This window comes from Ictalurus furcatus, chromosome 2, assembly GCF_023375685.1.
Source record: "Ictalurus furcatus strain D&B chromosome 2, Billie_1.0, whole genome shotgun sequence".
Lineage (NCBI taxonomy): Eukaryota > Metazoa > Chordata > Actinopteri > Siluriformes > Ictaluridae > Ictalurus > Ictalurus furcatus.
The window spans coordinates 14,311,042-14,372,455 of NC_071256.1; the positions used below are offsets into that span (position 1 = coordinate 14,311,042).

Here is a 61,414-nt window from a genome sequence, read left to right on the forward strand (position 1 = left end):
TAGTATACATGTGACCTAGACTGTAAATAAATGGTAAATGGTGTGTGGTTGTCTCAGACCTGATCCTGTTTGAGATTGAGATGATAACAGAAGTGGACTTACGCTGACGGTGCACTTGAATTTGAAGGGCGGCCCCTCGAAGAAGGAGGTGGTATTATCATCACTGCCTGTGATGAGTCTGTACGGCCGGGTCTGTTTAAGGTCCACGCTGTTAATGACCTTACTGTGACCGATGATCTCGCCCACAGAGGAGCCCGAGTCCCACAGGAACACTGCACCGAACCTACACACACACACACACACACACACACACACACACACACATTACCTTTTCTAAAGAGATACATCACATGGAGTGCTTTTGGTCACCAAATATTCTGTCAGCAATCTATTTGCCTTTATCCCACAGTGTTGTTTAATTCTCAATTCTGATTGGTCAGAAGGAGTTGATTAATTTTCTAACAGCAGCTCTGACAGTAGTTCTGGCTGCAATTCAAATCAGATGTTTACATTAATGCACTCGTTCTAACGCGCTATTGTTTCTTATGCAGGAACTTGTATAAAGGACACTCCAACTAAACGAATTTTAAAACGTGCACTTGTTTTCGCATTTTTTTTGGGAAGGAGTCTCCAGTGTCAGTGCTTTCTAACAGTCAAGTCAAGCTGCATTTGTTTTTATTGTCTAACATGAGAGGGGGGAAAAGAAGCTGGTGAGGAAACGGCCATTTATAGCAGGTATAAACGGATAAAAACTGATTTAATCAATTTTTAAAAATCCTAAGTGTTGGGAAATGTGTGTTATATAAGTGGGACATTATCTCCTGAAGTGTTTTTGTCTTAATCAACTTCAAGATGGTAACAGCATCACACCACATGGTCATTCCAACAGCATATGATGTTTTATTCCTTACTTAACAAGTTTATCGGTTAAAGCAGCTTTTTTTTATTATGGGACTACATTTTCTAGTAGCCGTTCATTCAAATATAAAGTGTGATATGGGAGGAGTGGGTACAGAGTCGTACAGAGGCCCGCTTTAAACAAGTTCTGTGTAAAATCGAACAGACTTGAATCATATAGTAGCCTAAAGACCATGTAAGATACGTGCTAACTGTTTATTCTGGTAACAGTTGAAGGTTTCACCTCATCTCTCTTCGCTGCAAGTCCCCCTAACGTGTGGAAACACCGCAAACGATCCAGGCTTCATTACAAATGCGTTCAGAAATAATTCTGACAATGCATAAACCAGGCATTCAAAGACCTTGGAATAACAGGACTCTACACTGCACTCCGATAACATTATTTTCAGTGCCTATTAAGGCAAACCCTTCATGCAGAGCACACATGCTTTGCGACTCACTTCTCTCGTCCCTCTCCCACCACAGCGAGACGTTTGCTGTCCTCCGTCCAGCTGACGTCCTTTATCTTCCCTCCAAAGGGTTGGTACTCGTACTTCAGCAAGTGCTCCTTCTGAGTGGTGTCCCAAATACGGATCTTACCCGACACATCTAAAGTGCACAGAGACAAAACAGATTAACAGAGAAGTGTAAAATCTGTCAGCCTGAACAAGAAGGACTCACAGGACGTGCCCCAAATCAAACCCCCATGCTCGCTAAATGGTGTCTAATTGTGGAGAAATACCATTGCACTACGTAGGGGACAACATGCGACATTGGACCCAAGCCAGTCACTAAAGCCGCTTTTCCACTGAAATGACCTGGAACAATTAGTCCCAGGAACTTTTTTCAAGGGACCATTTGGTTCCTCCAGACCTTTGTTGTCTGCGTTTCCATCATAGTCTAAAGTACCGTTAAGATTAGGCAAATTAGTCCTGTGACGTACGACTGCGCACGACAAGCCCTTGGCGAGGATGTGAAGCCTCTAAATATGCTACAATCAAACTTATTATTGACACAAAGTAAGCCGATTTTAATGATGTAATGTAAAATGTTTACTCCGCTCACAAACACGTAGCAGGCGTTGGTTGGAACACAAACCTCTGAACAGTAACAAAAGAGTTTGCTGCAACTAAACTGGTAATGTAGTGGTTAGGATTCACCGCGCTCACAGTCGCGACACAGGTTCGATTCCCACAGAATTATTATTATTATTATTTATTTTTTTTTTTTGGGATAAAGGTTCGTGTCTTAAAAATGGACAGTCTATTTTCTGAAATCTGATAACGACACTGCAACAACAACAAGGATGGAGGAGATTCAAGCTGTGCTGCTGTTGATGGATATATTGCTTTGCTAAAAAGGTAACTGAGAAAACGCTGGAGAAGAGATAAGCAGAGGTAGTGAAGCGAATTCGGTATGCTGGTAATGCTAGACTCAAAGTAAGCAAACGGATTTTATCAGCTGTTGCTGAGATGACGGAGACGAACATGCGCGTACACAAGCTTCTCTCTGCACGGTTTTCCTGTGTGAACAATGCTCAGCTCATGTAACCCACTTGATATTTTTAAGTATACTTTTTCATTGCAGGTCGCCGTTTCCAGTTCCCGCTGTATTTCATCCACGGCATAAATACTTAATAAGGCCTGAACCTCGTCGTCGGTCCAACGGTCGTATTTTTATTTTATTTTAAAGACTCCACTGTGTTGATTAGAGTCACAATAAAAAAAACTGTTACTGTACGCACCACAACAGACTTTTAAAAATGTTGGGTGCACTCAACCAATCAGCATGTTCAGCGCCAAAGTCCCACCCCCAAAGTTCCTGGCTTTTGAAAAAGTACCACTTCCCGAGTAGAGACTTTGCGAGGGCTAAATATTTTACTGGGAACTTAAATTAGACCTTGGTCCCTGCGGTGGAAACACACGGAATACCTCCCAAAGTCCCTGGGGAAAGTTCCTGTGCTGGAAAAGCAGCATAAGACAAGATATGCTTTTACACAGTGTGTGTTTGGAGCTGTATCAGAAAGGAGAACACTAACCACTAGCAGACATTTTGTCTATTCACGCACACACAAGAAAGAGAATTGTTCACCTCCTGAGGCAATGTAGAAGCCGCTGGGTGCGTATTTGGCAACGATGACTGGGTGAGGATGTTCTGTGTAGACGTCGGCAATAGCGGGATTCTGTAACACACACACACGATCAATGATTAATGATTATAAATGATTAATTATTAAGTAAATGAGCCAAACTCTCCTGAGTGACAGGTATCCCTGGGTCACCAATGACCAAGTTTAAAGTTAATATTGATTAAGGTAATATCATTAACCAGGGTTACCAGGTTAAAAAATTATTCCAGCCCAACGACATCTCAAAAACCATACAAAAGACCTAAAATAATTTTTTTAAAGCACAGAAAATTTGGCCAGTGGAAAACGGAGACATCTTTTTCCCTGCAGACTCAGCGTGGAAAACAAGCATTTCACACACGTCTAACATACAGACATTGTCCACTCCATAAACCCCCTTTCCCGCTCCCAAACTTTGCAATATATTTTACAATAGAAATGGTTCTGTACATCATAAACACTTTGTCTCCACCTATAATTAAAAGATATAAGTATCTGGAATCCCCATTAACTGTTCTGTTCACTGCTCTTCAACTGTGCATGGGGCAGAGTGATACCTTCCCCAATGGGCCTCTATTAGTGTTTGTTACAGTTCCCACTAGTAATAACTATGCAATAATAACTCTGTGGAGTTAAGTGGAGCAGTGAGCAAAGTGGACTAAGTGGAACACTGAGCAACCAAATCAATGGAACATCAGCTTATATCTGTCAAATAGCAGCATTAAAAAAAAATCGTTGGTCATTCAAAAGTGGTAATTAGTATGTTAACAGAATTCAAAAAGTGTATAAGGTTGTGATTGAGGACTTTGTGATGATTAACATTTGTTGAAATCAATGACATAATTGGTGCAGACACTGCATTTACATTGACGGCACTTGACAGACGCTCTTATCCAGAGCGACTTACATTTATCTCATGTACACATCTGAGCAGCTGAGGATTAAGGGGCCTTGCTCAAGGGCCCAACAGTGGCAACTTGGCGGTGCTGGGGCTTAAGCTCACAACCTTCCGATCAGTAGACCAACATCTTAACCACTGCAAAATGTAGCTCTGGTTGTGGCAACTAGCTACAGTCATTGCCACGTTGTGCAGCAAGCTAATTACACACCATCACTCATAGCCACGTCATTCCTAACTAGCACTATACTCTGCCAACCGTTTAGCTCAGGAGTGTCCAATCTTATCCGGAAAGGGCCAGTGTGGGTGCAGGTTTTCATTCCAACCAATCAGAAGCCACATCTGAGTCTATTGAAAGCCAAGATCAACTGATTAAACAGGTGGAATCAGGTGTGGCTCCTGCTTGGTTGAAACGAAAACCTGCACCAACTCCGGTCCTTTGTGGATAAGATTGGACACCCCTGGTTTAGCTAGTTCCCATCTGTTCATTAAGAAATGTGCCATTCTTGTTCATTTGTCAGCAAACGTGCAACAGAATAACACAGCATCAAACTGTTGAAGTGGGGCACAACTATAGTCACTTCAGAATGGACAGTATAAAGAACAAGATCTTACATCGATGTTCCTGATGATGACACTCTTTCCATTTGTGTACAGGAAGTTGTTCCCTTTCGGGTCCCCACCAATAACTTTGGCCACACCCCTTTCCATTTGAGGAAGGCTGGCAAACAAGTGCTCTGTAAGAGATTAACACAAACAAATATTAGAAATCACACATACATCAAGCTACAAATTTAACACAGTCAATGTTTATACACAAGTCAGTGGATACCTCTGGGTCATGTCCCAAGTTAGTTTGAATACGTTTGCCTAAAGCACATTAAATTTATTCATTCAGCAGAAGCTTTTATCCAAAGCGACTTACAAATGAGAAAATACAAGCAAAGCAATACAATCAAGCAGAGAACAATACAAGTAGTGCTACCGTACAAGATCCATTAATTGAGTTCCAGAAAGCAAAGTGCAGAGTAGAGGTGAAAGTGCAAATTTTTTTTAATGGGTTGGTTAGGTGTTCATGGAAGAGGTGGGTCTTTAGCTGTTTTTTGAAGATGGTGAGAGATTCTGCGGACCGGATTGAGGTTGGAAGTTCATTCCACCACTGAGGAACAGTTAGTTTGAAGATTCTGGAAAGGGACCTTGAGCCACGCTGAGTAAGTACTACTAAGCGGTCACTCGCTAATCGATCGCAGATTGCGAGAGGGAACGTAAGCCTTCAGGAGAGAGTTGAGGTAGGAGGGTGCTGTTCCAGACAAGGTCTTGTACGTGAGCATCAAGGCATTGAATTTGATTTGGGTGGCTACAGGAAGCCAGTGGAGGGAGATGAAGAGTGGTGTGACATGGGTTCTCTTGGGCTGGTTGAAGATTAGGTGTGCTGTTGCAATCTGAATCATTTGAAGGGGTTTGATGGAGCTGGCCGGGAGGCCCGAGTGCAGGGAGTTGCAGTAGTCCAGTTTTGTAGTCCAGTATCTGTGTAGCCTGTTCAGAGAGGTAGGGTCTGATTTTCTTGATGTTGTACAGGATGAACCTACAGGATCGTGTAGTTGAGATGTGGTCTGTAAAGGTCAAGCTGTCATCGAGAATCACCCCAAGGTTCCTGGCTGTACTGGTTGGCTTGAGTGTGGTTGAGCCGAGCTGTACAGTGAGGTTGTGGTTTATTGAGGGACAGGCTGGGATGGCAAAATCTGAGCTTTTCGTCAGGTATTTACCTAGCAGGTATTTACCTAGCAGCACATAACCTAGCAGGGAATCAAAGTGACCTTAAAACTTAACAACAGACCATAGTAAGTAGAACCTCCGGTTTAACTAGCTATGCTTAGTTTAACTAGCAAGCTTTGCTTGCTCATAGATATTATGCATAGTGTACCAAAATCATTCATTTTGGAAAAAAAAATTTTAAATGGCAAAATATAAAAGTATGAGAGCAGTAATAGAAAAGGAGGTGTTCGGGTTTGAACTGCCCAAAATATTTTATGCCCAGCCAAATGTTTATTCGTCAGTGGATAACCTAACGCATATTGTACAGTTGATTATATATGTAAGGTGTAAACACCCACAATGCATCAGTTTTTGACCATGTAGTTACCTTTAATATTGTAGAATGTCCACAAAACAAATTAGTACCCACCATCGCTTATGTTACAGCAGCTGCAAACAGCCATTCCCTCCCCTGCGTCCCTTGTAAATGTTGCTTGCCATATTACCAAACTGCAAAGCCTTGAAAGCTAAAGTTACACCTTTACATCTGACTGTTACAAAGTACTGACACTGGAGACTCCTTCCATAAATAAACTTACAATCTCCTTACAGACAACTTCAACAAGTACACTTAACTTAGACTATTATGGCATCCAAATCCTTGTGAATGACTTGTTACTAGGGAAACCATAACTTTAACACAACCAGGCATTAACATAGCCAAATGAAACTACTGTCAGAACTGCTGGTATACACAATGAATGAACACCTTCTGACCAATCAGAATCGAGAATGCACAGGATTTCAGCTTGATCACGTTCATAAAAAGCCAATAAAGAGCTCATTACAGGTCGACTAAGTTTAACTGTACAACCTTTAAACAAAGGCACGTGAGTGTTTAATCATATTTTAATTGGTTACCAGTTGCTATGGTGAGTGATAGAATTAACCAATCGGGATAGCGCTATTTTCCTCCCGAGTCTGAGGTATTAGCAAGCTAGCTACACTCTGAGGAGTTGGAATATAGAGGAGGAGAAAAATAAAAAGTGGAGTTTGGGTTTATGAAGTGAAGGTTTTATATATAACTTAGCACGCTATTTTCATTATTATTGTTTTCAGAAGAAACTGTCATGAAGTCATTTTATTTCTTAAACACTTTTCCCTGTCTGGCATCCATCCAAAAAAAAAAAAACACACGCACGAGCGCGTCGCACTTCTCAATATAACCGTACGTTTATGACGTGATGAACGTATTTAGCATATTTCCGCTTGAAATTAATTCCCAGCAATAAAGCGTGCTTGTTAGCATGTATGACACCGGTATATGATTTTAGAACCAGCCCTAGGGTTACAAGTACGTACACTTCACCGAGTATACAAACCCAGAACTGAATAAACTACCGGGAAGACACGAGAGGTTTGTTTAGAAATGTCACGCTACAGTGAGGTGCGCTTTTATCAGTGCGCTTCGTTGTGCTGCGATGATAAAGTTCGTGTGATGTTTATTTACATTCGCTTTAGCGTGTTAGCCAGGTAGCTAATGGCCATCTCGCTATAGTTGCGTTTGTCTTGTTTTGAAGTGAAAGTTAAACGCCAGTGACGTCACTGCGCTCATTCTGTTCTGTTCTAACGGTTAGAAATAAAGTAAAATAAAATAAAATAAATAAAAAAGAAATGCTCGCGTGCTGACGGTTTTAAATACATCACAGTAGAATGCGAGCGGCCAGTGTAGTCGCCTACAGAAGGAAAGGGACAAATTGGAACACAGCCGCTGTCAATAGCGGCAGCAACTGAAACTAGGATCACGATTTCTGGGTATCAAACACAACACAGAGCGCATCTGCACTTAAAACTTACTCAGTTCGTACGACATGTTTGTCCGCTTGTTCTTCGCGATGTATATAATCCTTTTCGAATGAATGACAAACGAAGCCTCCCGGATCCTTCAGCTCGGTCCCTGTTACCGGCCACTTGGTCTCCGCCTAATCGCATAAACGCGGAAGCAAGAGCAGCTCGAGGGACGCTTGCCTTTGTCCATATATGGTAAAGTCGGCTTCTGCGCTACACCTCTGTAAGCCTCGACAGATTGCATGCTCGCGCACATCAGGCATCCCAAGGACCGCTTGGGTAGCTGACGCATCCGCCTGATTAAAATTCAGGCCGGCTACATGGGCAGCGTTAAAGCAATACGTTAACGTGTAGATTTTTGCATATATAATTAAAACGTTTCAAACAAAACGCTTTGACTGTTAGCTGGCCAGGGAGCATTTCATTTTTGTTAAATTTATAGTCGGGGGAAAAAAAATCTACGCGGAAACAGGCACGTACTTCAAGCTAAGTAGTCGTTCTTTCAATACAGGAAACCCAGGAGATGCATGATATGCAGTGATGCAGGCTGTGGTGTTACACCTATGGAGGATATTACGTTATAGCTATAGGGATACACATGAGCAATGATGGCGCTCTTGTGGTTTTGCAGGCGATTATGTTGACCATGACTCATGCTGTAAACTGAAGTATAGTTTGTGTGTGAGAATGTGATTTAGGACTGCTGATTGGTGAATGGAAGTGTTTTATTGCTAATAATGTTTCTGTTAACGTTAACTTTGTAAAAATGTTTGTTGATTACATAAACAGATATTTTATCAAATGTTGTTGTCTCATAAATATGTACATTAGAGTTAGAGAACTAATGCACAATATGGACAAAAGTTTGTGGACACGTGAGTATCACACCCATATGTGAGTCTTACCCAAACTGGTGCTACAATATTGGAAACACACAATTATCTATAATGTTTGTGGGCTGTTATATGAATTTTTCCCTTCTACAGGAACTAACGAGCCCAAACATGTTCCAGCACACAAATCCCTGTGCACAAATCAAGGTCACAATATAATTTCAATGACTAGTATAAAGAACTTTAAAAGAGTTGAATTTATGACTAGGTTTTTGTGTGACGCGTAGATTATAACTATAGATGAGTGCAACACCTCCTCCTGGCGCATACATGGTAGGCTGATTGGCGTGTCTAAAGTGTCCGTAGTGTATGAATGGTTGTGTGAGTGTGTATGTGATTGTGCCCTGCGAAGGACTGGCACCCTTTCCAAGGTGTACCCTGCCTTGTGCCCGATGCTCTCTGGGATATGCTCCAGGTGGTCCCCGTGACCCTGAAAAGGAGTAAGCGGGAGAAGATGGATGGATGGATGGAACACCTCCTCTTCTGCCAGTTAGACGAGGCTGATGTATATAACTGTATCCAGGATGACTAGCTTCATTTAGTGCTATGTACTCGTTTGGTTTAATCCAAGTTTCCGTTAAACACATTATATTAAATTCCTGATCAGTGATGATTTCATTAACAATATGTGCCTTAAATGTAAGAGATCTAATGTTTAATAGTCATAGCTTCAGATAAAAGGTGCTGGCTGTGCATTCAGTATGATCGAGTTTTATACTAATTAGGTTACTAAAACAAGCTTTCTGAAAATTGCTATGTATTTGTTTAGCTCGGGGAACAGACACAGTCTCGATAGGATGGACTACAAGGATGTCGTAAGAGCAATTTTGAAGGGGGTGGCGGTGGGGGGGTGGGTGCTAGATTAAAAAAAATAAATAATAAAGTACTTAAATGCTCATTTCTAATGACTTTTCATTTGTTAAATATTTGTAAAGCACATAGACAGATGTAAAGGGTGACCAATAGCATTGATTTATGAAGAAAAAACATTTTTATGAAATATGGAGATACGAGTTCTGATGTATGTCACCAAATGAAGCTCAATTTATTCATTAATGTTACTCCAAACAGATAATTGTTTATTTAAAACACTAGCTCCTATAATCATTAGGAACAACTGCTAGTTAATGTAGCTAGCCACAGTACATATTGAGACGTGGATGCCATCCTGTGAGGAACGCTGTTTCTGTTGGTGAGTTGAAGCTATGAGTATGTGTTGGAGGCTATTTTGCTATAGAAAAAACATTCCATTGTCCACTTTTCTCGCTGGATGACGGTGTGACCTACTACGGCAGTTCTTGATGCAACAGCACTGCCCTACCATGACGACATTTTCCAGGATCATGACAGAAAATGAAAACACACAGTCTCCAACTTATAGCTCCAACTCACCAACAATGGGAATGATCCTCACATGATGGCGCCCCCGTCCCAAACATCCAACGGTGTGATGTGAACTAGCTGGCTAACTGGTAGCTATCCATACAATTTAGAAGCTCGTCCTCCTCAGTCTTATCTACTCCTATGACCTGCTGTTCATCCTCTTCTGTCCTCTTCTGTCCTCTTCCTCTTAATATTTTAGGATGGTCATCTCTGTGTGAACATTTTGACTAACGTTACCATTAAATCGTTTATGGACACTGCGGCACTTCTTTGGGTTGTCGGTCAGCCTGGCCTTTTGAGCACCCCGAAGTGATAGAGTTGGTCGGCCCAGGTGGAGGAGTGTATGAGGACATCGTCCAAGTATGCGGCCGCGAACTGGTGGTGCAGCCTCCAGACGATATCCATTAGATGCTGGAAAGTTACCGGTGCTCCGTGGAGGCTGAAGGGGAGAACCCGGTACTGCCAGTGGCAGCTGGTGGCAATAACCCTTCACTAGGGTGGAGATGAATCAGGCTCTCCCCAGGTACTCCATCAGATCATCAACTTGGGGGAGTGGGTAGCTGTCGAACTCATTTGAGCCTCCAGAAATCATTGCAAAGATAGGAGCTTCTGTGATGGGGCTGGACCAGGGACTGGCGGACTCTTCAATGATTCCATCCCGTAACATGCGGCTGACTTCCTCTTCAATAGCTTGATGGCGAGCCTCTGGGACATGGTACGGCCACTGTCTGACCCCCACTCCCGGCAGTGTCTTGATCTCATGCTGGACCAGGTGGGTCAGGCCTGGGATGGAGAAGATGTCGGCGAAGTGGTCCACCAGCTCCGTCAACTCCTGGCACTGTGTGGGGGTAGCGCTTCTCCTTGACGGTGCAAGGTATGATCATCGGGCTCTGAGGGGACAACTGAGAAGGTGTAAAGAACTGATGCAGGCTGGACCCATTTTTTTTACCAGGTTAACGTGGTATAATTGGGTGTCTGCGTATTTACCGGGCTGTTGCAGGTGATGGTTCACTGGGCCCACCCACTTTAGGAATGTGTACTGGCCCTGCCAACGGGCCAGTACCTTACAGGCAGCTGGAGCACCTGGTCACCTGGCTGGAACTCTTGGGGCTGAGCTAGTCAGTTGTAGGCCCACTGCTGTTCTCGCTGGGCTGCCTCTATGTGCTCTCAAACAATGGGGGAGACCCAATCGATCACTTCCTGCATTTCTTGTATATAGTCGACTAAGGACCGGAACAGAAAGAGTTGTTCTTCCCAGGCTTCTCGGGCCACATCCAACAGTCCTCAAGGTCGCCGCCCATTGAGAATTTCAAAGGGGGTCAACCCGGGGGATGCTTGTGGCGTTTCTCGGATGGCGAAAAGCACGTAGGGAAGGAGGAGGTCCCAGTTTTGGCCATCCTCATTTACAACGCGGTGGAGCATCCGTTTAAGTGTTTGGTTTAAACGCTCTACCAGGCCATCGGTTTGTGGGTGGTAGACGGAGGTCCGGACGCATTTCAGCTGCAACAACCGTCACAGATCACCCATTAGCTTAGAGACGAAAGGCGTACCTTGGTAGGTTAAGATGTCCTTGGGGATCCCCAGATGGCTGAACAGGAACACCAGTTCTAAGGAGACATTCCAGGAGGTGGCCTTTCATAGTGGGACTGCCTAGCGGTACTGGGTGGTGTAGTCAAGGATCACAAGGATATATTCATGACCCTGGGCAGACTTTGGGAGAAGCCCTACCAGATTCATGCCCACCGTTCTGAAGGGGACCCCGATAATGGGGAGAGGGATGAGTGGCGCCAGCTGTGGTTTCTGGGGCACAGTCCGCTGGCACTGGGGCATTGCTGACAGAAGGCCCGGACATCAGTGTCCATCCCAGGCCAAAGAAACCGGTCCCACAGCTTTGCCAGGATGTTGTGGGACCCAAGGTGGCCGAAGAGCGTGTGACTCTGGGCCAGGAGTCTTGGAGCGAGGGATGACCAGGAGGTCACACGGCTGGCCTCGGCGCTCTGTCTGATGGTAGAGGAGGCCGTTGGACACCAGGAAGTAGGTGACTGGGAGATGCTGCCCTGGTTGCTGGTTGATGCCACTGATCGCACCTGGCCCCAGCAGTGCCTTAGCCAGTCATTCTCCTTTTGTTCACACCCTAGGTTCACCTCCTGAGCGACCTGGTGAAACACAAAGGAGACTGGGTTAGAGGATGTGTGTGTGTCACCTGAGGAGGCTCGTCCAGCGGCATCCCCGTCCCCTTGGGCCATGTAGGCTGGTCAGACCTGGTTTGTGGTGGCTGGATTATTCTTCTGGCATTGGCGATGGTGAATGCTCGGGGTTGGTTGTGAGGGAAACGCTGGCCAGTCCCGTCCAAGCAGTAGTGGCACCGGGAGTTCAGGGATCAGCCCGGCGAGCCTTAACGACCTGTTGAAGGTCTCAATGTTATCCTCGCTGGTGAGTTTCTTGAGGACGCATGGGTGGGGCCTCTCAGCAGGGGTCTGGGAGAGGGATGGAGGCACCAGAGCAGGGCCTCTTCTTCAAATCCAGCAACTCCTGGGTCGCCATGTGGAGGCTTTGGGCCAGCTTCTAGGTCACTGCCTGCTGCTGAATATTTGTTTCCAAAAGCATGGGATCCATTGTGCACTGGGGATGTGTTCTCTCTCTATACCCTCATTGTCCACCAGTGTGAGTTCTCAGGGCCAGGATAGGTAGAACATAGACACTGAACAGGCAGAGGTGGTGAAAAGGAGTGAGTGTTTATTCAAATTTTATGTGTAAAGTGGAGGTGAGTGGGGTGTGGAGCATGTGCCTGCAGGTCGCTGGCTTCTTAGAGTGGGGCGCGATGATCAGGTTGGAGCTGACATGAGGCGGGATCCAGGAGCCCTGGCAGAGGTCGAGGGAGCTGGCGAGAGGAGCAGCGCAGCCGGGGAGTTTCTCCATGAAGATGCCAGATTTTTAAATGGGGGGGCAAGGGCATGTATAATGGCTCCTATGGCCATGCGAATTCTCAGTATTGATGACCTACTGCTTCCGTACATTCTACAGTATGGAAGCAGTAGATACTGCGCTATTCCATAAGGCAACGGGACTGGCATGGACGAGCTGTTAGAATCCGTGCTGCGTGTTACATCCAGATTGTATTCATGCTTACCACTTATACTGATCAGTACGCACTGTTTCAATGGCCAAGCAGTAGGTACAGAATTGAATGCAATAGGTACTGTCACAGTAAGCGAACGCAGCCAGGGACTTGTACGGCGGCACATAAACTAGTACTAATAATAAATGCATTTAAAAACATGTTGTTTAATAACCTGGGGGTTGGTAGCGGCACTCAGCTTCCACCTCATTATTTTTGTATAACAGCATGGTCTGTCGTGTGCTATTCCAAACAATTTCAATTTTTTCCTTTTATATTTGCATTCACTGTTGTGGACATTGTTTATTTTATATACATGTTTTCTTTAACATGTCTATAACAATTTCTAAACAAGCACAAAAAAAAAAAACGACAACAATATCATATTTGATAATGCGTGGTTACTTTTTTCAATACATAGATTAAATATGTAATCACTAACAGTACCAATGGAAAACATGTTTCATTTTGTTTTGGTCTGCCATATGTGGTACAGCTCTGTTTAATCAATAACATTATCACAGTGTAACTCCCAGAGCCGACAGTATAAATGTCTGGGGAAACGCCCCAAGGACGGAAATATTCCCGGTGGCGGAAATGACGGAAGTCGAGATAACTCTTTGCCTACAGATGACATAAATGTAAAACAATAGTACCGAAATTGTTACAAACACGATTTTTTTTACGTGCCCACAAGAGTAACGAACACGTATTCAGATTATTCAGCTCGAAAACATGAAAAAAGTAAAGGCAATCGTGTAAAAATAAACAAAAGAAACCAACGGAAAAGACCGGAAGCTCCGGGCTGTAGAGGGTTAAACGGAGCGGTGTGGTGAATGTGTAGAGCTCTACTGTAGTGCACCACACACAGCCAATGGAATGCGCGCGCTGCATGACTCAAGCACGGATCTTTTGTGTTTATTTACATTAATAAAACCGACACGGGTGGATTAGGACGCGTTATAAGACGCCATGGAGCAGTGGCATGCACGTGAAGTGTTAAACGGAGGAGCGGAGCCGCAGAAAAGGTTTGTGATTTTACACCGAGTGTGTACGGTAGGACGGAGGGAAGGAAATTCGACATGGCGGCATTTGGCGCAAACAAAGACGTGTGTGTGTATGTATGTATGTGTGTGTGTGTGTGTGTGCACGCGCGCGCGCGCGCGCTTGCTTGTGTGTGCGCGAGAGAGAGAGCGAGAGAGAAGGAAGCAGGATGCGTGTATTTCTGACAGAAATCTTGACGCACACCGCTCTTCTTGTGAATGTTGTGACGTGCAGACCGTGCGGTCGATTATAACTAAATCTCAATCCTAGTTTACGACCATACTACTTTATTATATTACTAATCATATTACTAATATTAATAATACTACTAGTACTAGAATACCTGCTTCTGCCTTATTTATCTATTTCAGTATACTTGCACTCTTGGATTTTGATGTAATGATGTAGTAATATCGATTTGAATTAATTATATAATGACTATATATATATATATATATATATATATATATATATATATATATATATATATATATATAAACAATTTTCATTGAGAAAACAGGCATTTATGCCATGTTGGCAGTGATGGTCAATTAAATGCATAATAAACAGGCTCATTGTCCTAGATTTGAAAAGAATATTTCATAGCTGGGTTCAAGCAGTAAGAACCGAGTATGAACTTTTCAATAATTCAGCAAATTTAAACAAGTTGAAAAGCAAGTAATGAATTCGGTCACCAAGGAATTGAAACGTATTAATGTATTTTACCAAACTGTACTTTTGTCAGTTGTCACTGTGGTGATAACATTAAGGGTCCATCTTATGTACCTTTTAATATGTAGCTTTTACTTGGGAAGGTGCATGTGGTGTAGTTGTACTTAATGTTTAGATTCAAGCTTTATTTTTGCATACTTTATTATTATTATTATTATTATTATTATTATTTTTACAAAAGATGTGTCCTTGCTGCTACCTTTCCAGCAACTTGTTTTCTAATAGTGTATTATTAAAATACATTACTTACTAGTGAATTCCTGTGGGAAATAGAGTAATTACAACATGATGATCTGGAGACTATTCAGAGCTGTTCATCTCTTCCCACTAGGGATGGATGATAACTTATAGTTTGCAATATACTGGTAGAAATTCTCCCCACGAGAAGAATTAGTCTTCCCGTGATAATAACGATAAAGCGTAGTTGATGACGTATTTCTGTGTGCGACGGTTTGCGACCCATAAAAATTGAAACACCCAGAACTGTATACGGTACCATAATGAAGACAAACTGTATGTCGATACGTGAAATTCTGGAGGGGACGTCAGATGGCGTGGCGCGGGGACGTAATGACGTGTGCCGTTAATCAATCTATGTTCTATAACATGTCAAACGGGAACATGAAAGGAATATCTTAAAAGCGACTCATGTAAACACTTTAATCACAATATTGTCTTATTCAGAATAAGGTTAATAATGAGATTACTGCTGTCCATGCAAATGTAGTCATTGATTATATCAATATTAATCGCATATATTCACGTATTGACATACAGTTTATCTTCGTTATGGTACCGCATACAGTTTTGGGAGTTTCATTTTTCATTTTATGGAAGCTTCAAGTGCAGATAATTATTTGTCATGCTATACGTGCAAATAGACGACTGCTTGAAGCCATGGGCTGCGTCCCAAACTGCGTACTTACCTACTATATAGTAGCCGAAATAGATGTATTTCACCTACTTTAAAGTAGCTGAAATACCTGTATCTCTCCTACTATATAGTAGGTAAGTACACGGTTTTGGGACGCAGCTGTGCTCTCTTGTTTGCCGTCAAACGGTTGAGCACTGCCGTGTGTGTACGTGTCCTGTCGCAAAATGCGGTGAAAACTCACACACACCACGTTAATAGTGTGATTAAGGTGTGTACATGTCTGTAATGCACATCGATAATGCGACTAAAACAGGAATACTCCACATGTCGTAACTCGATTTGTGTTTACTTCGAGTATGACTTTAGTCGGATTAAGGTCATCAATAATCGCTGTTTACATGGCAGTTTCTTAATCAGAGTATCGTCTTAATCGGGTCAATATCGGATTATTATTGTCCATGTAAATGTACTGATAGTTGAAGTGCTTTCCAAATGCAGCTAGTTTTGTGGTTTTTGAAGGAAATGCACAATTGTTAAAAGGAGCTGAAAGGGAAGGAAGAGGGGGGAAAATGAAACTAAGGAATAAACCTGACAAAGAAAATAGAATGGAAGAAAAATAAGCAGATATGGTGATTTTTAAATTGTGAGCAATTTTATATGTACTGTGATACTAAACACATTTTGCCAGTTGCATTGAAAACTGACATGGCCCCCATGTTGTTTTATGAACCAAACTTTACTCTGTTCACTAGTTCAGCTTGTTTTGCCCCTGACTGACACATAAACAAACCATTACTAACAAAAAGTAGGCAGTTCCTTAGCTCATGGTTCCTTCTCATGTTGCTTGCCAACATAGCAGCATAGCTGACAACACGGAGGAGTTGGTATCTAAGATATTCAATATCATTTATATAGAACTGCTGGATTGTACATGGCGTAAATAACGGTTGTTTACGAAATATGCAAAGGCAAGATTAGCACGTCGAGGAAACATGGTGAATTTAAACCACCAAGAATGCACCCCAAAGAGTGTGCAGACAGCCAGATAACACGGGTAGTGCATGAACAGCAAACAAATGCATTTAAAAAATGCACTACTATTGAGAAAACAAGTAAGTACTTGATAACTAAAAATGTAAAACCAACTCAGTTAATGTATGCAGTATTTAAACGTATTTAAAAATATTTAAATACTCGCCTGTCAAACACCTTTCCATTTGTTGCAGTTTAAAAGACTGAAGACATTTAGTAGTTAAAAATGCTCCCTGTGATTGTCTGACTTATGTTTTTTTAAAGTGCCCTTTATAAAAAATTTACTTGAAAAGGTACTTCAGCCTAAGGCTACGCTACCTTCACATAAATCCGCGTAGACATGAATTTTTGTTTTAAAATTCTCTCTATCTACACTGGCATTTTGAAATGTTTTCGAAAAATTGGGCATGCGTAAAAACGGAAGAAGCTTTGGCCTGTGTCATTTCTGTCAGCCTTTTATTTAAAAATGCAGTCTGAAGGTTGTACAAAGTGACATTAATATTTATTAAAGCTATCAAACTGGATAGCAGGCACAATAATGGAAGTACATCATTGCCCACCAATGTTTTTAATTGAATGGGTCACATGACTGAATCACATGAATTAAAAATACGTCATGGTTTTGGAATATCTCTGTTTTCTCAGTCCACACTACAATGTGAAAGCGGTGTTTTCAAATTTATTCACTTAGGAGAGCGTTTTTGAAAAGCCGTCTCAGTGTGGACAGAAGGCCAAAACATGGAGAAAAAGATTTATCCGGGTTAACATGGACGAAGCCTAAGTAGAAGAGCTATATTTTTAGCAATAGGGAAATAAGTTTGGTTGCTCTATTCAGTAACTCACAAAATAGTCTCAAAACTAAGATTAAAAAAATAATAATCATGATTATATTATGGATTGTGATCCAGCCTGAGAACATTGATTTTTTTTTTGCCAGATTGCCCCCTCTTGAAGCTACTGAATCACATGAAGCTACTGTATTATTCAACAAAATACTATTTTAAAAATTGTACATTTTATCATGACCAAGTCTTTAAATCTCACAAAAAGTTCTAATGCCGTTTGAACAGAATCTGTACGTGAAGAGGTTCAGGCTTGCTTTGCAAACATTGTAACATCTTCTGGGATGATAATAGGCACTATTCAGACCAGCGTACAAAGCGTCATTATGACAATTTGGAATACAGCTGTCGTATCACAGAAAAGCAGAAGTCAAACGGAGGAGCTTGTTTCTGGGTATACAAGGCTGATTGAATTCGGAACTGTTATCATTTTGGACACTTGAATGTAATGAAATAGTGTTTTTATTAGGAGTTGAAAAAAAAAATCAATAACGAGCATTACAGCACAGACAGACATGGTCAACGCACGCAAACTCCAACAGGCAGGCAAGCAAATGTAAAGCCAGGAAAAGCAGAACACTTCGAGATCGAATAGAGGAAAAATAAGACAAGCAGGGACAAGGAAACCAGGGACCATGGTAACAAGGCTCTGAACAGCAGCACTGACGCACACACACAATTTCTCAGAAAAGCAACGTCCACTAGGGGAATATATGACAGTATTTCACAACACAAACCAGGCATGAAGAGACAAATTGTAAGGGACAGGTGCTAACAAAGTTCAGGGATATAAACAAGAATCCAGTAAATGTGTATGACATCAGTTAATGTGCATGTAAAAGCTTAAAATTAAGATTGAAGTCATCTACAAGAAACGTGTGTACTTGAATTTTTGACACATTTTGCGAATTGGGAAATGGAGGCATAATAATTTACAACATTTGAAAGATAACACGGGTTCGTATTATAGCTGTAGGATGTGACGCATTAACAATTAATAGTCAAGACTTACAATTATTTGTTTACATTTACAGCTTTAGGTAAATCCTCTCTATCACTGTCTATAACCACAGCAAATAAATAAATAAATACCATGCACTGTTATCAAAAATATTTAATGCAATTTTTCAGTATAGAATCTAACATAAATCCATCAGTAATCAACATTTCTGGAAATTCCTCTTTAATATTTTTCCAGAAAGGGGCATGAATGAACATGGTTGTGCTGAGTAGGCAGAAAATCTTCATAATTGCTGTTATGAAGAAGATGTTTCAGATGGTGCAGTGAGTGGGCAAAAACAGTGAAATGAAGTATGTGGACATCATAACACTTGTACGTTTTGAGCATCTCGTTCCAGATTTAGTCCCCCTTTTGCTGTTATAGTAACCTCCACTCTTCTGGAAAGGCTTTCCACTAGATTTTGGAGTGTGGTTGTGGGGATGTGCCCATTCAGCTACAAGAGCATTAGTGAGGCTGGGCACTGATGTCAGGCATGAATGCCTGGGGTGCAGTTGGCATTCCAGTTCGTCTTCATACACCTTGGTCATATTTCCTTAATAGAAACTATCCATTAACTCCCAATAACTCACAGTACTTTATGTTTGGATATCTATGGACATTTGCAAGTACTCTTGTACATGAAATATAAAATAAAAATCAAAAACCTCTTCTTTTATTCAGGTACAAGATTATTTTTTTTGCATTTTGTTAGCTGATTATTCTAAACTATGAGCTTAGCTATTTGACTACGCAAGCTGCTGTTATGAACAGGCGTACCTAATGTTGGCTTGCTAGCTAGACCGTCTCATGGTTATATCCAAGAACAAATGACTCGTGGAAAAAAAAAAAAATGTAATCCTTGTCTGCATCAGCTGATGTTGAGGGACACTGGACACCACTGTGCTATTAAAAAAAAAACTAGCTGATCTCAGTAACGTTTAACATTGTTCACATGCAGTTTAACCTGCATTCGTTTGCTAATATCTTCCTGACGAAATTCCACCTGGGAGTTTTCACTGGCGCATTGGAGCCCAAACACTGGATATGTTACTCCTACATACAGTGCCCTCCGCTAATATTGGCACCCTTGGTAAATATGAACAAAGAAGGCTGTGAAAATTTCTTTATTGTTGAACCTTTTGATCTTTTGTTTAAAAAAAAAACAACAACTTTGCTCTCATGGATATCTAACAATTGCAAACAAAAGACGAGTATATCCAAAAAAAAGTTTTTGTTAAATATAGGTGTGCAACAATTTTTGGCACCCTTTTAGTCAATATTTTGTGCTACCTCCCTTTGCAAAGCTAACAGCTCTGAGTCTTCTCTTATAATGCCTGATAGGTTGGAGAATACATGGCAAGGGATCTGAGACCATTCCTCCATACAGAATCTCTCCACATCCTTCAAGTTTCAAGGTCCATGCTGGTGGACTCTCCTCTTCAGTTCACCCCACAGGTTTTCTATGGGTTTCTTGATGTATGTTTTGGTTACAGGTGTAACGATGTAATCGTGATGCAAAAATGTTACGATATGTATCGTAGAGTTATGGTGATTATTTTTTAGTTTTATAATTATTTTTACAATATGACGTCCATTTTATCCAATAGCTTGTTTGCAGTCACGTGATTCTGATGACAAGTGAAATATAGATGAAGGGCAGGAAATGAAAAGCAGAATGGACAAGATGGAGGGAAGTCTGTACTGTACTGGTTTAGAGACTATTACAAGAGAAAGGTATAATCAGAAAATCACTTGATCACAATGATGCTAATGTTATGAAGAGGGTTTTTCTATTGAATCGAAATACTTGCCTGCATTCGAGGTGGCAGATATAAGCAACTACCTTTTACTCCAGAAAACAAATGAAAGTATACAAAAGTCTGGAGGCATAGAACAACGACGGTACCAAGGTGCACCACAGTGATTATCATTTGGTTTTTGCTCGGGTGAGTGGCATTTCTTTTTTGTCCTGTGGATTAACCCAGCAACAAACATTCAGCACTGCTGCGCCTCTCGACGTTAACGTTATGGTTGTTTACTTTACGCTATTAGGTTAACCACTCTCAAAAGTTCCGCTGAAACGCAACTAAAGGTGTGGATCATCGCAAAACAATTACTTTAACTTTACAAAGTACAGAAACAACTAATGCTACATAAATATAGCAGCTGTATGTTGTATTAAATTACCTTTGACAAAGTGGTCACTGCACACACGAGCATTATCCGACTCTGCTCCTCCAGACCGCAGACGCAGGTTTACAAGCCAGTTTTTCCTGCGATTTTCAGTAAATTTCTTTATTTTCCCCCTTATGAACAACAACATTTGGTGCACGATAGACGCTCCTTGTGGTTTATTGGTTTGATCTATTTGAGAACCATAAATGACGTGAAAGCATTTTGAGTTTGTGATAGTGCTTCCTATGTAGAAAATAATTTCTTGCCCTCCATCTGCATTTCGCACAAAGATCCCAGCTTCTGCCTGAAATTGTAGGTTTGCTGTTTTTTTGTGATTTTTTTTTTTTGTAAAGAAAAAAACAACCTGTAAGTAACCAAAACAAACCCAAAAGCTGTTTGTGTTGAGTTGAACCATTTTGAACACTATTTATTTTAATATTTTGTTTTTTATTTTTGCACTTTTACTGCTTTAAGAATTTCTCTTAACTCTAATTTCATGTTAAAATTCAGTTTTATTGTTCAGTGATGCATCTTGTCAATTGTTAATTTACATACAGAAGCTTAAATTAAATATTTAAATTAATTAATTAAATAATTCATTTAAATTAATTCTTTAAGTTGTATGTACAACAAAAAGTTATTGAAAATTGTTACTGTTTTGGAAATAAATCTGTTATTTGAATTTCAGTTTCATTTTAAAATTTTGTTCAAAATATTGTGATACACTCAGCTCACGATTCGATACATATCGTTACACCCCTAGTTTTGGCTCATTGTCCTGCTGGTAGATCCAACCATGGCCCATTTGGATAAGCTTTCTGGCAGAGGCAGTCAGGTTTTCATTTAATATCTGTTGATATTTGATAGTCCATGATGCCATGTATCCTAACAAAATGTCCAGGTCCTCTGGCAGAAAAACAGCCCCAAAACATTAAAGAGCCACCACCATATTTAACTGTGGGCATGAGGTACTTTTCCATATGGCTACCTCTCTGTGTGCACCAAATCCACCTGGTGTTTATTGCCCAAAAGCTCTATTCTGGTTTCATCTGATCATAGAACCCGATCCCATTTGAAGTTCCAGTAGCGTCTGGCAAACTGAAGATGCTTGAGTTTGTTTTTGGATGAGAGTAGAGACTTTTTTCTTGAATCCCTTCCAAAACCTTTGGTGATGTAGGTGACTTCGGATTGTAGTTTTGGAGACTTTCTGACTCCAAGATGCAACAAACGTCTGCAATTCTCCAGCTGTGATCCTTGGAGATTTTTTCATACTCGAACCATCCTCTTCACAGTGTGTTGAGCCAATATAGTCACACGTCCAATTTCAATTTGGTTCATAACATTTCCAGTTGACTGGAACTTCTTAATTATTGTCCTGATGGTAGAAATTTTCAATGCTTTTGCTATTTTCTTATAGCCACTTCCCATTTTGCCACACATCATAGCTATATTCCCTGGTCTTACCCATTGTTATGAATGACTAAGGGAATTTGGCCCATGTGTTACCTCATATACCCGTGTGAAACAGGTTGAGTCATGGTTGAACAATGTCCCGTTCATTGTCACCCAGGTATACTAAAAAATGTAAAATATCAATGGGCATATACTTCAAATATATTTCTCATATGAATTCATAGGGATGCCAATAACTGTTGCACTATATCTAACAAAGATATTTTTTGATAAACCTGTGTTGTGTTTGCAGTTGTTTAATATCCGTGAGAGCAGAGTATTTTTGTGAATTATTTGAACAAAAGACAATTTTTTATAGCCGCCTTTGCTCATATTTACCAAGGGTGCCAATATTAGTGGAGGGCATTGTAGGTCTTCTGTTCAAGTGAAAGCAAATGTACAATCACTTTGGGATTTCTTTTGGGTATGCACAAAGCTTATCAAAACCGAAGGAAAACTTTTTTTATTTGTAGTTTGTATGGCAACTCCATAACAGTACCAACTTTCTGGGAATCCATAACTATTAATGTTATGAGAGTCTAAATGACAGCGTTGATAGATGCTGTGATGAATGCAAACTAGTCAGTTGAAATGGCCGGAAATGGTTAAACTGAAGTATTAAAATCCTTCAAACAGACCGAGGCCATTCGGAAGGCTGAAAATAAGGTGGATACAGTTATGTGCTTCCAACTTTGTAGCAACAGTTATAGTTCAGGCCCACATATGGGTGTGATGGTCAGGTGTCCCCAAACCTTTTGCCATATAGTGTATGTGTAGTCTATTCACTATAATTGATGTCTAAGAAAACTTGATTTATAGTAGCAGGTAAATAAACTATGCAGTTATTTTCACTGACTTGAATAATTACCTTTAACAAATAATGACACATTTTCCTTTTTTCTCATTGTTTAGGTCCATTACAACTTTCCACTCCCACAAATGGATCATTCAACTACCTTAAGAGTACTGACTATAAGAGTATTTTGGTTTTTGCCGAGTAATTTACCATCACAACCATGAATTCAAACAGCTTGCAACAAAATTTTATCTTGTTTCTTGAAAAGACAAAAGAGAGTAAAGAAGCACCCAAAAGCCTCAATGGGCGTCTCTGTTGCGAGAAATGCCGCTTTTCAACCAAAGACACTGCGCTATTTGAAAGGCATGTGGCACAACATGAGGAAGTGATCTTCTCCTGTACTATCTGCAACCACATCTCGTACTCAAGAGTCGAATCTCAACGACACCTTGTAAAACATAAAGGCTCGTTTCCCTACAAGTGTAATTGGTGCACTTACGGAGCAGTCAGGAGGGACTACATGGTAAAACACATTCAGAGGATACATGGGAAGTCTGCAGATGGAATCTTTATGACTGATTGTACTAAACAAATTGAAGGGACTAATGGACTGTGCCTGCCCACTCCAAGAACTTTGGGTGGACCTTCACATGATGTAAAGTTTGTGAGCCATTCAGCAGGAAATGTGTCCAGTCTACTTTCTAGTGCGAGTCAGACAAGAACTAGTGCACCACATCATGTTAGTAGTACAACTTGCGGACTACCTGTTATTAAGTCTCAACCCTACGTTGTGCCCAGTACTACTCACACAGTATGTAAAGTTACACAAGGAATTATTAATTCACCAGATGTCACTGTTAAAGGAGTAGATCCAACTGTAGGTAAAGCAATTGAGTATATTAAAAAAATGACTGAGAAAACATCCTTGGAAAAGACTGCTGTAAGCAGTGTACTTCCCAGAGTTCATGTTGGCATATCTGGAGATCGTGCAGTTCAGCAAAAACCACCCCTTCAGAGCCAAGTGGTAGGAACCACAGAGAAGACAGATATTCAGTCCAAGATAATTCCGAAAATTCAGGTTGGACTCCCAGTCAGTAATAATAATCATCTGAAGACACTTCTCAGCAACCAACGTGAAGCTCCAGTATCACAAAAGTCAGTTATTTCTGGAGCTGTGCAAAATATTCCAGTGGCACATGTAGTACAAAGGCCTGTTCCATCTTCAGCAAATCCCACTATCCCTGTTGAGCGATTCAGACAGGGAATACCATCCATAAAACATGTGGCTCAGACACCAGGAAAAAAGAGTCAACACAAGGCAAGACCCAATATTCTTGTGAGGACACCACCTGTGACTCTTGAGTCAAGTACAAAGTCAGGTGTACAAGTGGGATTGTTAGCACCCTTAAACCAGCCCATCCAACACAACAGACCCTTGATGATATCGGGTCCTCAAGAGAGAAACCCTCCCCGGTCCAATGTTCAAGTGGAATTGCTAGCGCCTTTAAACCAGCCCATACAACACAACAAACCCTTAACAGTATCCTGTCCCGAAGAGATTACCATCCCGGCTGGATGCCTCGTTGAATTGGTGGAGGTGAAAAATGTCAATGGTACACGAGAATTGGAGCTTCGGCTAGTACCACAGCAGCTTACTGGATCTCAACAGGGGGACTTGAAAAGTACTACTGTAACTGCTACAACAAGTAGGTTGTCATTTAAATGTAGGGTTGCTGCAGATGATAATCAACCAATAAATATGAACCATGAAATCAACACGGCAAAGGCAAATGCCATTCCCGAGCATCTGGTTCAGCGATCGCATCTAAAGAAATTTTCAGATGACAAGGTAAATGTGAAAAATGAAACCAAGGTGAACGAGAAAGTGTTTTCCTCCATGAAGAATGGGACACAGGCACCGGGATCTTCAAGTAAATGGTTCCACACTGTCTCAAGGTCAGTAGTGTCTAACCCTTCAGAATCACAAAAGTTTACGCAACAACTATGTGGCGGACAAAAACATGTGACAGAACCAGTTAAGCCACTGTCTCACATGAACTGCACAGGAAAAAACATTTCTTCACATGCGAGTAACAAGAACATTACAGCTGAAGGTCTTAAATATGAGCTCAGAGCTCCTCAACCATCAACAAACAAACAGGATGATGCAGAATTGAGTTATCAAGGACTCCCTGTTATTTCATCTGTTTTTTCATTGTGCCCCATTCCTCAAGATACTCCGAGCCATATTCACACCAGAGATGGAGAAGCTCAGCTATCTGTAGTTTCAGACTCAAAACAAAGTGTAAAAATCACAGACAACCAAATAGTCTGTAGACCTACCCTAAAAACAGAGGATGAAACAAGATTGTTGACTGACAGTGTTCAGAAATCTGGTCAACTTACTGAGAAGAAGGATGAGATTTTTGAACCCAAGGCACCTGAAGATATAGGGAAAGAAAAGCTAGACTCCATGGGGGAGAAGCCATTTGCAAATGATGAGGAGGATGAGGAGGACAAGATTATACCAGAACTCTGTAGATCTTCAATCAATGCTCTACAGATGGATCCATCATCCAATATGAACAGTTCATCAGTAAGCAAGAGTGACCATTCCACACCTGAAAAAATTGAGAAAACAACTTTGGAATCGGAGAAGAGCTTGCTTGCACAGAGTGACAGTCCTCTCGCTTCGTCCATGAATCCTATAGTAGCTTTGATCAGAATGCCAAGCTTGGAATTTTTTTCCCATTCAGATTCTGCAAATAAAGTTCCAGAGAAACAAGATGGCGAAGAAAGCATAACTGCTCGTCCTGTTGTCTGCTGCACGTCAAACCAGCAAAACGTACAAGAAAGAACAATTAAGCTTGTTTTAAAGAGAAAATGGTCTGAAACTAAAACTGCTCAAGATCAAAGGATAGGCCTAGTATGCATTGATATACCACCCACAAACAAGAAAGCTAAAAAAGAAAAGAAGAGGGCCAAGAAACACAAGTCCTCTAAAGACCAGCAGTTGTTGGGGAAATATACAATGGGAAAAATGTGCTTGAGTCCGCTAAAAGATGACCAACTGGTTAAACTTCCAGGACCAAATCAACCTGTGGTGGTTCTGAACCATCCAAATCCACTAGTCCAGATGGTCAGTGTAGAAGAACAGACTTTACATAATCTGCACTGTCGAAACTCAGCTCCTGACCTCTGTAATCAGGATGGAACCACCCTGCCCAAACCTGTGAGAACGTGTCCTGCATTTAAAATGACACTGAAAAAAGTCCAGGGACAGAAGTATCAGGTTACCGAGCTTCTTCTAAAAGGTGTCTCTGAAAAAACAAACCCTGGTTCACTATGTTCTTCTTAGGTTTCTCCTCCATCGGTACACCCTTGGTAGTGTTTTCCCTAACTACTTTGCAAGCTAGTTAGATGTTGCATTTGGAACAGCTGGTAGGAACATCGGGCTCTCAGAGGGTTTTTTGATAAAAACAGTACTGGAATGCAAGAAAATACTTTTTACAGTGTTTCCTGGAACTTTTTTTTTGGGGGGGGACTGGACTCTTGACATTTTAGTTGTCATTTACTCCATGTACTTAAAAATCTACTCAAGGGATCCAAAGGGATCCTAATCTGGATGTACAGTAAATTGTTAATACATGTACAGGAAAAGCTTATGTTTGTATGTAAAGGTTTGGTTTAAATAAATGTTTTTGTACATTTGACACAAGAGCTTTTCCAACATATCACAGTGTTCAACATCAGTTATTTCACTATAGAATATTAACATAACCACACAAACAATATTGACCCCCTTTTTCTTTTTTTTAAAAATTTTAATATAAACCTGGAGACTTGCCTCGTCTTAGGTTAGAGTGCTCCCTAAATGCTTTATATGTATGAGTGAAGTATGAACGTGACTTTGTGTAATGTGCCAACATCAATATTGAAGTGTTATAAGACCACTGGATGAATGCAATTTATTTATATATTTCTAGCCAACATGATGTCCGAGCTTTTAGGAACTTGTTTGTTTGGATGGTGTTAAATGCAATATCAGACTGCCATATTAACAATATAACCATTTTAGATTTAATTATCACTGTATACCATCATACGAATCTATTGTCACACCATTAGATGGATGTTTTTTGTGATTGTTAAACCTGCCTGACAAATGTCCTACTTTTTCTTAAGTTTTATGTTAGGGATCCACTGAAATTGTAGCTGAAATGTATCAACCAAAACCACACTTTTAGTTTAAATGCCAGACATTTCGCCCAAGAACTTTTCCCACTAAGGTTTGAATAATCACGTCTAAACATAACATCCTGGTCATTATGTGGACTACATGTAATAGTTTTGTTTTTTTTTCTTTCTTAGGTTGTTTTATTTGACTGCTCAGTTGTGTGGAGTATTGCAAGGATGGAGCCTATCAAAGTGTTCTTTCATTATCTTGGAGGTTTTTTTTTTTTTTTTTAAATATTAAAATAAATGCTAATAATTAGTTATTTAAATTTTCAGAAGCATTTGAAAAACAGTACCACCCAGAAGCTGATTGTTTTCCTGTAACAGCATATCTCAAGTGTTCTATTCCTCTCACTTCAGCAATCTGCCAGTGCTAACAATTTTTTAATGTATTATAATAAATAATTGTTGCTTATCAGTTTGCAGTCACATTTAATGTTTTAGAATGTCCAAAAAACAGTTAGTTCCTGTTAGCGCTTCCATTATAGCAGCTATTCACCATCTATTTCCTCACCAGCCTCTCTATTTTTCTCTCTTGAAATGATTTGCCTTAAACTTTCTAACCAGTCAGATTTGAGAATTCAGACACGCTGTGGTGTAAATTGTTTTGAATTACGGTTTAAGCCAAGAAATTCAGTTTTTTGCCTAAATGTGACAGACTTGTGATGTTTTTAACTGTCACAAGTGATCCTAATATAGCCTTTGTTTCATGTGTGAGAGTCCTCATTTTCCAGTTACAAATCCTAATGTAAGACTTTGATGTAAGGAATAAAACACTAAATTGTAGTACATGTACATTGCTTGCCATGTTGGCGAGAAATCGCAAATCCCTCTGTCCTGAAGACTTTCTCATGTTCGAAAGCTTTAACCTCTGATTTTTCCCAAGCAGTGACACTAATGACTAGTAACTCCTTCCATAAGTGTTACTTAATTGTATCCTGACAGAAAACTTCACCATGTATGAAACCTCTCAAATGGATATACCAAGTGGAATGCGTGGGGCTGCAGCTTAAAAAAGTCAAAACTCTTCATGTGAGTGGTTATCTGTTAATCCATCAAGTGAGGCATAAAGTACAGATAAATTTACAAATTTGATGTTTTGGTGTTGCATTTATGTACAATTTTTTTTATGCAGGTCCAAATTTTATAGAGGTTTGTCAGCACAATGATCTTTTTAAATCAGAGTCTCCTATGCAAACATAATTACAATATCTGATTGAAATGAAAGTTAGTGTCATCATATTTCACTGTCTGCAGCATGTCAGCTGTAGGTTAATGGAAAATGGAGGACTGTAACACTGTTGTCAAAGGAGGGACTGAACTAGCAGAATTGCTTGATATTTGGGGAGATAAGGCAGACAAAACCTGACCAAATATAACTCTAATGCAAATACAACACAAACAATAATTTTATGTTGTTCATCACACCAGTGATGATCTTTATTGTACATGAGGGTCCATCAGCATTGACACTAATGATTTAGATGTCGTGAATGGCAAAATAAGAATATAACAAAGTTATTTGTAATGTGACCACAGACTAAATGCAGAAGATTGATAAAATAGTAGACTGTAATGTTAAGACATTTGCTTGATTTTTGTTAACAGAGCACTTTTCTATAACAATTCTTTATAGTATGGACTAAGACCTTTTTAAAAAGAACTAATAATGATTTTAAAATAATAGAAAACAGATGAAATATAAAGTGTGGCCCTTTTTGGTATGTTATTTCCATTAATTTATAAATTAAGCCTCATCTCAAATGAGATTTGACCAAGGTTTATTATATGCTGATAAAGCACTGTCCATTGGAAAAACACTAGTAACCGTGTAGCACTTTTATAAATGTTTTGTAAAATAATGTAAAACCCATGATTAAAATGTGGAAATTACCGTGATTTTAAAACTTAATATAATAAGAAATACACAAGTGTTACAACCTGCAGCATGACTGAGTGTTTCTATGTAAAATCCAGCATGTACAGTTTAAAGGGATAAAAAAAAATATTGATCTGTGCATTTCTGTATAAATGTATATACAATGTGAACTGTTGATGCTTTTATATTCCAGTGTTGTACACAAATTACATAAAGATTCTGACTTCACAATGTAAACCGAGTTTGATTTTTACTAACCACATTGCTTATATTTTTAAGAAAAATGTACCTGCTATTTGTTTGTGGACATTACTACATTCTAATGACTATTCTATTTCTAATGCTAATCATTGTTAATGTGATGATGAAAGCTAGTGATCTTGCTGGCAGTTCCCACTAGAATTGTAAGGCTGCCAATAATTCTAGAGGGAACTGCCAGCAATATTGCTAGATCATCACATTAACAATCATTAGCATTAGAATAGCTTTCAGCATTAGAATAGCCATTAGAATGTAGTAATTCTTAAAAGCCAACAATAAATATTAGATCAAAAAGCCAAATTATTTATATAGATATTCATTCATTCATTCATTCATTCATTCATTCATATATATTCTTGTTGGCTTTTTTGACATAAGGACAAGCAAACATTTTGATCCTCTTTGAAACAGAGCCTATTAATAAAGTTGACACATTATGAAATGACTGTCATTTTGAAGTAATTTTCACAATGTAAATTAGCAAAATGTAGATCAGATACATGGATAAAGTAAGTACACCCCTACATTTATCACACCTTCAGAGCCATAAAATTAGAATCAGGTGGAACCTGTCTCATATCTAGTGTCCAGTTTTCCCTTTGCTATCGAGGTGTGGTGTCATCATGCCAAGATCTAAAGAGTTCTGTAAGTACTTATGAGTCTGGCCGGGGATTTAAAAAGATCTCCAAATCATTTGAAATACATCATTCCACTGTAAGGAAAACAATCTACAAATGGCCCAGATTTTAAACGAATGCCAATTCGTCCAGGACTAGCCGTGCCAGAAAATTCAGCCCAAGAGCAGACCGTCTAATGCACAAAGAAGTCTCCAAGTGCCCCAAAATTTAATCACAGGATCTGCAGATATGTTTTGCAGCTGTTGGTGTCAAAGTGCATGTGTCTACTATCAGAAAGAGACTGCACAAATTTGACCTGCATGTGAGGTGTGCCAGTAAAAAGCCTTTGCAAGACTACAGTTTGCCAATGAGCATATAGCCAAAGACCAGGCCTTTTAGAATAATGTGCTCCGGACAGACGAATCAAAGATAGAGTTATTTGGCCACAGTAACAGCAGACATGTTTGGCGCAGACCAAAGAGAACTTTTCAGGAGAAGAACCTCATACCAACTGTGAAGCACGGTGGTGGAAATGTTATGTTTTGGGGCTGCTTCGCTACCTCAGGGAATGGACAGCTTGCATTCATTGATTCAAATATGAATTCTGCATCATATAAAAGAGTGCTTGAAGATAATGTGAGACCATCTTCCACAAGTTGAAGTTGAACTTAGTGAGCCTTTCAACAGGATAATGATCCTAAGCACACTAGCAAATCCACCAAGGAATGGCTCAAAAAGAAGAAATGGAGGGTTATGGAATGGCCTAGTCTAAGCCTGGATTCGAATCCGATTGAAATGTTGGGGGAGGCTTTGTAACGGACAGTACATGCAAGAAAAGCCTCAAACATCTTGCAACTGAAAGAATATTGCATGCAAGAGTGGCCAAACATTCCAGCAAGCCTGGTGGACAATTATGCAAAACACCTACAAGAAGTTATTTCTGCTAAAGGGGGCAATACTAGCTTCTGAGGCCAAGGGTGTACTTACTTTTTCCATGGAAGAATATCACCTCTATTGATATTTCTGTTTGAATAAAGGATGGGAAAAAACTCATTTTCATTATGGTATTGTTCAAGTATGTCAACTTCATTAAGAGGCACTAGTTCAAAGATGATCAAATGTTTGCTTGTCCAAATATGTCAAAAAATCCAATAATTTCCATGGGGTGTACTTATTTTCTCACATATATGTACATCCCTGCTCACTCCTGCAATTATCATCATGCAATAATCATGCAGATGCAGGTCAAGAGCTTCAGTTAATGTTCACATCAACCATCTGAATGGAGCAAATGTGATCTCAGTGATGTTGACCGTGACATGGTTGGTGGTGTCAGACATTCTTGTTTGAGTATTTCAAAAACTGCTGAGCTCCTGGAATTTTCAGACACAACAGTCTCTAAAGTTTACACAGAATAGTGTGAAAACCAGGAAATGTGCAGACTGGACAAGGTTAGCTGAGAATGACTAGACTGGTTTGAGCTAACAGGAAGTCTAGCACAAATGACAACTCTTTACAACCACAGTTAGAAGAAAAGCATCTCTGGAAACACAGCACGTCAAACCTTTAGGCAGATGGGCTAAAACAGAAGTTAAGAACAGAAATCTGAGACTATAATGGGCACAGACTCACCCAAAGTCTTGTGGGCTGTAAAAGTATATAAAAGAATAACATACGATAAGTGATCTATTCATTTGTATGTGTTGGATATGGTATAGTTTTATTTGATTTTTAAGTAGTGCATATTTATTTCTACGAAACTGGTTTTCAAATGGTCAGCACTCTAATATTTTGTCTGGTCTGGATAGAAAACAGCACTGAATGAATCTTCCTGTAATGTCTAACGAGGTTATACATGGTTGTAGAAGCATATTAGTCTACTCCACCATGCAAAATATTTTAATCTCCTTTATGTGCTTAGCTTTGTGTATATTTGTGTATATGGATTTTGCCCTTCAGGACACACCACAGATTTTCAGTATTGTTTAATCCAGTGAATGAGATTTTTTTTTAACCATTTGTGTTGATTTGGTTGTATATTTGGCTCATCATCTTATTAGAAGTTCTATCTACTGTATGTCCAAACCAACCAGGTTTTACCCTGAAATATCCTTACAAGAACGCCCTGGACCACCAGCCACAAAACAGCCACAAAGCATCACCGATTCTCATCAATGTTTTATGGTGGGTGTCGGATCATTTTCCTTGGTATATACTGTAGTCCCTTTTGCCAAAAATGCTCATCAAACCACAAACACAATGACCGTTTCAGTTTTAATGACACTTGGGGAAGTTCAGGAGTTACATTTTTGTGAAATACTCTCAGGAAATGCTTCCAGACAGCTTGTTGTTATGAAAGTGGTGTTTACCAGTTGATTTTAGTACTCAACAACCAAAAGAACCAAGTAAGCTACAGTTTTAAGCCTATGATCTTTCTCTGTCATCATCATTGTCCTCAATCTCAGGATAGTCGGCCTATGGATACAGTTCCTGGCAGAGTTACAACTGCTTCATACATGTGAAACGTTTTCTGATTCTAGTGGCTCTTTTGTCTTTTTGGGCATCTAGTGCAATGTTTCATTACACAGGGCTCTTATTCCTTACAGTTCTCTTTCTGCTTCTTCTCCTTCCACATCCCTGTTCCTTTTTCTGTGATGAGCGCAGCCCATAGCCTTAATTTACAGGACATGTAGAGCACTCAAACTGTCTTGTAGATCATTCCAGCAAAAGTTCTACTGTGGAATTTTGTTTTCTATATATTTCTTAAATATTTCTTAATGGGTGAGTCCTTCCCATTGAAATACACTGAGGGAAACGTTGGTAGAGTGACATCATAATTGGTGTTACAGCAGCTAACCAATCAGCCGTTTCACTTACTTTCTAATTTATTTATTCCTAATACATTTCTCTTTCATTCATTTCATTCGTCACTTCGGTCATGAAAATAAAACTTATAAACTTTTAAGCAGTTTGCAAAATATGCATGTAAAAGAAGAATCCAGGAAGTAACTGCAATGTACCTCAGTAAATGTTATGCATAGTACAAAAAGTGTACAGAGATACAACTAGTTTTTGGGGGAAAATAAAATCATTCATCAGCTGTTCAAGAAAGTGCTTCTGAGAGGAGGTGAAACCAACTTTAGCACTTTGCTTGTTCCTCTAGAAATCTTTCACAATTTAACTTTCACTACATCTACAATGCTTATTGTGTAGGTGGGTGTGTATAATTTTATTTATTTATTGTATTTCATACAGATGATGCATATCTTGTTACTCTGTATGCTACTATGTTTTTTCGTTTATTGTTGAGTTTAGCTCATTAGCTCAGCAATCGCCTCATGTCCTCTGCTGTGACGGGATACATGAGGACACACTGTCTCTTATGACTGGCCGCAGATGCCGGGTTTCGTCCATCAATAAGCAAGATGGGAAATATGGAGTGGAACTTGATGATTTCAGCCACGGATTCAAACGTCTGGAAGGCAATACAAACACTTAAAATGCAACATAAAATGATGGGGGGCAGGGGACATGATCAACCAAACACTGTTTAGCAAAAAGGGTAGCTATGCAGCTAGATGTTTATCAACCATGATGAACTTACCTGGTTACAATGACTACTGGCCACGATCTGTGGCTTCATCCTAAAATACATACTACAATACTAAATGTTATTCATATATTGTACAAAGAGCTCAGTCACCAAAGGTGTTACAAAAATTTGACATACTGAGTACAGTAGTACTGTGAAAACTAAAACTACAGCATTATGTTCTGTGGTTTGGAGCATGGCCAGAGGCAGTTAGCTAGCTAACACTGCTTGCTAAAGGGTATTTTCTACTGTGTCAAGGTACATGTCTACCTTGACACATTAGTATGGTAGTATGGTGGTTTAGGACACAGCTAAGGAGACACTACTTGCTGACACACAATGGCACATTGACTAGCGTGTCAATGTAGCTTACCATCATTGGATGTCATAGTATTTTCAAACATTATTTTAAGCATTAGCTAGTTATCTAGCTAACTAGGAAAATTGTGATGTGACAAACATATAGCTAGCATTTTTTGCTAAAGGACATTTTATGCATATTTTGGCAAGGAGTGGAACAAACCTACCATTAATTATACCATCATACACAGTAAAATCCCTAATGTTGAATTAACACCCAGAGTGTTTATATGAGTCCAATGGACTCATATAAACATTGTAGGGTGTGAATTCAACACTGTGGGTGTTAAATCAGCACTGGTGATTTTGCTGTGTAGTTTTCAAGGCATACAACTTTCACACACTCATTAGTGTGCTTCAGGATGTAGCCAATGAGAGACTGGAAAACCTGACACCATAACACTACTCACATCGTCAGTCTTGATTCTGGTTCCCAGTGTGTACTTGCCAGTCTCCTTAGAAAAACGAATCTGCACGTTAAAGACTCTGTTGTCGTAAAATAAGGCCAGGACGTATGGCTCCTGTGTAGTGTTCTTGGAGCAGTCGCGCACTAGAAAAGCTCCTTCCTGTCAACAAAGAGCACAGGATGCACTGGAATATGAAGTTTTATGTGTGTCTCATATGTGCTAAAGCATGATAATGATTTTAAAATATAGTTAGACTGCAAGAAAAGTCGAATCTGCTTTTTATTTCACATATACTTTTTTATTTTTATTTTATTTATTTACTTATTTATTTGAAAATTTCAGTTGTCCTAAAATGGAGCCTTGCAGTACCCCACAAATTAAGAGGACAGTAAAAGAGCAGGAGTTTCCTATCTTGATTCAGAAATGAGGAAAACAATTATCAAGCCATAATGCCAGAGTAGTTAGGCATAACCACAATAAAACACATCTAAGTGGAAATTAGTGATATACATAATATTAAACAGGCTGAAGCCCTCGCACCAGCAGCACATGATTTAGAGTTTTTTCCCCCACGTTCTATATATTTTTTCTTTAAATACAACCTGAAATCAAACCAAGATTTTTACCTTGTTGGTAATATAATGTTACAGAAACAGGATGTCAAGAATGAAGTCATAATATTTTGAGAAAAAAAGCAATTTTGTGACAAAATGATACACATAAGGTTTGTGTTAAAATGAACAATGTTGAGGATTTGGTGAAGTTTATTGTTTCTTTTGTTGAAGGAAAAATCATAGCCAGTAGTCACCGTCCAGGCTATCGGTGGTTACATCTGTGTGCAACTCATGAGGGTGTGTAGACAAATGATCAATCTAGAGTCCCCAGTGAGTTATGTCGTATGGACTCTTACGATAAACTTTACCTGATGGTGATTCATTACACATTGACACACATTGAAGTTTTGGATGCTGTACTGAATGCGCTGGAGTTGTAGCTGTTATGATGCAGACATAACCATAGATGGCCTTGAAGGTACCACTGCTTGTGATTTCTCCTATAACTAAAGAGACGATTTCAAAGGTCTAATAATAATCTAGTGCTGATGCCCCTTTATTTTTCACTTAAAGTATTTCTTTATTTTCGTTGCTCTGATATGCACCATTGTGTTATATTATGACTTTTTTGTCATAATATTATGACTTTATTCTCGAAATGTTGCTTTATTCTTGTAATATATTAATGACTTTTTTCTCAATATATTATGACTTTATTCTTGAAATATTGACACGTTTTCTCATAGTGTTATGACTTTTTCTCAAATATTTAAATTATTTTCTCATATAACAAATAGTAAAATTTTCTCTAAATATATTAATTGAATTCTCAAAATATTACAACTTTATTCTTAAAATCTTTGTTGTTGTTTTTTTTAAAGTCACCCCAAACCACTGCCACATGTCTTACACAAAACCCTAGCTAGCAAATTTGACTAGCTCAAGTTTAAATTTTTTTTTAATGAGTGTTCTTTAAGGAAAATGTGTCAGCAGTTGTTTTTATCCATGGTATTTGGGGAAAATGTTTAAGTTGTATCAGGAGAGCACCAATATGGTATCCAAATTGAACGATGTCATCAACTATCTAATATATCTATCTATCTATCTATCTATCTATCTATCTATCTATCTCTCTCTCTCTCTCTCTCTCTCTATATATATATATATATATATATATCTCACAAAAGTGAGTATATCCCTCACATTTTTGTAAATATTTGATTATAACTTTTCATGTGACAACACTGAAGAAATGACACTTTGCTATAATGTAAAGTAGTGAGTGTACAGCTTGTGTAGCAGTGTAAATTTGCTGTCCCCTCAAAATAACTCAACACACAGCCATTAATGCCTAAACCGCTGGCAACAAAAGTGAGTACACCCCTATGTGAAAATGTCCAAATTGGGCCCGAAGTGTCAATATTTTATGTGGCCACCATTATTTTCCAGTACTGCCTTAACCCTCTTGGGCATGTAGTTCACCAGAGCTTCACAGGTTGCCACTGGAGTCCTCTTCCACTTCTCCATGACGACATCACAGAGCTGGTGGATGTTAGAGACCTTGTGCTCCTCCACCTTCCATTTGAGGATGCCCCACAGATGCTCAATAGGGTTTAGTCCATTACCTTCACCCTCAGCTTCTTTAGCAATGCAGTGGTCTTCTTGGAGGTGTGTTTGGGGTCGTTATCATGCTGGAATACTGCCCTGCGGCCCAGTCTCCGAAGGGAGGGGATCATGCTCTGCTTCAGTATGTCACTGTACATGTTGGCATTCATGGTTCCCTCAATGAACTGTAGATCCCCACTGCCGACAGCACTCATGCAGCCCCAGACCATGACACTCACACCACCATGCTTGACCGTAGGCAAGACACACTTGTCTTTGTACTCCTCACCTGGTTGCCGCCACACACACTTGACACCATCTGAACCAAATAAGTTTATCTTGGTCTCATCAGACTACAGGACATGGTTCCAGTAATCCATGTCCTTAGTCTGCTTGTCTTCAGCAAACTGTTTGCGGGCTTTCTTGTGCATCATCTTTAGAAGAGGCTTCCTTCTGGGACAACAGCCATACAGACCAATTTGATGCAGTATGCGGCGTATGATCTGAGCACTGACAGGCTGACCCCCCCACCCCTTCAACCTCTGCAGCAATGACGACAGTATGTATACATCTATATCCCAAAGACAACCTCTGGATATGACGCTGAGCACGTGCACTCAACTTCTTTGGTCGACCATGGCGAGGCCTGTTCTGAGTGGAACCTGTCCTGTTAAACCGCTGTATGGTCTTGGCTACCGTGCTGCAGCTCAGTGTCAGGGTCTTGGCAATCTTCTTATAGCCTAGGCCATCTTTATGTAGCGCAACAATTCTTTTTTTCAGATCCTCAGAGAGGTCTTTGCCATGAGGTGCCATGTTGAACTTCCAGTGACCAGTATGAGGGAGTGTGAGGGACACCAAATTTAACACACCTGTTCCCCATTCACACCTGAGACCTTGTAGCACTAACAAGTCACATGACACCGGGGAGGGAAAATGGCTAATTGGGCCCAATTTGGACATTTTCACTTAGGGGTGTACTCACTTTTGTTGACAGCGGTTTAGACATTAATGGCTGTGTGTTGAGTTATTTTGAGGGGACAGCAAATTTACACTGTTACACAAGATGTACACTCACTACTTTACATTGTAGCAAAGTGTCATTTCTTCAGTGTTGTCAAATGAAAAGATATAATCAAATATTTACAAAAATGTGAGGGGTGTACTCACTTTTGTGAGATACTGTATGTATGTGTGTGTGTGTATATATATATATATATATATATATATATATATATATATATATATATATATATATATAAATAAAATCTATCCTTCTCTCTCTGTGTGTGGGTGTGTTTGTGGGTGTGTGTGTGTGTGTATATATGGGGTGTGTGGTTACCCGGTTCACCAGATGAAGTGCATGTTCTGCTTCCACTCTACTAAAGCCTCCTACATACCATTCCTGCTCAGCAGATGCCTGAAACAGAAACACTGAATCATCTCTTAGGAACATGAAACCATACAGTATTCACTCCATGGTGCACTAGTGTAGTGGAGATTATCTAGTGCTCTTACAATGTTTTTTTTTTTTTAGTGAGACTCAGCTTGCCAATAAGAGTCGAATACATGGCCTGGGGTGATTGGACAGAAGTAGTGTGTGTGTATGTGTTACCTCTACTGGTTTGCTATGTCCTGTGTAGCTGGCCTGCTCTGTGTCTGCTTTAACCTGCGGCCACTCGTGATGCATCTGTCTGACTGAAACTATAACAACAATAACACAGCAAGATGAACAGACAAAACAACACAACACGCCACTGATATTCCCCCAAAGTGTAGAATAAACACACACACACCTCGTACAGCGGTCTCTTCTGTCAAGTATCTTTAGGGGAGAGAGTAAACCATAAATACACCATTATATACAATTACTCTCCTGTACACTATGGATTAGGTGAGTGTGTGTTAGAGTGCATAAAAGAGGTGTTTAAACAGCTTGTGTGTTTAGATTTTATTATACCACAGCACTGTTGAATTCTTGAATCTGATTGGTCAGAAGGTGTTTATTCATTCTCTATAATCATAGCTTCAATGGAAGTTCTAGCTGTAATGCAAATCACAGGTTTATATTAATACACTTAATTTTAAAAAAGTGTTATTTAACAATGTCTAATAGTTGTTTAACTATGTCTAATGGTTGATTGTTGCAAGGAGATGCCAATGTCAGCACTTTCTAACCAACAGTCAATAAATAAAAGTCAGGAATTTCTGCTTTCAGGTTTCTGGTGAAATTTTTTTTTTTGTCTTTTTAACTTTAAAAGAGAAAGGAAAAACGAGTCGCCGGTGAGGGAATAACTGTTTATACAGTAGTTATTATAGCTTAGGTCATACCAAGAACTAACTTTGTGGATGTTGTATGATATTAAAATGTTACAAAGGAAGATGTGTACTATTGAAAAATATATAATATTGGGGATCAAGGGAATTCTGGGAAATATCTGCAGATTAGGCATTGTGTTAAGAAGAAATTCAATATAAATGATAACCCTAGGGTTAGGGTTAATCTAAAGTTTAACAATCCAAAGACGTGTATTGTAGGCTGATTGGCATTTACAAATTGTCTGTAGTGTGTGAATGTGTGTGTGACTGTGCTCTGTGAGGGATTGTAATGATAAGCGGTAGAGAAAATGGATGGATGGATGGATGGATGGATGGATAAGAACATACGGGAGGCTCGGGAAAAATTCATCCAGTACAATAGTACATAGCTATTACTGGAGGCCAGCTAGGTTCTACAAGATGGGGATAGTGAGAAATGATTTATGCTGGAAGTGTAAGGAAGAGGAGGGCACTTACTTACATAATATGTGGGCATGATCTGCACATTCTGGCACGAAATTCTGGGAATACTTGAAGAGTGGCTGGTGTCTAATTTACCTCTGGAACCACAACTATGCCTTCTTGGAGATAAATCGTGGTACTCAATGTAGCCAATGTACCCAAAAAATGGTAAAATAAGGTCAATGATCAGGACTGTTCAACAACTGTTTAATTTCCATGTACTTTTGTTTTCATTGCATTCCTTCCATTGTGATGAAATTTGTGAAGGTGCTTACTTACTGATGTGGTGATGTATGAATTTCTAATTGTTGAACAAAAAAAGTTGAATTACAAAAAAAAGGAAGATGTGTTGTGCATTAATAAATGAAATACAAATTATTGTGGTATTGGAGGACCAAAAAGGACATTCTGTTTTAGGGAAATAATCAATTTCACATGGTAACATAAATTTAATTTGCATGCCAAATAGTGTTTCTAGCCCTTTTTTCCTGGTCTGCACTTGCTAGTATTTGCTGCTCTAAAACCAAAAACACTATGCTATATAAACGGAAGACCGGCTGGTCTGGCTGCATACAGCTGTAAACCGTAACCAAATGCCTCAGCTTAGGGAAGATTTAGTGCTTGCTTATTATTATTATTACAACCCCAATTGCAAAAAAGTTGGGACGCTGTGTAAAATGTAAATAAAAACTGAATGCAATGATTTGCAAATCTCATAAACCTATATGTTATTCACAATAGAATATAAAAAACATATCAAATGTTTAAACTGAGGAAATGTACAATTTTAAGGAAAAAATAAGGTCATTTTGAATTTGATGGCCACAACAAGTCTCAAATAAATTGGGACGGGGCAACAGAAAAAAGGTGGAAAAGTAAGTGTCACTAAAAAGAAACAGCTGGAGGTTAATTGGCAACAGGTCAGTAACATGATTTAGCTCAGTTTGGCTTACCCATACATTTACACACAACTTTGCTAAAAGATTCATTAATTATACCCATTATGTGTAGCATCTGTCAGCAAGTCCCTGTGAAAGAACTGTTACTAGAAATGATAACGTAATAAAATGAGAGTATTAATAAAAACCTGTGACTTGCCTTGCAGCTGAACTGCTGTTAGAGCTGCTGTTATACACACTTAATCAACACCTTCTGACCACTCAGATTTGAGAACTCAGTAGTGCTGTGGTATAAAGATAAATAATGGAAATATGTTTCTTCTTATATTTATATTTATAAGTACTTGTATACTAATTTTATTAGGAGCCTGTAAAGCAATGACATTGTTATTAGGATTTATTGCAGTTATTCATTCTGGGGTCTACATACAGTATATTTAAAGTATAAAACCATTATGATAAACAAAATAACATGTGAAAATGGATAAATTGGTGTTTAATTTAAATGAAAAGTGAAAATAATATTTAAAAAATACAATTTTCTTACACACATTTTGCACACATAAATAATATCATATTTAATACATATAATTTAATGTTTTTAATGAAAATACTTTATGTACTTAAAGTGAAATGAATGATATTGTAGCATGATGCCCATAATTGATCAACACAATGAGGATCACCCTTATTAGTACCTTCGGTCCTGTTCACATGACTCCAGATCCAGCGAGTGTCGGTTATTGGGGCTACTTCGGAGACCTGTGAAGTAGGTGGGGTTAATAAGATGATTGACAAATGTAGAAGAGTGAACAAAAGGCAGAGTGAATAAGCACTTACCTGTTAATCTGCTGTTACTCACCTGTGAGGAAAAAAAACACACTTCATTATACACTGGGTAGAATTGTTTGTATATCTACCAATGCATGACAATTTAAAGGAGAATCACGCATTTCTGACTATTATTTTGAATATAAGTGAGAAAGGTGACTCACACTCTCGCCCTCTGTCAGACTCGCACCACTGCTGACCAATAAACACAACAAGACTGTTACTGTGTGTTTATAATGTGTGTGTATACATGTGTGTACCCGTATGTGGGTGTGTTTTCATTGTCATGCTGAATGAACATCAAAGCTGTAGATGTTTCATTGTGAATGAGCAATGTGTTTCAGAGATGATCCATCTGGCCTAGAATGATAAAATGTTTCACTGAGGTTTTTTGACTGTGTGTGTGTGTGTGTGTGTATGTTTGCTTGCAGCCTATGTAAGGTGCACCTGAGTTTGTTAAAGAGTTTGTGCATGCCCGTGTGTGTATGCTTGTAGCATTCTACATAAGGTGTGTCTGTGTCAGTAAATGAGTTTGTGTGTGTGTGTGATTGTGTGTATTTGCTTGTAGCCTATGGAAGGTGTGTCTGAGTCTGTAAACAAGTTTGTGTGAGTGTGTGTGTGTGTGTGTGTGTGTTTGCTTGTAACCTATGTAAGGTGTGTCTGAATCTGTAAAAGAGTCCCTAAATGAGTGTGTGTGTGTAGTGTCTGTGTGTGTGTGTCTGCTTGTAGCCTATGTAAGGAGTGTGTGAGTCCGTAAATGAGTTTGTGTGTGTCTGTGTGTGTGTTTGCTTATAAAGTGAGTCTGTAAATACATAAGTGTCTGTATATTTATACATAAATATGTGTGTGTGTGTGTGTGTGTGTGTGTGTGTGTGTACTCACTCAGCTGCAGTGCGTGTATGTATGTGTGGGGTGCGCACTGGAGCACAGGGTGGAGATCTGGATGGAGGAGCATCGTCAGTGTGATCAAAACAGTCACGTGGAAGTGATTTCACTGGCCTGGCATGAAAAATGTGGACGTGTCAAAATATTGTAGGTGCAGGTTCTAATTAAGAGGAGTGTAGCAGGGTAACACCGCTTATTTTCTCCAGAATTAGACTACAGGGAGTCAATTGCATCCTCCATCACTCATTCACACAAACATGCATGTGTACACACAAGTTCAGGAAAATCTGATCTAAACCTGAAATGTATCTTCTGAATCACTGTATGTGTTTTTGTGTGTGCTGCTGTGTTATGTGTGTCCCCACAAATTTGCAACTTTTATTTAAAAACAAACAAACAAAAACTAGAAGAGACAAAATGTTTCCTTTTAGTTACTGAGATTAAGGTTGGGCTTAGATTTAGTATAGGTGTAAAAGTGTTAATTTGCTGTGTTAATAATTATATTAATGTGAGGTCCTCACAAATATAATAAGACAAACATGTACAGTACTGTGCACAAGATTTAGGCACATGCAAAGAAATGCTGTAGAGCAAAGATGTCTTCAAAAATAATGAAATAAGTACAATTAGTGCTTTTATAAGGAAATGAGCTATAAGTTTTATTCAGCATCTCGCAGAACCAGACACGGTTCTTCTGGAGACTTTGACTTTCTTATTTTTGCAGCAAATTCCAGCAGCTATCATTATGTGTTTTCTGTCTGAAAAGTGTCTCTTATCACTTAATATGCTGCTTTGTTTAATGACATAAAAACATTTTTCTGTAACATTTAATTTGGTGCTAGTAAATGAATGTTTGGAAATCTAAAATGTTTATTCTACTGATTTGATAATGTAGAAGTCAAATCTGTAACAAAGTTTGTACTAAAAAAAATGTCTAAAATGTCTAAAAAAATGTCTAAAACTTTTGCACAGCACTGTATATGTGTGTCCTTATCTGAAACCACTGTGTCCAAAAAAGTCATTTCCTGTGAGAAATTTCTTGATAAATGCGAGGAAAATTGTTCATAACACTTTAATCTGAATATGTTGAAAATGTTGGTGTTTATGATTTTTATACTTCCTGGTGTTAGATTTGTTAGTGTTGGTTTTTCAGGGGATGTATTAGTATTGTTAGAATCTAATAACACCAAAAAAGTCTCAATGGTCTTTGAAGAGGGGGGTGTAAACAAACAAACAAACAAACACAGAAATCAAATAAATATTTTTAGTGTTGACAGTTGGAATGTAATATCCAGCATCACAGTCCTTACCTCGGTGGGATCTTTGTAGTCTGGAAAACACAAATTAATATGTAAATAAGCAAGAATCACACACAGTTATGTGTTTATTCATATGCACAATAAACATTATTATACATATTTTTATGTGCATTTGTTTACCGGTTCATTAGAACCTAGAGTCTGTGATCTTCGATCTGCAAAAGTCATGTAAAAAAAAAAAGCATTATTATTATTATTATTATTATTATTATTGTTATATTTTTCTATACTTTATATACTATGTGTGTATGTGTGTGTGTATGTGTGAGAGAGAGAGAGAGAGAGAGAGAGAGACAGACCTGAAGTGGCCTTCCCCTGTCGCCCTGGTTTTAGATCGCGGTTTACAATCGGCGCAGCGCTTCCTGTTTGAGAGGAAGTCAATTATAGGAGCATGTTATTATAGAATGCGTTTCGCTGCATCTGCATTTCCACAGTAATGTCCACAGCTGCAGTGATTACCTGGGGGCCTCTTCGGCAGTCGAGGAGGAGTATCCAAAATGTTCTACATACACACACACACACACACACACACACAAAATTCAACTGTAAGTAGTGCACATTATTACACTTCTCTCTCTCTCTCTCTTTCAATCTCACACACAAGTACACACACACACACACACTATACTCACCTTCAAATCTTTAGCTCCGCTGGGAAAAGGCCGTTCTCTCGCAGGACCCTTGTCTACATACAACACACATAACATCACAGTTTGTGAACCAGGGGTTCTTACAGGTTCCTAATTTTTTAGATACTGTTTTTAGAAAAAAAATAAATAAAAAAAACTCTTCACACACTGCTTAATCCATCCACCCATCCACCCATCTCGCTTATCCTACAAAGGGTTGCGGGAAAGCCTATCGCAGGGAATTCGGGACACAAGCTAGGGGACACCCTGGACAGTGTGCCAACCAATCGCAGGGCACAATTGCACCCACACGTTCACACACTACAGCCTTGCTTTAGTGGACATCTCACCTGGATACTGTAGACTTGTACCTAAGTACTGCTGCTATAATCATAAACAATGTTCTGCGCTCATCCCACGACTCTTCTTCACAATATGTTAATAAATAACTGTTTATAAAAACCCAGCAGCATCTCCACTTCCTGTGCTTACTCAGGACCTCCCATCTGCACCACATTCTACAAAAAGGCATCCTGACCAGCTGCATCACTTTCTGGTACAGGAACGGCAAAGTATCAGACCGCATGACTGTGCAGCAGCCTGTAAAGAGGACATCACAGGGGTCTCTCTGCTTCCGATACATGACATCAACCACAAGCGCTGCTTCAGAAAAGACACCAATGTAGTATCTGATGACCCAGAACATACCAGAACAGGCTTGAACAGCAGGGATAATTAATGAACTATATGTACTCTGGTTATAGTACTTACCAGACTCGAAAAAATAGAATTTCTGCTTCGTTTAAGGGTGCCTGTGTTCAGCATTGAATTTATTTATGATATCACACGCCACAGAAGTGGGTAATGGCTCATATGAAAGTTGACACTTATGAAAGTTGAAATTTGTAATTTCCTTTTGTACCTATTCTACTAGGTTTAAATGTTATCATTTTATTGTGGGAGTTGTACACAGTGTTTTAATCTCAAAAAAGCTTTAGTGCCAATGTTATTATTGCCCTGCTCGCCGGCAGCTAAACACAGAGTCACGATACTCTACACACAGAAACCCAACCTTGTCCTGACTAATCTTATAACAGACTTGAAGCGATAAAATAATTCATTTGTTTATACTGATTGAAAATGTCCGACAAGTCGATTTCCATTCCCCTGGCGGGAATGGACTGCCAGTGCACTGCGAGAAAGGGTTTTACATGGTTCAGTATAATGGTAATATTTTGAGTAGAATTAAATCAGAGTACTTTTACATAGGTTTTAAAATAAATAAATAAATATAACATTCAACTTCACTACATTTAGTTTTTGAAAAATATAATAACAATTGTGGAAGCACAAAATACATTGACTTGAGTAAATGTACTGCTACTAGTAATATGGTAAATGGTCTGCACTTATATAGCACTTATTTATTTTTTTAACCTTAGCAGTTCTACACGGCACTTTACATTGGTTCTCATTCACCCATTCTCTCACACACCAATGGTAGCAAAGCTGCCAGGCATGCCATCGGTAGCAACTTGAGGTTCAATGTCTTGTCTAAGGACACTTCAGCATTTGGTGTCATGTGGGCCAGGAATCAAACCGCCAACCCTACAATTAATGGACAACCTGTTCTACCACCTGAGCCACGGCCGGCCACTAGTAAAAACTGTAGTAATGGTAATGAATAGTAATAATTCATTTGATTAATAGTAGTGATAAAGAAATTACTCAATTCACAATAAACAAGTCTTCAAGTCTGAAAATGCTCTATATCTGAGGAATACATTTTTTTCTTCAATAATTTTGTTAACTAACCAAGTGGTCTACGCTGTATAGTGAACACCATCTTGATTATCAGCATTGCATAAAGAAACATGAGCTGGATAGATAACTAAGCCAAATGCTGTTGGACTTTGTGTTAATTCATACATGTTTTGAGCTACATAGTTAGTTATCTAGCAAAAATGTCCCTTGCATATTATCCTGAGTATTACCTATGGGCTGTAGCAGTACTTATACAGTATGTAACACAACTGGTAGTCATTACTGAATACTGAAGCAACATCTTAACTTGGATACAGAGCTTTCATACAGTAAAACCTCAAAACATCTAGCAACCTGCCAGTCAGCAACCTGTTTCTGTTCAAATTTGCACGTACTGTCTTTTAATGGATCTCTAGGGGTGGAAAAGCATGTACTCAGGAATGTCGTTATGCAATAATCAACTACACTAGCATTACCTGTCACATGGGAACTGTACAATACACACTTTATTGACTTCTATGCTGCTTGTACTGTATGTGATACAGCTTTAGTCATCACACATCATTCCAGTAATCAGGCTGATGTTTACTGAAGGTACTATACTGTATGTTTTATTGTTACGCTGTTCTAGTGGACAACTTCCTGTTGTCCTCATTTTCATCTGCATTTCAACCTTCCTAATTTGCACTACACGTTATCTGGTCATTCACTTCCTATTAAATATTGCACCAAGGCCTTGGAGAACGCTATTTCTTCTACTCTACATTCTAGAACTCAGTGTTTTTAATGGATTTCTACTCACACACACTCTGTTCACTATACAGTCTACACAAACCCCATCACAAACATGCATATCACTCTCAGAAGGGTAATGGCCAAAAGGGGAAGTCTTCAGGATGGAGGAATGTAACATAAGGGAATAACAGGAACTAGCGTGTTTCATGGATGTTCTACAACATGAAATGTAAAAAACAAAAACAAAAAAGTACACCATGTAATTCTTTAATAAATAGAATTGTAAGCACTGGCAAAAAGGAATAATACACTTCAGTATGTGCTGTTATCGGATATGCTTCACTATCATCTGTCCAATGTGGACGTATCTCAAACCACACACTTGAAAGAAATTTACTTTCGATTAGGAACCATTCAGGGCAAAGCAGCACAGTATATGAAGTGAGTATGCCTGTACCATAATTTGGACACTAGACGGAGACATTGTAACACCTCTAGAATCAGTCTGTTTCATTATAGCACACATCACCTGATCACTCTCTAAACCAAACACATATTTGTGTTAATAAAATAAATAATACATAAGAATCCACCCTCTTAACCATTAATCATGATCACTCTGCAGGATACAAATATAGCCAAAAGTGTGTGTTTGGCATTTGTAATGGTGTTTATATGGCCTGTACTGTACATGGCCTGTGTGGTTTAACATCCACAGTGGAATACGTTACCTGCGTAGACTGAAGGCGGCTGGCAAGGTCTGGGAAAGCGCATTATGGGTTCCTCTGGCTCGTGGTAATCTCCTTCGTCTGAGTCGTCATGGTGATCGAATCTTTGTTTGATCCCGCCTGCTCTGTTCCAACGATCCTGATTGGTGAACATTTATATTATGTTGTATGTGTGAAACAGAATGTTCAATATAGAGAAAAGGTATAGAGAGAGAGAGAAAGAGAGAGAGAGACAGACAGACAGACAGAATGATACAAAGACTAGGATAGAGAACGTTCGACTCACCATGTTCAAAGGAGACACATTTCGATGTGCACTCTGCATTTGACACACATACCCACACACACACACACACACACACACAGAGTGACCTGGATTAATTCTCAGTAACCCATTTTCGATTGACGCAATGGACTGCAGCAAAGAGAATGCAACAAAGAAAGTGTGTGTATATAAGGATTCATGCTTTCAAAAAAGATTCAGCTTTTCAGCAAAGCTGCTGATTGGTCAGGTGCTGTAACAGCCATTATGACATCATCAACTGAAAGTTGGAATATATATATATACATATATATATATATATATATATATATATATATATATATATATATATATTGGCCTTGACTGAATACACCTAATACGTAGATCCTGATTACTAACGATTTGAAGAGTTACTGCAGAGAAAAATCACACATAGTACATGTCACAGTACATTTTCACAGTACAATGTGATTATGTTTTCCACATGCAATTTTTTGAGAAATATGTGATGTGAAAAACCTGTGAAAATGCATTTTAACACGTTATACCCTGAAAGTGTAAATTGTATACCCATATTTGGTGCAAACAGACAATAAAATGTAGGACAGGAGATAAATGTGTTTAAGTGTTATGATGTAAACCCAGAATGTGAAATGTATGATGTGTGGTTTACACGTGGTCTTTGTGTGACTTTTCTGGATAGGAAATTACTAAATAGATATCAGGTACAACAATCTACATGTTATGATCTGTACAATGTGTACGTGGTACCTTTATCTTTGAACGTCGTCCATAAAGGGACAGTTTTCAGCTTCAAGGAAACACAACTTTTTGCTGAAAAACAAAACGCATTAATAAATGTGTGTTTTGTAATATGTGTTTAATAGTGAAGCAAAATAATACATTTCCTCGTGGAGAAAAGCCAAATGTCTTGACGGGATCAAAACGGTCACATTCTATCACTATGACGAGGCCATCGCCTTTGAGTGTCATGCACAAGGCTGTAAACTTTACAAAGCACGAAAGAATTCATTGTCTAGCTCTCTCGATTGCTCTAATTCAGAGTTGAGTGTCATTTTTATTAGCACTACTATTCCCTTTATAGTTTAGCTATTAGAGCTTAAACTGCAGCGAAATTTATATCAAGACAAGAAACACCAATTTATCGGTGTAAATTGCTATTATATATATATATATCTTCTGGGAGACATGTAAATATCTTATTTAGCTTTTGGAGGGTAGTACTAAATGAAAAAAATAAGCTCAAAATAATAACAATTTACACTGAGCATCCTGAACATCCTGTTTACACCCCCTGGCTCTTAATATATATCATGTTGCCTTCTGGAGCATCAGTGAATGTTTACACCTTTTCTAATTGTTGTGTACGAGTCCCTCAACGTCATATAGCCACTGTTGGAAAGGGGTCAAATATGCAGAAGATGCTGGAAAAGCAAAGAATGTGCAGGACCTGGAGGATTTTCCTGAAGATCAGTGGGTAGTTTAACTGCTCAGGACAAACAAGGGACTCATGTACAACAATTACAAAACATAAAAACAGTCGTTGATCGTCCAGGTAATGACACACAGTATTAAGAATCAAGCGTATGTAAACTTTTGAACAGGGTAATTTTTTATAAATTCAGCTATAATCTTGTCTTGTGGACGATATGTAAACATCTGTTATGTGAAATAGCTTATTCAGGACAGCACTAAATAAAAAATAACATGGGATTTTTATGATCCCTCTTATTTTGTTAAAAGTATTAAGATTTTGCAGATTCTACAAGGGGTATATAAGCTTTTGGGCACAACTGTACATCACAACCTTCACCTGCATTCACGTTATCATATGCACTGTATATTCACCAATAGTAGAGCCTTAATTGTGCACCTGGATGACTGGACCGTCTGGATCATCAGTTGTTGGCTGGAAACAGACGTCTGCCTTTTGTGCTTCATATCCAGACCAGAATACAACACTGACCAGGATGTAAACTATGGTGACACTCGTACCTGACACGATTGGTGCTGTTATTAAGCTGAGTGGAGGCATAACAGAATATTACGCAAGAAATAACACATGCAACAAATTTTTTGTTTCTTCCACTGAATGAATACAATTCATCTAAAGTTCGTGATGCCTATTTTGGTGTTGCATTTGCTCTTCCAAACAGTCTCACAAGTTGCCTATGGGATGGAGGTCCAGTTTAAGTAAGTGTTCAACCAGGCTCATCCTGAAATGTTGGAGTGTCAGTGTTGTGTTCTGCTTGGACATGAAGCACCAAAGGTGAACTCTAATCTAGTCTAGCGAACATACTGACCATCTCGTTTTAATCCTAAATTACAATTGTCAAGGTGCACAAACCAGTGACATATTCAGATTTGGTGACTTAATTTCAAAAGTTAGATTTCCATCCTATTTTCTTCCCCATTTATTCTTTGCCAATTCCCACCCACCAGCCAGCTTTACCCATCATGCTACAGCTACCAACTGGAGATGGTAAAGGCTTCCTCCAAGATACCCGATAAATTAAGAATTTTCTTGTTTAGTGCTCTTAGAAAGACACTTAAAAAAAGACACTTAAACACTAGGAAAATAAGGGGGATAGAAAACATGGCCTGACTAAAGCAGATTGCATTTTCCTCTTTGCTGTTACTCGCAATATAATGTAGCATTAATGCAAGAGATGATAGAAAATACAGTTGAAATTAATATGATCATTCCCGAATGAGGATGCACACAGGATTCAAAATGTGTTATATTGACATATTGTCATTATTGCAACACCGCTCCTTTCTCAAGCTGATATCATGCAAGAAAAAAAAAGTGCTTAACCAAGACCAACAATTTAAATGCAGAAATAGCATTTGACAATTTGGTTTCAGTTCTAGCCACTGTGTCTTATTTGAAAGACATATCTTGATCTGAAACTCTGGGTGTGTTAAGAACACAGAGCTACATAACAGACTTTCTTACCGCAAGTTGCCTTATTAGCGTGATGCAAAAAGTGTGCAAGCTGTAAATATCAAGCAGTCATAAGGGACCACAAACATACACTGGAGAAGATACATTATAATATTTTAGTACTTCAATCTATATTATTAACTTACACACAACCTGAAGTAGACAGTATTGTAGGTTTGTTGTGTAGGAAATGTATATATGTCTGTGATTATTACAATTGTTAATTGTGAGTTAAAATGAGCTAACAAGTGTTTTAGTTGCTAAACAGATCAAATCATTTGAAAATATGTGGATACACAAACTCAACACATGAGGGCTCAGTACCACTCATGCCAAAGTAGTAAACAGTAAAAATTCATATCAATGCTATTTTTTAGTGTTGTGTCCGAGTCCACCTTTGTCGAGTTCCAGTCGAGACCAAGTCCTTAACCAATTGAGTCAGAGTCCGATTCCGAGTCTGAAAGGGGCCAAGTTGGACTCAAGTCCAAGTCCTTAAAGTCTGAGTCGAGTCCTGCCGAGTCCAGAAATAAGTTTTGAAATTGCAATTGTAAACTCAACACTGAGCTGTTCAATTAATAGTTTAACCTTCACAATCCAGTGGCAACATAAACATAACAAAAAATGCCTCTATTACATCTTGCCATTGCCATTTAATATTTTTATTTCATTTCATCAGTACCTCAACTAGTTTCCTATCCAAAAATGGTTTCAAAGAAAAAAGGGGATATAGAGGTATATGTAGAACTTTTATTATTATTAAGTGTAATATTATTATTATTATATAAGTATATGAAATGAAGCTGTTTTGTTATTGTATCACACTATATTGTGTCGTCCAGTTTGAGTTGACATTTCAGTGATTTGATGCCTCTCCCCCACAGTTATATAGGCTGAGAGAGAGAGAGAGTACAGAGTAGAGTTACATTCCGCCGCACGTCATAACAACAAGCTTCATGCTTTATTACTGCTTTTAATCTGTCTATGAATGACAACAAACTCATTTCTAAACACAGCTCTGTTCTTGTAACTTTTTTCATTTTAATTCCTAAAATAAAAAATTGTAAAAAATCCAGCAGGGTTTATGATATTTACTACATTAAGAACTGCATTTCACATTTTATGTGCAATTCAAGACTGGAATCACCAAATGCTAATGTTTAAGGGTGGGCGATATAACTACAATCTTATTTCACGATAACGATATGTTTTCTCGGGTAGGTCTTTCAGTAGTATTCAAGTAAGAAATACTACAGAAATTGAATAAAGCAAATAAATGCAAAATATAATAGACTTCACTGTATGATATATACAGTTCTTGTTATTAAATTTACTGAAGTTATTCAGTCAAATGAGTGATTTTCTCTTTGTCTTTTGTTGATTAATTAATTAATATTAATGACACAGACACCAGCAGGTTTGTTAGACTGCTGTCACTCAGGATTGAACCAGAGACCCTGGACCCTGTTGAGCAGCAATGCTATCTGTCGCGCCACCACACTGCTCGTTTGTGTGAAGTGTAATTTAAAAACTAACATGTAATGGCATGGTATGCAGTTAGCGATGGTTAGCTACTCACAACTTTTGCTTGAAATGAAATTTCTCCATGTTGACATGTAACAGCCCCTGTCTCAGTTTAACACGTGACCCTGATTATGGAAGTTATTCAGTATGTGTGTTAGGTGATGTCTTTCCCCACATCACTTCATGGCTCCAAAACTTATCCCTACCTACCTGAAGGCACTTATTAAACTTTCGGCTTCTAGCACAGCTAAACTCGATCCACCATTATGTACGATACAAGGAAAACACAAATTAAGATTCTCTTCTGTCCTGCTCCCAGGTGGTAGCATCAACTTTCCCTAAGACCTATCTGTTTGCTAAACATGTAAATGTGCACTAATTAAAAAACTCTACTTGTACTGTTTTTTCTGCTGTACTTAGGCTTGTAGGATATAGCAATGTAATCATCTCTACACAATCTTACTCTGCACCAATGTCCAGTGATGTTTGCTGTGATTATCTTATATTACCAGACCTGCCAACCTTTACGCATTTTGGGTACGAATGCTGCAATTTAACATCAGCGTTAGCTGGTATGAGCTATCACTCAAAATACATCATCACTCAAATCACTCTAAATATGGAAGGACTCTTTTTCTTCCCAATAAAATGGGTGATGAGCCAGTTGATATCTGAATCTGGAATGACTGACAGTTGCACAGGTGCTTTGAGCTCACTGATATTAAATGACGCTGGCAGGGCTCTCTTGCTTTCTCTCAAGGTAAACGGAGAATGTTTGAGTTCATTAATATGCAATAAAATCTATCAGTGTATGTTTTGACTTAGTTAAAAGGTAATGGTTAACATCACTAATGTAATAGTTAACATCAGTTAACAATATTTTTTAGGGATGCCATGAAAATTTTCGGCAGAAAATGGTCAGAAATCCCGGGAAGTTTTGTTCTGTCTCAAGCACACCTGATGAAACTAATCAAGGGCTTCATTAGTTGCACCAGGTGTGCTTGAGCTGGAACACATTAAATACCTGAACTGACTAGGGACAGAAAATAAATGAAAGAAAAAAGAAGCAATCAATGGCTGCAACCAGATTTCTGAGAAGGCAGCTTGTGAAAAACCCTCGAGTGACTGCAAAAGACCTGCAGCAAGACTTTGTGGTGACAGGCACTGAGGTTTCAGTGAGCAGAGTAAGGCACAGAAGGAATAAATGCAGAAGGTTTCCATGCCAGAACTCCAAGACATACACCACTACTGACCCAAAAGCAGCAGAAAAGTCGGCTCACAATCATATAAATAAGCCGCAGAAGTTTTGGGATTCTGTTCTGTGGAGTGATGAAACAAAACTGGAACTTTTTGGTACGATGGATCAGCGGTATGTCTGGAGGAAGAAAAATGAAGAAAGAACACTCTGTCCACAGTCAAGCATGGTGGAGACTCGGTGATGCTCTGGGGTTGCTTAGCATCCTCTGGCACTGGTAACCTGTAGCGTGTGGAAGGCAAGATGGATTCATTGAAGTATCAGCAAATCCTAGTAGAAAACTTCATGCCGTCTGTATGGAAGCTGAAGCTTAGGTATCATTAGACCTTCCAACAGGACAATGATCCTAAGCATAGCTCAAATTCCACCAAGGCTTGGTTGCAGAAGAAGCTCTGGAAGATTCTACAGGGCCATCATAGTTGCCTGACTTCAACCCCATAAAAAATCTCTGGTGGGGTTTCAAGAAGGCATTTGCAGCACACAAACCCAAGAATATTACTGAACTGGAGGACGTTGCTCATGAGGAATGGGCTAAAATTCCTCAGGAACGCTGCCGGAAGCTATGCACCTTGTTTGCAGCAGGTCATAACAGCAAAGTACTAAAAGAAAAGTACTAAGTACTAAAGATGCTTGCCATGAAGGGGTTGAATAATTTTGAAACTGGAGAAGTCATTATAAGTTGCATTTTCAGTTGAATTTGGGGAAACCACTTGAAGCATTCGTTGTGTTGAACTATTTCAATTGCTTCTGTTTAATTTGTTCATTGCAAACAGCTGAAAGTCTGTATATCACGATTCAAGGTAGATTCGGAAGCAATCACAGATATACGTTTCATTAAACAAACAAACAATCAAAACAAAGACGCTAAGACAACTTGGCAAAATACTGTAGCAAGAAACAAAATACAGTAACATGGAACACTGTAGTCTAAGACAAACGTAAGACAGAGACGCAGTGCAAACAGTGGCTATATATAAGTGTGCTCATTAACAGAAACGTGATTCAGGTGCAGGTGGTCATGTGACATGTAGTACAGTGCAGTGGCTGAAGGAAATGAAGTCCAGAGTTACCTCCTTGTTATATGACTGTACATTTTGACAATAAACCTTATTTACAATGGGGGTTGAATAATTTTAATTAAACTGTACATAATACACTTCCAAATATAATATATATCACAACAGTTCAAAATATGGTTTATAATGAACAAAGTTGTTTCTTGCCCTGCCATTGGTAAACAAGATGGTGTAGCAGCAATATTAACACCCATTCTTAAATAATTAATTGAACTTGAACGAGTTATACAAGTTCTATCAACTAGTTTGCTTTATTCGTGCATTGCTCCAGTGACTCCATGACTAAGCTGTCTAGAAGAAGGGATTATTTCCTGTCAAATTTTGTACCCTTGAAAAAAAAAAAAAAAGACGGATCTCAGTCGAGACCAAGACCATAACTAGTGAGACCAGTGCCCAAGACCAAGACCAGTGCTGAAGACCAAATGACAATAAATCTGAGATTTACTCAAGGCTGGACTCAAGTCCTATAGCCCTAGCTGTTGGTGCATCACTTAGCACTGTACTGTCAGTGTACATTTATATTGCCATTGTTGTTCCTTTTTAAGTGCCATTAATGTGCCCTTTTAAGTCTTTACTTCCTCTGTTGTGCAATTTTTAGTGTCTCTTGTGTGCCTTTGATTTACCTTAGTGTCATTGGTGTAATCATTAAGAAATATTAATGATGCTGGTGTGCTCTTTTAAAAATATTCTTGGTTAATTTTTTTTTTTTTTACAATTTAAAATATTTTTGCATGTGCTGTAAGTTCTCTTTAATCATGGGCTCATTAAGCACTTTGTTAGAAACATTCAAAATTGAGGAAATGAACACTAACGGTAGAAAGCATTACTGGTTTTTTAATGTAAAGCGGAATGTGTCTTGTGGAACTGCAACTACGGGACGTATGCACTCGGGTTCTGTATATAAAACACATTATTTCATTGCATTTATCTTCAGGCACACAGTGCAGTAATGTTCATTACTGGTGTTTAATCATATCATAAATCATACGTTCTTACAGTATATATTATCAGGTCATTTTGTCATTTTCTCTCGTTATAATGGGCATTCCCCACAGGGCTGCCTAAATGAGCAATGGAAGGTGTGAGACAGTCAGACTCCTCTTATTTCCCACCATAGCTTAAGTTAACTGTAATTACCACAGTAACCACTTCACATGATTATATCTCTTTAAAAAAGAACAACCCAAAAAAAACAACCCATTTGCATTCATAGCATTTGGCAGATGTCCTTATCCAGAGTGAAGTACCGATCTGCTTTATAGTCTTCACAGAAGCATCTAAATGCTAGTTAGGGTATAAGAATACCATGAAGCTAAAACTGTTGGAGAGGAGTTAGCACAGCTAAGCTTGTGTAATATAAAGAAAAACACAATTAACAATTAAAACAAAATTAACAAATTGTCTAGACCCAATATGATAAACGCTAAAAATAGACAGGAAAATGAGCATTTCCACCATTTCAAGTTTAACTCTTTTCTTTTTTTTTTTTTTGTGCCTGTTTTGGTGGTGCCATTGAATTTATTTATGATGTCACACTCCACAATTAGTGTTAATGGCTCATATGAAAGTAGACACTCAGGGCTTTAAGTATTTCAGTTTTACCTAGCCTACTAGGTTTAAATGTTATAATTTGTCGTAAAATGTTATAATTTAAATGTTATTGCAGCAGTCGTATATACGGTGTTTTACTACCAAAATAGCTTTAGTTGTGCTGTCTGTTTTTATCTCTGTACCAATATTAATGCGGAGAGGTGTGAAATGTTTGCCCAGCAGGGGGCTCACACCCCTCCCTTTTCCCATCACCCTGCTCACAGGCAGCTAAACACAGAGTTCTAGTACTCTACACACAGAAACCCAACAGTGTCCAGACTAATCGTCAAACATACTTGCGGCAATAATATAATTAATTTGTTTATACTGATTGTAAATGTCCGATAAGTCGATTTCCGTTCCGGCAGTGAAATGGAACGCCAGTGCACTGCGAGAAAGGGTTAAGGAGAATACAGTAGGGTGTAATAATATTGACAACTGCTTGTTGGCATTAGCTGGGTGATGGATTTTAAGGTGATTCTGCAGTAAACCGTAAAAAAAAAACCCAACCCATAACAGTGCATTTTCAATATACAGTATGGAGCTGAAGTTACACACTATCTTACTGTGCTGTTTTATTGCTAACGCTTTTTCATCATTGCAAATGTGACTTGACCATGTTAAAACAATCCATTAACTTAACTCTAAAGAAGGCTTAAAAAGGATTTGGTTTTCAGTCTTAATTTGGACTTTCATCTTGACTCGATCTTGACTTCACCTCAAACCCCTTAAGACTCCGCCTTGAATCTATTTCGGCGAGTCCTTGTCTTGGCCCTGTCTTGTATTAGACAGCTCTACAGACAACTCTAAGGACTAAAAGGGTACATTAACAGCACCAGTTGTGATACAAACTGTGAAAAACATGCAACACTTGCACTAACGTGGGCACACCAGTTGCAGTAAAAAGGGAACAGTAACGACACTAACGGTTAAAGGGGAGACAACAGCAGAACTAAAACTTAAAAAGACACAGCAATGGCAATAAAAAGAGAACTTGAAAAGACACCAATTCACTAAAAAGACACAACACTAGTAAATAAGGCAACACTGATAGCACTGGATGTGATGTAACAGGGATACCAAAATTCCTAGTAAAGGCACACCACAATTATTACAATAGAGGTAAGAAGGGTACAGCAACAACACTAAAAGGGCACGCTATCTACAAAAATAACATTAAAAATAGACACTAATGGCATTAGAAAAAAAGCACAATGAGTGCATTAAGAATCTCCAACATCACTTAAAGTGTTACTAGCATTACATCCACCAGTTGAGCTAACAACAGTCCAACATTAGCAACACTAGAAAAATCATGCTAATACTTTTACTGTACTTTTACTTTTACTTTTAATGTGTTCTAGCTTGATTATTATTCATCATTCACTTAGATCACTAATTTATACAGGCCCTCAGCTGAGCTGCTCACACAGGTCTTCACACACACTTTTACTGTACAGCCACGAACAAACCCAAGCGATTAAGACAGCGAGACAGTTCTTACCTGGTGGGATGGAGACGTTTACACTCAGCGAGACCGAGTTTCTTTGTGTGAGGAGAAGTCGACTGAGTATGAGAACAGGTTTCAGTGTGGAGAGGATGTGTAGGCCAGAGAGTGTGTGTGTGTGTGTGTGTGTGTGTGTGTGTGTGTGTGTGTGTGTGTGTGTGTGTGTGTGTGTGTGTGTGTGTGTGTGTGTGTGTGTGTGTGTGTGTGTGTGTGTGTGTGTGTGTGTGTGTGTGTGTGTGCGTGCATGTGTGTGTGTGTACAAAGTAGCAGCAACAGCAGCAGCAGCAGCAGCAAGGTCACTTGTTCTCAGCGGGTGGTTTCTCAGCTCACATCCTGTTTAAGATTAACATCTGAATGCTCCTCCACTTATAGATTATCATCCCACACACACACACACACACACACACACACACACACATGTTTGACAGATATAAAAGGATGTACACTAACTGTCAAAAGATATTGATTACCCTTTGGAGCAGGGAATTGAGAATCGTTTATTATTAAATGTTTTGTGAATTGTGAAATGATAGAAATGGCTTTACTTTATGGAACAATCTAGACTGAAGCTAATCACTCTAATTATAATTGTAGATGCACCACATATATAGGTTTTATAGTTAATGTTAGCGCTGATTATGAGTCTTTTATCTATAGGCTTAATGGTTTTACCCACTAAGGTCTGAGAGAGAGAGAGAGAGAGAGAGAGAACAGTTCCACAGTTCCTTATTTATTTAATTATTCTGTATGATGTTGTTTGGTCTGTGGCTATAATAGTGATTAAACTGTATTATACCACAGCACTGTCGAATCCTCGATTCTGATTCTGATTTATTTTCTATATTCAATTATTATATTTAATTTAATTATGATTTCTTTATTTTATTTTGAATTCACCTGTAATTCAAATCATTGGTTTATATTAATGTGCTCATTCTAATTCATTATTAGCCACGATAATCTAAAGCTAATAATAATAATAATAATAATAATAATAATAATAATAATAATAATAATACATGTTGTTGTTTAATGAAGAACAATGTAGCGTTTTCTGTAAGGAGTCGTCAGTGTCATAATATATATATTATAAAACAGCAGCTTGTTTAAACTAACTGGTACATGGTGGCTTAGTGGTTAGGACATTTGCCTCACACCTCTGGGGTTGTGGGTTCAAATTCTGCCTCTACCCTGTGTACATGGAGTTTGCATGTTCTCCCCAAACTTCGGGGGTTTCTTCCGGGTACTCTGGTTTCCTCCCCAGTCCAAAGACATGTGCTATAGTCTGATTGGTATTTCCAAATTGTCCATAGTGTGTGAATGTGTGTGTGCGATTGTGTCCTGCGCTGGGTTGGCACCCTGTCTAGGGCGTCCCCCGCCTTGTGCTCTGAGTTCTCTGGGATAACCTCCAGGTTCCCCCATGACCCTGTGTAGGATAAGTGGTATGGAAAATGGATTTATAGTTTAAACTAACATTGCAATCTTGTTTTGTAGGTTTATTGTGGCTCCAGAGTGACTGAATAATAGTGGCTGAATAATAGTGACTGAATAATTGTGACTGAATTTGAATAAATATGAACCCTTGTTGTTCTTTTGGAGATATAACTGCTATAATCAGAAGAAAACATGTAATGGAGTCTTGGCAGAGAGGTGAAGTAGAAGAGAGGGTAGTACGTTGAAGTTGAAATTACCCAGATGAGGATGGGTTCCCTTCTGAGTCTGGTTCCTCTCAAGGTTTCTTCCTCTTAAAACATCTTAGGGAGTTTTTCCTTGCCACCGTCGCCACTCAGTGGCTTGCTCAGTTGGGATAAATTCACACTTTTAATATCTGTAAACCGTGTTGATATTTCTGTAAAGCTGCTTTGAGACAATGTCTATTGTAAAAAGCGCTATACAAATAAAATTGAATTGAATTGAATTAAAGATCAGCGAGTCCTGCTTTGAGCTGATTGCAGGTTTTATTATTATTGTTATTTACTATTTATTATTTTTATCATATAAAAAAACTGTGTATGCGTGTGTGAGAGAAAGAGAGAGAGCAAAGGATAGAAGACTCCTTCGCTCTTCAGATTTTAATCAGTTGAAGCTTTTAAATTATTCACATCACTGAAGTCCATTCACTGCCCTCTCAATCTCTCTCTCTCTCTCTCTCTCTCTCTCTCTCTCTCTCTCACACACACACACACACACACATACACACACACACACACACACACACACATGCATACACACAGAAAAGCAGAACACATACTCCTCATTGATACTTGCTACTTGTAAGAAACCATAGAGGAAGTCATATGTGTTTCCTGTCTGGTTCCTTCCTGAGATGTGTACACTATTTATAGCACTTTAGCTCATGTAGTTGATGTTTATTTACTTATGCACTGCATTTATAGCAACTCCATTACTGACATTAATTGCAGTGATTATATGTATACACAAATGTACAAAAATACAGACATTTTATTAAAAACAATACCGTATAATGTGTTGGTACAATATAACTGTACAGTGCCTTCCGGAGTGTGTAGTGTTTATTATATCACTGCAGCATCATTGAGAGAAATCAAATTAACCATATAAATAACAGGTAAATAAGAAAACATGTGACGATGAATTAATAAAATAAAATCAAAGTTAATGTAAATATTAAATTATAAATAGATAACTAAAACACATGCTATATATGCCATTATAAAAATAACAAATAAAGAATTTTAAAAATACATACATGTACATGTAACAAATAAATAAACCACATATGTTTCTGTAAACAAATAAAGGACAAATAAACAAATGAATATGAGTATGCCAATAAATAAATAAACAGGAAGTAATAAATACACATTACTAATAAGATAACAAAATATAATGCTGTATAAGAACAAAAATGAAAATATAATAAAAAAAGAAGATGCCATTATGCTTTATATCAATCCACATTCAAATACAGATGTGACAACCAACATAAATTTGTTAGTCATAAAAATGTTCAACTCGGTTGACAGCTGGTGACTGTAAAGGCCATAGCATGTGATTTACATAATTTCCATCCTCATCAAAGTGTTTTCTCAAGGAGAATTTGCATCAAACATATTTCAAACATGGCAGCACATATTTGATATTATGCACATAACCCCACTGACATGACACAGGGTCCCCCCAGATTATTAGCATCAGATTTGTTAAGCAACAAAAGAATGAAATTTCCATCCTGCCATCCAATGTTAATTTCATAACTGTATTTTATTAATTCTAGAACTTGTTAACCCCCATGTTAATAAAATAATTAATGTTTGAAAAGTTTACATATTTGTGTAATGTTGAAATAAATTCCTGTTGTTGTTGTTTTCAATTTATGAAACGTTTCTCAGGGTATCTGCAGGTATCAGCACTTCAAATGTAATACTTGTTAATATCATATTCAAGACATTTCCAAACAATATTAAGACCTGCCCGTCACTTCACTCATGCTACACGATACATCAGTTATAATGGATTGTGTTCATGTATATGCATCCATTTCTGGTTTTAAGTAAACTATAGCAGGGTAAAGATCTATATAGGTATATGGGAGACCGTAGCACATATCCTTTTCTTGCATTACCATTTGCTCCAACAATGAAAGGAAAAAAAATCCTGTATATCATTTCCATGACTTTCCAAGAGAGGGAAAAAACTACACAGAGATGGATTACAGCAGTCAGATGAGAAAAAGATGTCACATTTACCATCACTCCCTCAGCAGCTGTATTAGAAACGCCCTCGCAGCAGGGTAATGGAACAAGTAGTGTTATAAATGTACATAAATTTTTGTAAAGAATATATATATCACCAAAATAAAATTCCTTCACTTCTCATTACCGATCATTATCAGGTGAAATGCTGTAAACCTCTGCCCACAAAAATGTTTGAAATTATGCTAAGGTAAAACCAAAGTGAATCTGGTGCATATTGTGTTTAAATGCAGATTATAAGCAACTCAAACTCAGAGCACATAGATGAAGTTTGTGTGGAGCGTTATTTCCTGTGAACCGAGCTATTATGCCAGTAACGCTCTAAAACACAGAGGAGTCGCACACACTCTGAGTGCAACATGGTCACATGGCTTTACCATTTCAAACAGCAATGAGTACAAATAAAAGCTCAATTTTCTTTACGGTGTCAGTTCAGTTGCATTTTTAAGACCTCTGAAACGTGAATTTAAGACATTTTAATGCTAATTAAGGCCTTATTTTTACATTAAGTACCAGCAGAAACCCTGGTTTCTTTTGTCTGTGTTTAAAGTT

At 38.7% G+C, this 61,414-nt stretch overlaps 2 protein-coding genes across 4 annotated transcripts in view; both read right to left on the reverse strand.

Moving 5' to 3' along the window:
* wdr1 (WD repeat domain 1) overlaps positions 1-7,690 on the reverse strand; it is a 21,141-nt gene extending 13,451 nt beyond the window's left edge. The window contains exons 1-5 of the mRNA XM_053649699.1: positions 7,536-7,690; positions 4,539-4,660; positions 2,989-3,079; positions 1,359-1,506; positions 103-283 (exon numbers count right to left, since the gene is read on the reverse strand). Of these exons, the coding sequence (XP_053505674.1) occupies positions 103-283; positions 1,359-1,506; positions 2,989-3,079; positions 4,539-4,660; positions 7,536-7,551 (558 nt within the window). The 5' untranslated portion in view covers positions 7,552-7,690. The remainder of the gene's footprint in view (positions 1-102; positions 284-1,358; positions 1,507-2,988; positions 3,080-4,538; positions 4,661-7,535) is intronic.
* Positions 7,691-31,578: 23,888 nt separating this feature from the next.
* On the reverse strand, positions 31,579-57,514 carry LOC128622900 (cytokine-dependent hematopoietic cell linker). Of its 3 annotated transcripts, none has more exons than XM_053649706.1 (18): positions 57,123-57,509; positions 47,980-48,042; positions 47,233-47,265; positions 46,950-47,085; positions 43,723-43,775; positions 43,550-43,592; positions 43,390-43,452; positions 43,211-43,245; positions 43,082-43,101; positions 41,769-41,885; positions 41,051-41,081; positions 40,896-40,917; positions 40,754-40,817; positions 38,172-38,200; positions 37,991-38,079; positions 37,718-37,795; positions 34,223-34,378; positions 31,579-33,335 (listed from the first exon to the last, which is right to left on the reverse strand). In XM_053649706.1, exons 3-18 carry the CDS (start codon positions 47,233-47,235, stop codon positions 33,180-33,182), a joined length of 1,095 nt encoding a protein of 364 aa, XP_053505681.1. In that variant the 5' UTR covers positions 47,236-47,265; positions 47,980-48,042; positions 57,123-57,509; the 3' UTR covers positions 31,579-33,179. The 3 variants fall into 3 exon arrangements, 2 of the variants coding, with proteins under 2 accessions (XP_053505681.1, XP_053505682.1); XM_053649707.1 differs by having other exon boundaries at positions 41,051-41,078; positions 57,123-57,508; XR_008388478.1 differs by having other exon boundaries at positions 33,250-33,335; positions 33,465-34,378; positions 57,123-57,514.
* Positions 57,515-61,414: the final 3,900 nt, after the last annotated feature.

Coding starts and splice junctions, on each gene's coding strand:
- LOC128622900 (XM_053649706.1), bottom strand. Junction 43,102..43,210: donor CTCTAGGTTCTAATGAACCG/GTAAACAAATGC, acceptor TGTGTTTTCCAG/ACTACAAAGATCCCACCGAG. Junction 34,379..37,717: donor CACTTCATCTGGTGAACCGG/GTAACCACACAC, acceptor CTTTGTTGACAG/GAAGGAGCTTTTCTAGTGCG.